Source organism: Lethenteron reissneri, chromosome 69, assembly GCF_015708825.2.
Source record: "Lethenteron reissneri isolate LAM-NWPU_2019-01 chromosome 69, ASM1570882v1, whole genome shotgun sequence".
NCBI classification, from domain to species: Eukaryota; Metazoa; Chordata; class Hyperoartia; order Petromyzontiformes; family Petromyzontidae; genus Lethenteron; species Lethenteron reissneri.
The window spans coordinates 866,980-938,743 of record NC_083847.1 but is presented as its reverse complement, the minus strand read 5'-3'; the positions used below and the strand labels follow the sequence as shown (position 1 = coordinate 938,743).

General features: G+C 47.2%; 3 protein-coding genes across 8 annotated transcripts in view; all 3 read right to left on the bottom strand.

The window, feature by feature from the left end:
• LOC133360827 (sulfotransferase 1 family member D1-like) overlaps nt 1–3,983 on the bottom strand; it is a 14,893-nt gene extending 10,910 nt beyond the window's left edge. The window contains exons 1-2 of one of the 2 annotated variants that reach the window (XM_061579707.1): nt 3,791–3,983; nt 1–130 (exon numbers count right to left, since the gene is read on the bottom strand). The exon at nt 1–130 is cut by the window's left edge and continues 24 nt beyond it. In XM_061579707.1, the coding sequence (XP_061435691.1) occupies nt 1–106 (106 nt within the window). In that variant the 5' untranslated portion in view covers nt 107–130; nt 3,791–3,983. Of the gene's footprint in view, nt 131–2,712; nt 3,116–3,790 lie in introns of those variants that run through there. The other variant, XM_061579708.1, reaches the window with a different exon arrangement.
• An 11,092-nt stretch (nt 3,984–15,075) lies between these two features.
• LOC133360828 (sulfotransferase 1C1-like) lies at nt 15,076–47,177 on the bottom strand. Of its 3 annotated transcripts, none has more exons than XM_061579709.1 (9): nt 47,001–47,177; nt 45,465–45,561; nt 30,746–30,899; nt 27,374–27,508; nt 26,241–26,338; nt 20,781–20,907; nt 19,601–19,695; nt 16,860–17,040; nt 15,076–16,205 (listed from the first exon to the last, which is right to left on the bottom strand). In XM_061579709.1, the coding sequence occupies exons 3-9, from the start codon at nt 30,873–30,875 to the stop codon at nt 16,090–16,092; spliced, it is 882 nt and encodes a 293-aa protein (XP_061435693.1). In that variant the 5' UTR covers nt 30,876–30,899; nt 45,465–45,561; nt 47,001–47,177; the 3' UTR covers nt 15,076–16,089. The 3 variants fall into 3 exon arrangements, with proteins under 3 accessions (XP_061435693.1, XP_061435695.1, XP_061435694.1); XM_061579711.1 differs by lacking the exons at nt 45,465–45,561; nt 47,001–47,177 and adding exons at nt 34,745–34,831; nt 44,649–44,677; XM_061579710.1 differs by lacking the exon at nt 45,465–45,561.
• An 8,176-nt stretch (nt 47,178–55,353) lies between these two features.
• Nucleotides 55,354–71,764, bottom strand: part of LOC133360826 (sulfotransferase 1 family member D1-like) — a 20,345-nt gene continuing 3,934 nt past the window's right edge. The window contains exons 2-8 of one of the 3 annotated variants that reach the window (XM_061579704.1): nt 71,388–71,541; nt 68,832–68,966; nt 66,929–67,026; nt 62,852–62,978; nt 61,962–62,056; nt 60,597–60,777; nt 55,862–59,880 (exon numbers count right to left, since the gene is read on the bottom strand). In XM_061579704.1, the coding sequence (XP_061435688.1) occupies nt 59,765–59,880; nt 60,597–60,777; nt 61,962–62,056; nt 62,852–62,978; nt 66,929–67,026; nt 68,832–68,966; nt 71,388–71,517 (882 nt within the window). In that variant the 5' untranslated portion in view covers nt 71,518–71,541 and the 3' untranslated portion in view covers nt 55,862–59,764. Of the gene's footprint in view, nt 55,534–55,861; nt 59,881–60,596; nt 60,778–61,961; nt 62,057–62,851; nt 62,979–66,928; nt 67,027–68,831; nt 68,967–71,387; nt 71,542–71,764 lie in introns of those variants that run through there. The other 2 variants (XM_061579705.1, XM_061579706.1) reach the window with 2 other exon arrangements.

The window sequence follows — 71,764 nt, the reverse complement described above, 5'->3', positions numbered from 1 at the left end:
GGAGGTCTCCGGGCCTGGCTTTAAACGACTCCACCAGGCTCCACTCCCTCGCTATGAAGTCCAGCATGGCGACTCCATGCACCGGCAACAGTTTGGGCCTCTCCATACCAGCAGCTCAGCAAGTAGGACGCTGGGAGAGATGGGAGCAGGTGAGGAGGAAGAAAAGCCGTTGGTTGAGTCGTCTGCCCCGTTATTGACCCCGAGTACTTCGTTGTTAATTACAGGAGACCTGGGTTTGAGTCAGAGTTTTGTATACATTGGAGTTCATCAGCGATCTCCCAAGCTACACACTGCCAATGGATGCACCCTTGTGTGTTTGTGTGAAGGTGAGTGTGTGGGGGCGCGGTAGTGCAGCGGTTAATGCGTGGAGCTACGAACCCAGGTTCAATTTCCGCTCACGGTCAAAACCAATGACGGTCATCTGAACCAGTCCTGGTGCCCGCTTCAAATAATTAAATGGAGCAGTGCGTAAAAACATCGCAACTGGGGAAACAAAAGCGGCCGTGCGTGGTACTGGCCACCAACCCCCTCCATAGGCGCTGCTACTCGCTAACAGCACTTGGCCAGACAGTCTGTTAAGGCTACACGGGGAATCTTTGTCTTTGTAGTGTGGGTAATATCGTTTCTTAAAGCTCACAGAAGAGGGCAGCACATTCCCACCTACTCGGTCACGTGAGAGAAACGTTTGTTGCCTGGCAGTCCAAACCGTTTTTTAGCAAAATTTAAATGTTCCTGTTCTGATTACGTATACCTATGCGTACGTCTTCAGTTTTTCTTCTTGTTCCATTCCGATGATGCACATGGTACATTCTGATGACGCTCATTTGTTGCGATGTACCACATACGGAACGGGAAACAAAGCTAAAATTAAAGAACTATCGGTACCTCGGCTCCCACAATGCCATGCTTCTGTGGCACAGTATTGGCGCCAACTATTGGAGAGTGGTGTGGCATATGTGTACATCATCAGGTTTTATTCTGGTTCTGTTCCGATGATGTACATGGTAAGTTCTGATGACGTTAATTCGTTCTGATGACCTATGTGGTACGTTTGTACCACGTTCGAAACTGGAAGCAAAACTAACATTCAATAACTATCGGCACCTAGGCTCCCACTGCCATGTTTCTATGGCGGAGTTTTTGCGTCAACTATTGGAGAGTGGAGTGGCCGTCGTGTCACTCTGGTTCTCTGCGGTGAATAAAGACGTCTTTATGAAAAACAAAGGCGCAACTTTAACTGCGCCTCTCTGTAAATAAAGTTAATGCCGAGCCGCCCGCGTGGGTTCCGAAATGCGGCGGTGAAAGGGACCCCATCATAGACTCATCACACAGGGACCCACAGACTCACCACACAGAGACTCATCACACAGAGACCCACAGACTCACCACACAGAGACTCATCACACAGAGACCCACAGACTCACCACACAGAGACCCATAGACTCATCACACAGAGACCCACAGACTCACCACACAGAGACCCATAGACTCATCACACAGGGACCCATAGACTCATCACACAGGGACCCATAGACTCATCACACAGGGACCCAGAGACTCATCACACAGAGACCCACAGACTCACCACACAGAGACCCATAGACTCATCACACAGGGACCCATAGACTCATCACACAGGGACCCATAGACTCATCACACAGGGACCCATAGACTCATCACACAGGGACCCATAGACTCGCACAGAGACCCGTAGACTCGCACAAAGACCTATAGACTCACACAGAGATCCGTAGACTTGCACAAAGACCCATATGCTCACCACACAGAGAGCCATAGACTCAGAACACAGAGACCCATAGACTCGTCACACAGGGACCCATAGACTCATCACACAGGGACCCATAGACGCATCACACAGGGACCCATAGACTCGTCACACAGGGACCCATAGACTCGCACAGAGACCCGTAGACTCGCACAAAGACATATAGCCTCATCACACAGGGATCCATACACTCGCACAAAGACCCGTAGACTCGCACAAAGACCTATAGACTCACACAGAGACCCGTAGACTTGCACAAAGACCCATAGGCTCACCACACAGAGAGCCATAGACTCAGAACACAGAGACCCATAGACTCACCACGCAGATACCCATAGACTCACCACACAGAGACCAGTAGACTCATCACACAGATACCCACAGACTCACCACGCAGATACCCATAGACTCACCACACAGAGACCCGTAGACTCACATAGACCCATAGTTTGTCATTCTTCCACTGCACCGCCAATGAGCACGTTTTGCTACTTACATCATCAGTCTGTCAACTCCAGATGCCTGAGTGAATCGTTTGCTAAGTGTTGCCCAATCCTAGCCGGCTGGCTTGACAACTTAATAACGTTGGAGGAGGTGGGCATATCCACACTTTACCCCACCACCACCACCAGATGATCAGCTGATGACAGACCGAACTCGGATGAACCCATTCCCATTGCTCGGGAGATAGAGGTGGAGCGAAGGAGTTATCGATTTTAACCACCCTACTTTGAACGCAGGATCTCAGCTCTCTGACTTATACACCGTGAAACCACAGTGGCTAGGATGTGTTAAATACCTCGCCTGGTATACAGGAGGTTGTGGGTTTCGTTGTATTCGCTTCCTTTTTATTTTTATATTTCTTATATCTACGTTACTTTACCGAAAGAACCAAAGGATATGGGGCAAGTGCTGTTTGCGAGCACCTGTGAAGGCCGGCACTGTGACACACGAAGTGGTGGGTGGCCAGCAACACGCCCGGCCGCCTTTGTCTCCCCACTGGCGGTCTTTACTACACACCACCGCACCCGGGTCTCATTTTGTGGCAGAGTGGACCTAGAGGGAGGCCCAAGACCGGTGCAGATAATCGTCACTGGAGTCGGTGACCTTGAGTGGGAATTGAACTCGGGTCGCCGGATTCGTAGTGCAGTTCACAGTCCACTGCGTGCCCGCTAGGCACTCTTGACACACTCAAATTTCATGCATGTAATTTGAACTTCTTATGCACCGTACGTCGCTAATCGTGCTTATAATCGAAGGTGTCTCTGTGTAAGTCTGTGGGTCTCTGTGTGAGTCTGTGGGGTCGCTGTGTGAGTCTGTGGGTCTCTGTGGGGTCTCTGTGTGAGTCTGTGGGTCTCTGTGTGGGTCTGTGGGTCTCTGTGTGAGTCTGTGGGTCTGTCTGAATCTGTCGGCTCTGTGTGAGTCTGTGGGTCTCTGAGGTCTCTGTGGGTCTCTGTGTGAGTATGTGGGTCTCTGTGTGAGACCGGTCTCTGTGTGAGTATGTGGGTCTCTGTGTGAGTCCGTGGGTCTCTGTGTGAGTCTGTCGGTCTCTGTGTGAGTCTGTGGGGTCTCTGTGTGAGTGTGTCGGTCTCTATGTGAGTCTGTGGGGTCTCTGTGTGAGTCTGTCGGTCTCTGTGTGAGTCTATATACTAATTTATGTCGAACTTCTTTCGCACCGTACGTAGCAAACCCTGTCACTCACCTGATATAGCCGCACACACTCGAACAAATACACTCACACTGACACACAGAGATAATTAGTTTCCCTGTGTGTCAAGTAAGTGTGACCCGTTCTGCTCAACACACCTGGGCGCGCATGAACCTGGATGCGGACAAACAGCTGGGCGTGGATGAACCACCTGAACATGCATTAACAACCTAAACACAAATGAACACCTCGCACGGATGAACAATTGACACGGGCGAGAAACCTGAACGCGGTTGAACAAACGGACGCTGGTGAACGCCCCGACACGCGTGAACATCTGAACAAGAATGAACCACCTTAACGCAGACGACGAACCAACCCCCACGCTTGAGATCCCACAGCCTCCGACTTGCTTCTCAACGGTGGCGCGATGCGATGCCAAACTCCCCCCCCACCACCGAGGCCGGCAAACTGAGAGCCCAGAGCGGATGGAGACCTCGCCTACACGACACAGGCCACGGTGCCTCACAGCTAAAGGGGTTGGGTGAGGCTGTGGGTGAACTCCCGTTGCTGCTTAAGAATCAGAGTGGGCGGTGCGTGGGGTGGGGTGGGTGGCTTTGCGCTGTGCTGACCAAGGACACAGCGTTCCCCCACACCCTGGCCCCACTTGGAGCCATTCGCACACAAAAGCAAAGATCCCCCGTATAGCCTTCAATGTGTGCATATGTACGTCTCTCTCTATGTATCTCTGTGATATGTCTCTGCTTATATGTCTGTCTATATGTATCTTGTTCTTTGTTTTATCTCTCTCATATAAGCAGACAGATATCACAGAGATACATAGAGAGAGACATACATAGATGCCTATGTATGTCTCTCTCTATATGTATCTCTGTGATATCTGTCTCTGCTTATGTGTCTGTCTATATGGCTCTGATTCTGTGTTTTATCTCTCTCTCAAATTTAGCATTCTCAGGAAGAACGCAATCAACCAGGTAGGGTGATGACTGTTATGTTATCCGACTCTCTGTTGTATTACATTACATTTCTAAGTATACTAGATTTGTGTTTATATTTCATTTATACCTGATGATGATTGCTTGTGTTGCAATCGAAAGGTCGTATGCTAGTATTTAATTTATTATTTTCTCTTTATACGTGACTTTACCGAAAAGAACTAAAGAGTAATTCCTGAAGTCACGAAAGCTCCAAATTAAGTTTATTTCAATAGACAGTTGTGGCAAGTGATGTTGGCGTCCAATGAAGGTCGGCGCAGAGGCACACGCGGGGGTGGGTGGCCAGCAACCACGCCCGACCGCCTTTGTCTCCCCAGTGGTGATGTTAACTACATGACACGCCAAAAACTCATTTGAGGCTGAGCAGACCTAGGGGAGGAGGTGTTCGTGGCCCTGAGCGGGAATCGAACTCGGGTTGTAGCGCGGTTTGTAACGCAGTGTAGCGCTAACCGCCGCACCACCGCTCCCCATTTCCACACTTTCACCACCACCATCATCACGTGACCTGCTATTCAGACTCAACTGGGATAAACCCATTCACACTGCAAGGGATGGAGAGGTGGGGGGGAGGAAGTTACCGATTTTAACCAACGTACTTTGATCCCGGGATCTCAGCGTTCTGACATCCACAGTGGGTGACCCGTTGGCTAGAAGATGTCAACTCCCTCGCCTGGTATACAGGAGGTCGTGGGTTCGATCTCGACCATGACGACGCCTGCTATATATTTGGAGTTTGCGTGCCTCTCTCTCTTTTTTACGATCAGTGGAAACAAGAAGATGCTCGGTGTAGTCGGCACTTTGCTTCGTTCATTATTTCGTAATTTTTTTTGAATTTTTCTTTTATAACTTTGCTTTATGTAAACCCCCACCTCTCGCTCGCTCACTCTCTCGCTCGAGGGTGAAAGTGTGCGTGTGTGTGGATGTGTTTGTGTGTGGATGTGTGTGTGTATGTATGTGTATGTGTGTGTGTGTCTGTATGTGTGTGTATATGTGTGTACGTATGTGCGTGTGTATGTGCCCAGCCACCGCATGCCTAAACAGCTTTTGTTCGGCCGGATCGAGGGGGCTAAACGGGCGCGGCACGGGCTAGAGAAGAGATGGAGTGATGTGGTACAGGGGGACGTGGAGCTGAGTGGACTTGCCGATGACTGGTACCAGCGGTGTCAAGATCGGCCTCAGTGGAGGAGGCTCGTGAAGGACGCTACTGGGCAGTTGGAGGCAGTCGCCCTCCAACAACAACGGAGGGCGGAGGAGCGACGCTCACAACAACGAGCGGAGCGCCGGGTGGCTAAAGCACAGCAAGTTGGTACAGTAGGGGGCACAGGTGGTGCATCAGCCAGTCATCTCGGTCATCTCGGTCAGTCGACCCGTGTCACCTGGGTCTACCCCGTGACCTCCTGCCAGCGGGCGTTCGACACTTCACGTGGCCTCAAGGTGCACATGGCCTGGAACAAGCATCGTGGTGACGTCACCGCCACTTAGTGGCGAATGGCGGTTGTTGTTGTTGTTGTGTATGTGCGTGTGTAAAGTATGTGCGTGTGTATGTGTGTGTATGTGTGTGTAAGTGCGTGTGTGTATATGTGTGTATGTGTGTGTGTATGTATGTGTGTGTATGTGTGTGTGTATGTCTGTGTTAGTGCGTGTGTATGTGTGTGTATGTATGTGTGTGTGTCTGTATGTGTAAGTGCGTGTGTGTGTGTATGTGTGTGTACGTGTATGAGTATGTGTGTGTGAGTATGTGTTTGTGTGTGTATGTGTGTGTGTATGTGTGTATATATGTGTGTATGTATGTGTGTATTTGTGTGTGTGTGTATGTGTGTGTGTATGTGTGTGTAAGCGTGTGTAAGTACGTGTGTCTTCATTGTCCAGCAAAAACAACCCCCTACCTCCTCGGTGGTGCTGGACTGTGACGCCGCCCTCTCTCTCCCTCTCACTCCAATTTTTTTACGATCAGTGGAAGCAAGAAGATGCTCGGTGTATTCGGCACTTTGCTTCGTTCATCATTTCGTAATTTTTTTAATAACTTTGCTTTATGTAAATCCCCACCTCTCGATCACTCTCTCGCTCTCTCTCGTTCTGCACGCAGCCCTTCTCGCAGTCCAACGGCCTCCGACAGGTAGCTCATAACTGCATGCAGAGCTCCCCGTCATCTGCCACCGAGCATACGACCTCCTCCATCGCCCACTTTCTCCCCCCTTCCTTTCTCTCTCCACCCCCTCTCTCCGCTCCCTCCGCTCCCCCTCTCTCTACACCCTCTCATCTCTCCCCCTCACTCCCCTCCTCTGGTTGCACTCTCTCCCCCCCCCCCTCTCCCTCCCCTCTATTTCTCCCCCTCTCTCCTTTTTTTCAGATCTTTCAACGTTGATTGCTTCCACAACGTTCTGTGGTTTTACACGAGGAGCCTGGGCCCCAGCAGGACGGCAGCACTTGTCGTAGTTAAAAAAAAGAGCGAGAGAGCGACATAGAGTAGGAAGAGAGGGGGTAGAGAGAGAGGGGGGGGGCAGAGAGGGGGGTAGAGAGAGAGGGGGGGGGGGTAAGGAGAGTAGAGTGAGAAATAATTTGTTAAAGCTTTCATTTATAAAAAAATGTATCTCCTTATCCTTTGGGCATGTGTTGCACACTCGAAATGAAGGACGTGGGCAGGTGCTCCAAATCGAGGGCAAACACATTTATTGTGGTTAATAGCAATCTTGTGAAGAACAGCACCGTCACTCTGGAAAATGCAACAACACGTGTTACACGCAGAAATTCTTCCGAGTCGCCATTAAACATGTGGCTGGTTTACACGTGCGGTTATTCATTAACCCTTTCTCTTAAACCCAATTCTACTACTGATAAACCATCTTTGTCTTTGACAATCACATTTGCACAACACTATTCGAATATTCCTGTAATCCTAAGCTGTATGTCTATCTATACCATTCACTTATATCAGTATCTTACACCCATTATATGTACTGTATGTGTACAGTATACGTACTCTATATCAGCATTGTACAGCTTACTACTTTACATGTGTTCTATTCTCAATAGCATTGCAAGTAGTCATACTTTGGGTACATGGGCATGGTTATAGACTAAACAGTATTAGAGTTAGAGAATTACAATGATAGTAAGTAATTACAGTGCGTCATCCCTTTACAATGCACAGTGCTAAAACGCCTCTAATTGCATATATCACAAACGAACAATTTGTAATAAAGGACTCTCTCTCAGATGTCGATCTCCGTTGTCCTTTATTGGGTTCGTAGAATCTCGATACCACGGCGTCTCGCTCAGGCCCGCGTCCCTCTCAACGACCTCTCCACAGCCCTCGGCTGCTCCGATATGCAGTCTCCCTGCTGCTCTGTAAGGCAGTCTCCCTGCTGCTCCGCCTTGCAGCCCCACCGCTGCTCCGCTCTCTAGCTTCACTGCTGCCCCGTATACAGCTAGCCTCCCACAGCCGCTAGCTCTCTGCGTCTGACACCGATGGCTAACGATGTCGACGTCTCCCACCGCGTGGCGACCGCGCCACTCTCTCCGTCCTGCCCAGCGTGGCCTCCTCCTGTTTCACTCCGTCTCAACCCCCCTTTCCCCTTCCGGATCTCTCCCTAAATCTTCTCTCCCACGTGACCCTAACTCCACCCACTCCCCACGTGACCCAGACTCCGCCCCCCTCAATCCTTGCTCGCATTACAAATTCAAAGCCAAGCTTAACGTCTAGAACAAGTCTAGAAGAAGTCTAGAACATTTATATAACGATCAAAAACAACCTTTGGGTCCTTTACCTGTAAAATGCAACAGCACGTGTTACAAACAACATTCCTTCTGAGTCGCCATTAACCATGAGGCTGGTTTACATGTGCGGTTATTCATTAACCCTGCCAGCCACCTACAAGGCCCAACTCAGGCATCACATGCTGCTGTACACACATGCATTGATGCACTGCACAGCACATCAGGACTTTCACAGAAACACACTTTACTCCCTTGCTGCACAAGGATATAATTAAAAGAGTGATCCATTCCTAATGTGCCACAAATGCAGCGCGCACAATTCGTGCAGCGCACTGGCTGCACATGGCCACGGCCCTTATTCGCACGCCCGTTGTTCCTTCTCTTCTTAGTCATGTCGGCAGCGCAGACGGGGGAGAAAGGAGCGCGCCTCTCTCTCTCTTCCCTCTCTCTCTCTTCCCTCTTTATATCTCCTTCTTTCTCCCCTCTACCCCTCTCCCTCCCTCTCCACCCTCTCTCTGTCCACCCTCTGTATCTCCCTCTCTCGTCCCTCCCCCTCTCTCCACCATCTCTCTATTCTCTCTCTCTCCACCCTATCTTTTTTTACAATCAGAGGAAACAAGAAGATGCTCATTTAGTGTTTTAGTTTTTTTTTATGCTTTCCTTTATTTATTTTTGAGAGGCTTATGGTAAGGCCCCATTTCTTTGTAGAATGCTCCAGGTTCGGCAGAAGTGTCTCAAACTCCTTTTTAGAGTGGGCAGCCATTACCAGATCTGCATACGTGATGTGGTTCACCAACAAGGAGCGATACATATTGACTTAAAGCTTTCGTGACTGCAGGAGTTCATATTCTTTGGGTCTTTCGGTAAAGTCGTGTAGAACAAAAAAATACTAAAAACTTTCGTTTTTTGAAAAAAAAAAAAAATTTGTTCTACGTGCCTTTACCGAAAAACCCAAAGAATATAAAGGAGCAATACCTTTAGCTCCCTCAGGGATTCTTCAGTCTCCCATTGTATCTGGGCCGGTTGCGAGCTATGTGGGAGGGGGTGATGTAGGGGTGATACGCGCTGGCAGTAGGGATCGTGTGGCAGCGCGTGGTGATTGGCTGTTTAGTGGTTACGCGCGCTGACATGGCTAAGGAAAGAGTTAATAAAGTGTGCTACCTGTCAAGTGGTCTCCCGCCGTAATTTACAATATTACAACTGACGTCAGAAGTGAAACAATCTTCCAGCCATAGATACCAGGAAGACTCATCAGACTCACGAGCATGACCGGGAGGAAAACCACGACGACTCGGGCCAGCAGGCATCGGGGGGAGAAGAGGAGGAGATGCCGGCGCCACAGGACCCCTCATGGGCGCCCAACGAGCAGCTGGGGTCCGATCTTGGGCTCCGCGATGCGCACTCCCGCCTGGCAGAGCTGATACTCGCCGCGGAGATCACCACATCTGGAGGAGCGAGAACGTCGACGGACATTGAAAGGGGTCGCGTTGCAGATTCCCGGCAAAACGACTTTGAAAATGCCGCCATTTCTACGGAGCAGGCGTCTGTTGGCGGGAACCGCGAGCAACACGTGGCGGGGGTCCTCCAATCTCTGCCGCTCACGTCATCAGCGTGCGCTACGGGCCGCCATCAGCCACCCGTCATAGGGGCCGCCATTTCGCCTATCGACGGTGCGGCACGGGTCCCTGCGGAAAAGCGGCTTATTGCGCATGTTGATCCCGTCCCGGCGCAGAAAATTCAATTGGGTGAGGACCTTGAATGGGTCGATTCGCTGTGTGCAGGCTCCAGTGATTTGTCGAGGGTGCAATTGGGTGCGCTGCGCGCTCTGCTGATCGAATTCTCCGATGTGTTCAGCCAGCACAAATATGATATTGGGTGCACGGACCTGTTACGCCACCACATTGAAACAGGTGATGCGGCACCAGTCCGGCAGAATCCCTTCCGGCTGAGTCCTGCCGAGAAGGAACACATTCAATCGGCCGTCAATGACATGCTGACGGCCGACATCATTTCGCCCTCATCCAGTCCGTGGGGAGCACCCATCGTTCTGGTTAAGAAGCAAGACGGGTCCTTGCATTTTTGTGTAGATTTCCATCGCCTTAATAAGATCTCTGTGGCTGATGCGTATCCGCTCCCCAGAATGGATGAGTCTCTGGACGCATTATCCGGGGCGCGGTATTTTTCTACACTTGACTTACTGTCGGGGTTCTGGCAGCTGCCACTCGACGATGAGTCTAAACCTAAGACCGCATTCCGGACTCCTGGGGACCTGTTCCAGTTTAATCGCTTGCCCATGGGACTCCATTCCGCTCCCGCGACGTTTCAGCGCTTTATGGAATTGGTTTTGTCGGGTCTGCAATGGGATACTTGCTTGATTTACCTTGACGATGTCATTGCTTTCAGTAGAACTTTCGAGGAACACCTCCAGCGATTAAGGGGGGTGTTCTTGCGGATGCGATCGGCTAAGTTGAAGTTTAAACCGGCTAAATGCCACCTGCTTCGGAAATCCGTAAGGTACTTGGGCCACATTGTCGACTCTTCGGGGATCTCCACCGATCCCGCGAAGACGAACTGTGTCAGTTCAGGGCCGACGCCCACGTCGGTTTCTGAGGTCCGCAGTTTCATTGGATTTGCTTCCTACTACCGCCGATTCGTTGAGCATTTCGCCACCATTGCCAAACCCTTGCACGCTCTGACAGCCAAAGAGGTCAGGTTTTGATGGGGGCCAGAGGAGGAGGCCGCGTTTTGCTCCCTCCGGGACGCCTTGGTGGGTGCCCCGCCCTTATGTTACCCTGACTTTACGAGACCCTTCTTGCTGGATACTGATGCTAGTAACACGGGCATTGGGGGGGTGCTCTCACAGGTCGTTGGGGGAGTCGAACGGGTGGTCGCCTATGGTAGCAGGGTTTTATCGCCAGCGGAACAGCGCTACTGCGTGACCCGTCGCGAGTTGCTGGCTATTGTTTTTTTTGTACAGCAATTTAGACCTTATCTCTAAGGCCGTCATTTTACGGTCCGGACGGACCACGCGGCGCTTCAGTACGCATTAAGGGTCGCCCAACCCTCGGGCCAATTATCACGGTGGTTGGAGGTCCTCCAGGACTATCAATTTACGACCACTTACCATAAGGGGTTGCGCCACACCAACGCGGATGCCCTGTCGCGGTTGTCGCCTCGTCCCGAATGTGCGTGCTTGATGGGGTCGGCGCGCTGTAAACTGCCAGGTGCTGTACCCGAGGGTGAGTTGGTCGCGGCCGCGAATGCGCCGTTGATTGACATTCCCGCTACTCCTGCGGGCGGGGACTCGCTACTCTCACTGTTTCTCGTTGAGTGGGGCCGACTCCAGATGGCTGACAGCTCCCTGCTCGCGTTGCATCGCAGGGCAGGGGGTCCCGAGGAAGGTCAGAAGCGAGCCGGCTCCTGGCTGCTTTAGCAGGGCCTGCTAATGAGATGGGACAATATGTCCCAGCGGCACGCACTGGTCGTGCCTTCCGCTATGCGGGGAAAAGTTGTTCTGGCCACACACGAACGCCTCTTGCATCTGGGAGTAAACAAAACGCTCGCTCTGCTCCAGCGTGACTATTATTGGCCAGGGATGGGGAGCGATGTGGTCAATATACTGAAGGGGTGTGTGGATTGCGCCAAACGGAAACCACCGCTCGTTGCGCCAAATCCACCGCTGCAGTCCATACAGGTCTCGCGCACTAACGAGCTAGTTGCGCTGGATATTTTGGGGCCTTTTCCTGTCACGCCTAGGGGTAACAAGTACCTGTTGGTTGGTGTGGAAGTTGTCCACACGTGTTATTGTGGCCTATGGCGTGGCCACTCGCCAACCAGTCGGCGGCGGCCGTGGCGGACGCCTTTGTCCAGGGCTACGTCTTGGACAAGGGGGCTCCCGAACGCTTGCTGACCGACCAGGGAAGAATTTTTCGAGCAAATTGCTGCAGGAGGTGTGCGACCTTTTGGGTACAAAAAAGGTGCGTACCTCCCCATACCACCCACAGACTGACGGGATGGTGGAGTGACTCCACAGAACTTTAACTTCCATGTTGTGCCAGCAGGTGTGCGAGGCACAGGTTGACTGGGACTTGCAGGTCCCGGGGGTCCTCGCCGCGTACAGAATGGACACCCATGCAGCTACGGGATTTTCCCCATTTTATCTGATGTACGGTCGGGAGGCCGATCCGCCCATGGAGACTCAGCTGGGACTTTCCGTGCCACGGCCTAATTCCAAGTTGGACGACCATATTAAATTTAACATTGCAAAACTGGCCGAGGCACGGGAGGCCGCACGGCTTAATTGAAGGTCTCGCCAAATCGCCAACGAGCGCTTGCGTGCACGGAAGGTGTCCGTGCACGATTGGAAACCGGGCGATAGGGCCTGGCTGCACTGCCCTCATGCACCTTTAGCTACATCGCCTAAATTATTGAGGCCATGGCGGGGACCCGTGGAGGTCGTGCGGGTTGCACGCTCCCAGTGTGTTCAGATAAAATGGGGAAAGCGCCGTTGGTACGCTCACCCCTCCCGGCTGAAACCGTTCTCGCCACCATATGGCCTTCCGTAATGTCGTGAGGACCGAGCATGTGATGTGACCGACGACCCGGGGAGGGAAATGTCTCCGCCTGATCCTCACATATTGTCGCCTGATCCGCTCCCAGGTGTCTCGGAACTGACGGCTGCTGACCACCGGCGACCGGATCCCCGCGGCATGGGCGGTTCTTCCAGGCCCGAACCGTGCCTTCCTGGGCTGCTGGAGCCACCGGACGGTCGACAGCATCCTGTCCCGTACGACGGACCGGCCAGGCGGACTCACGCTAGATCGCGCAACTTTTCCTGACCCAATAAATGAGGTGGAGGTGCGGGACGAGGCGGCCGGATCGTCTCGTCACGGCGTTCCCCGTCCGTTCGACCGCTCTATCGTTCCGTTCAAGGAGCAAGCGGGAGGGGGATCGGTAGTTGATGAGACACTGGACACGTCGGTCTTTTCAAAATAACTTTGATTGTGTTACTCGTCGGTTTGTACATAGTTCGTTGTTGTTACTGGTTAACGTCGTTGTTGTGTTGTGTTGTTATGTTGCGTTGTGGTTATGTTACGGGGCACACTTGGGGAGTGGGGTTTTTTTGGCAGCCGGGCCGGCTGCGAACTATTTGGGAGGGGGTGATGTAGGGGTGATACGCGCTGGCAGTAGGGATCGTGTGGCAGCGCGTGGTGATTGGCTGTGTAGTGGTGATGCGCGCTGACAGTGATGGATCATGTGGCAGCGCGTGGTGATTGGTTATGTGGGGGTGACACGCGCTGGGAAAAGGGATCGTGTGGCAGCGCGTGGTGATTGGTCAACTAGGGTGGGTGCTCACATCGCGGTCCGCATAGGCTCCGTCTCCTCGGGATCGGTGGACTATAAAAGGGGATGCGCGCGGGCGCTCGGGGAGTTGGTAACCAGTGAAGACAGAAGACGGAGGAGGAGAGATAGGGCCCTGAGACCCCTAGTCCTGCTGTCCTTGTAAGGGCCGGGACCCTGTGTGGCTCAGTGGCGGGACCTTGGGACCCGCGGCCGGACGTCCCTGTGAGGGCCGGGTTGCGGGACCCAGTGGTCGTGATCCATACCCAAGCTGGGGTGGGTCTGTAGGTTCCCCTGGAAGCTACGGGGCTGGAGAGCCCGTGTGTGTGTAGCCGGGTTGAACGTGTAGCCTGAGCTGTAGTTGTCCACACGTGTTATTGTGGCTAGGGAAGAGCTGTAGTTGTCCACACGTGTTATTGTGGCTAAGGAAAGAGTTAATAAAGTGTGCTACAAGTCAAGTGGTCTCCCGCCGTAATTTACAATATTACATATCTATACCAGGTGGAAATTCCACCAGTACATCCATGGAAATGATGCTGATGATGGTAGTGTTAATGTTAGTGATAGTAAAAATTATGATAATGGCAGTAGTGGTGACGATGTTGAGTGTTGATGATGGTGGTGATGGGAAGTAGTAGTGAGCGGTTAGCACGCTGCACTACGATCCCGGCAAACCAAGTTCGATTCCTGCTCATGGCCAACAACACTGACCATTATTTGAAGCCGTCCTGGGCCTCCCCTATGTCGACTGAGCCTCAAATGAGTATCTGATGCGATGTGTAAACATCACCACTGGGCAGACAAAAGCGATCCGGCGTGGTGCTTGCCACCCACCGCCTCATGTGCCGTTCTACCCTTCACAGGTGCTACTCGCTAATAGCACTTGCCCCAACAGTCTGTCAAGGCTATATGGGGGATATTTGTATTTGTCTTTGTGGGTAATATTTTGAAGTCATCATCAAGTTTGATGATTTGCATCTCACTCAGTCTTCGTTGACTCAAAGCACTAATTAGTTGAATATTTGTATCACTAATTTTGCGATGAGATACATATTAATTAACAATTAAAACGCAGCTTTTTGTAGCCACGCAGAAGCGGTTTAATGCTAAAATTCGCGACGTCACCCCTGCACTACTTGATAGCGTCTTCTTGGTTCTTTAGGTAAAGTCACGTAGAATGGAAATATTAAAATAATAAAAATAAAACATAATAAAATAATATAATAATATAATAATAATAAAATGTATTTCCATTCTACTTGACTTTACCGAAAGAACCAAGAAGATGAATCCCTGCAGTCACGAAAGCTTTAAATCGAAATTTATACTTGATAGCGATTATTACCTTTATAGATGTTAATTGTACGTTCCAATCTGTTGATCCGATTATGACAAATAAAGCTTCTTATCCGATGACGTCAGACTTCGTGACTTATTTTACATGACCATGCAATGACTTGTCACTCAAACCACTTTTACGCTTCACCACCAAATAGTGAACTCGTGCTATCGGTGTATCGTGCCAACCAAAATGAGAATAGTCCGACTGTGATCCCTGCACCATTGAGTTGAGTAAAGTCACATTTATTTCAATCTGATCTATCAGATACAACCATGCCAGATACAAATGAACAAAGTTCAGATCATACCCAGATGAATCAAGAGTAGATTAGAAAAAGACAACTCAGACTACTCACAGATTAAAGCAGGTACAAACAAAATCAAAGAAAATCAAATCGATATAAAAATGCAAAAGTAGAACCCAATTGGATCCAATTCAGATTGTCCAATTCAAAACTAGAGTTGCCACCTGTCCTGACTTTGCCAGGATCGTCTTCTAGTTGAGGTATCTGCCCACAGAAATCCGTAACTCTTCCCCGGGGAAGATCACCAATTATTCGGGGCGCCGGATTTTCCAAACGCTAGATAATCACATCATGACATAAAAAGCTAATTTATGCACATTATTGCGTAACATACTGATTTTAGTTATTTTGCATGTAAAATTTACTGTATTTACTGTACCTTACCACTCCAATCTCGAAGACTGCATGGGGAGATGTACGTAGTACCATGTTTTTGTTTCAACAACATACATGTGTTTGACGATTGCCGGACTGGTACAGCCTTTGGAGCAGTTTTATCGGTTTCACCGTATTGGCCCCAGACCGCCAGATAATGTTTGAAACTGGATAATCGCGCGCTGGATAATCGATACTGTACTTTCGAGTCAATTGCATACTTATATTGTGCCTTTCAATAAAATATATTTACGTGAATGTCTCACTTCTTCTGGAATTGTGAGATTACCTTCTTTTTCCCTATGATGTCTCAATTTTTTGGTAACTCGGAGAGTGACAACCCTACTTTTTTATTACCTGGAGGTTTTCCTTTACTTAATAATTGTTTAAAATTGGATTCAGCTCTAAATGAAATTGTGGACATAATTATTGTACAGCGTTGTGGGATGCAATCAGCATGAATTACGCTATATATTACGTGAAATTAGAATTATTATATCATAACTTTAACCCAAATCAGTCAATGGATACAGTCAGGAGCAGAGGGAGAGATGCGGGCCTTCAGGGCAGGCTGTCCCTCAGGCGCAGGTCAGTGGCGGCCATTTTCTCTTTGTAGTGCTGCTCAAAGGCCTCCAGCTGAGCAGCAGAGAAGTGATTCCTCCAGTCACCCACCTCCCCTGCACAGACAAAACAAAGACACAGATGCCCCGTATAGCCTTAACAAACTGTGAGGTAAGTGTTGTTAGGCACCTATGAAGACACACGAGGGCATGGGTGGCCAGCACCACGCCCGACCGGCCTTTGTCTTCCTAGTGCCAATGTTTACGCATCGCACTAGGAACTCATTTAAGTCGACCTAGGGGAGGCCCATGGCCAGTTCAGATAATCATCACCGATTTAGGCCGTGAGCCGGAACTTAACTCGTGTCGCCGGGGCACGGTGCTTCATCATGGGGTTGTCTCAATGTCGTCACCATCAAAAAACGCCATTCACCACTAAGTTGGGTCACCGGCGATTGTGTAAGGCTTTGTGCTGGCAGGAGGTCGTGGGACAGACCCATGTGCCATAGGTTGATTGATTGAGGTTATTGGCAGATGCACCACCTGTGCACCCTGTGTTTTAGCTGCCTGGTGTTTCGCTCGTTGTTGTGAGCCTCAGACCTATGCCCTCCGTTGTTGCTAGAAGGCGACTTCCTCCAACTGCCCAGTAGCAGCCTTCACGAGCCTCCTGCTCCACACCTCTGGTATTAAGATCATCCCCATCACTACTACCACCTTCATCATTGTTACCGTGTCTCCCGATTGAGCCTCCAAAAAGGTTGGGATCTTTACCCTTGCGCATGAAGGGCGACACGGAGTGGTCCATGAAGTCGGTGGGCACGGTGCTGTAGTTCGTCATGGGGTTGTCACGCATCACGGGGAAGGAGGTGAGCTTCACCACCTCACGCAGCTGCTGCTCGGACAGTGGCCGCTCCAGGAAGCGAGCGATGCGGGACACCTCACGCATGGGGTCCTCAGCACACACAAGGGGGGAAAGAGGGGTGGGGGAGCTTTATGCTCACGATCAGTGACGAGGCTGTGGGATTTCGATTTAAAGCTTTCGTGACTGCAGGGATTCATCTTCTTGGTTCTTTCGGTAAAGTCACGTAGAAGGGAAATAATAAAATAATACAAATAAACAGTCCCCTCCGATAATAACATAATAAAAATAAAACATAATAAAATACAATTGTAAAAACATAATAAATTGTATTTTATTATGTTTTTTATTATTTCCCTTCTACGTGACTTTACCGAAAGAACCAAGAAGAGACTGTGGGACTAAATAATTCGGGTCCCCAGGAATTTTATAAAGATACACAGCCTGTCCCAAAGTGTGCGATCGAAACGTCGTGGGTTTTTTGTTTAAAATTTGTATGTTTGTTTTAACTATCTACGTGACTTTACCGAAAGAACCAAGAACATGAATTTCTGCAGTCACGAAAGTTTTAAGCCTACATAAATACAGGAGTAAAAAAGGTCCTTGGAGACGTCCATTTTGTAGAAGTAGAAACTTTATTTCTATCGTAACGTATTTGCAGTTCCGAGTGTAACAACCGCCACACCTGTAATAACTACGACTCTCTGCAGTCCCGATGGTTTGTTCATGACCAGTCAGCGCCGATAGTGTCCACCAAGTTGTTCACGAACAGTCTTCCCCGATGTCGTCCACCTTGGTTATCGATTATTCCCCGAGCAAGTGCTCCGACGCGGGCCTCGCTCCCCCATATATACTTGCTTGCCCCCCCCCCCCTTATCGGACAGTCGCCCCCCCCCCCCCACTCTACTATACCACGCGTGTTCTTTATTGAATAATTACTACCGTGCATTTTGGCCATTTGTCTCTAGTTAGTGAGGGAAAAAAGTATTTGATCCGCTGCTGATTTTGTACGTTTGCCCACTGACAAAGAAATGATCAGTCAATAATTTTAATGGTAGGTTTATTTGAACAGTGAGAGACAGAATTACAACAACAAAATCCAGAAAAACGCATGTCAAAAATGTTATAAATTGATTTGTATTTTAATGAGGGAAATAAGTAATTGACCCCTCTGCAAAACATGACTTAGTACTTAATCTGTCTCTCACTGTTCAAATAAACCTACCATTAAAATTATAGTCTCATCATTTTCTTTGTCAGTGGGCAAACGTACAAAATCAGCAGGGGATCAAATATTTTTTTCCCTCACTGGACTTGCTTGTCCCCGCCCCTATTTGACAGTGCCCCCCCTCCCCCACTCTACTATAACACGTGTGTTCTTACACTATGAAACCTCCTTTACCAGTGGCAAAATATAGTAATAGGTTTTTACCCTTTCAACTGGTACAAAAACTGACACCTTTATACAAGGCATCATGGTTGCAATAACCACAACACAAGCAGTCAAAATGCAAACAAAAAGAAACAACTCTGATGATGATAATGATATGCACTGATGATTATCATCATCAGAGTTGTTTCTTTTTGTTTGCATTTTGACTGCTTGTGTTGTGGTTATTGCAAACATGATGCCTTGTATAAAGGTGTCAGTTTTTGTACCAGTTGAAAGGGTAAAAACCTATAACAGGTGTGTTCTTTATTGAATAGTGAGTTGAGTGCCTTCTGGCTATCTGTTCCCATTTATATCAAGCCATGCCTTCTAGCACTTTATCTGTACAGTCCCCAACACATGCATCAACGCATGCTTGTGATGTCAACCATGTTCAGCCCACGCCACAATTCCCTCTATCCCAGACCTCTGAATGTGTATGTTTGATAATAATAACAAAAATAATGAGATATGGTGGCATTGGCTAAGATGACCACTTTGCCTTGGTTCTGACTCAGGCCATGTCCACCAAACATCAATATTGTAAATGTCGTAGGTTTACTATCCAACACACCTGTGTGCTGTGCTAGTAACTAGTTGGCACGTTTTGTTTAAGTGACAAACCTTACTAATTAAGTGCCAAACCTTACTAATTGGCTGCTGTTGTGGAGTGACTCATGCAGCCAGCTATGGCTGCAGGGTTTTGGTAGTACATGTTGTGTATGTCATTTATTGTGAAAATTCCATCACAGTTCTTATGATCACTGTTTCATTGCTTTATTTTTGTGATTTCGAAAAGTTTACTGGTTTGGCCATGTTTGTTTGTTGTAGTACGGAGTAAGACTGATGGCCTTAATCTAAGTTGTCTTGTGGTTGTTGTTGTTTGACTTGCATTCTGCTGGGATTTTTGCACACAGCGTTGGTGTACGGTATTTTTTCTGCAATATTTTGCTGTCTTTTCTTGGATTGTCTGTTTGCACTTAGTCACATATTCACTTTAAGATGTTTTCTTGTTCATGTTTAGTTTTTTGTTTGTTGTGGTTGCACCCGATTCAAGAGCCGAATGGCTCACAGGGCTATACCTAATGAATGAACTTGAACTTAATGACACATTTATATCTATGTTATCTAACCCCAAAAAAACTCATGGATTCATATTTTTAAAAGTGGTTTTGATGTCTGAGAGCCGTGCTACTTATGTCCTAGACTGCTCTGCGACCTTACTTCCTTCATGTCCTCGAAGAAGAGGTAGAGAATCCGGTGTCGCTCCCTCACGTTCCACCACCCGGTCACGTGATCATACCACGAGCCCCAGCACACTGTGGGAAGGAGGAGGTGGAGCGACCGTGTTGGCACGTTAAAAAGTCACGTCAGGGGGCAATAAATTGCATCACTCTAGGTCAGGTGGCTGGTAAGGACTCTAAAGTATTTGACTTGTCCAGTAATCCCTTGGTTAACAGTGTGACATCCGTTAACGGTTTCTGCGGTCAACGTTTCGCCCTTCCTAAGGAACCCCAATGGTTTCGGCTTTCAATCCAAAGGATATGCTCACATGTCCTTTGTATTGCACTCTCATACTCACATGCCCTTTGGATTGCACCTTTTCGGTTGCACTCATGCCTTTGGATTGCACCACTCTACGATGTTACATTAACATGCTAATTTCTCACGTTAACATCACTAATCCCGCCCACTTTTTTATGACCCTTGGGCTACACCCATTTTAAACCTTTTAAAACAGTCTGCTTCAGCAGCAGACCATGCTTTCCCACCTGATGACGGACGCTTGTTTATACCTACGTGACTTTACCAAAAGAACCAAAGAGTATGGATTCCTGCAGTCACGAAAGCTTCAAATCAAGAAAGTTACTCCAAGTTTACTCAGAACTGAATCTATCTGAAATGGTCTGGAAAATAGGTAAATTTCTAAATATCAATGTCCTGGTCAGAAAAGCAAAGTTTTTGGGGAATAAAGCCATTTTTGTACTTTTGAGGCATAAGCAATTAGGAAATAACACTTACTATCCAGGAACAATAAAATAAAAAAGTTAAACAGTGTTATCTGAACCAGTCTTGGGCCTCTCCTAGGTCGACTCAGCCACAAATGAGTAACTGGTGTGGTGTGTAAACATTTCCACTAATGAAATATTGGTGGTCGGGCGTGGTCCTGGCGACCCACCCATTCGTGTTCTGTGCCGGGCTTTATAGGTGCTGTTCGCTAACAGCACTTGCCCCAACAGTCTGTTAAGGCTACATTTTGAATCTTTGTACCTACATGTGTATGTGTGCGTGTTCATGGTGCAATTAAGTTGCAGGCCACGTGAAATGAATTCGGTTCCTCACTACCGGTATAGTAGTGGGGGACCAGCAGAGACTGTGGTTGCAATAACCCAGGTGCCTTCACCATTGCCGGTCATGAAACGATGCAGGTATTCCTCCCAGGTGCCGGGCTCCGGATGGTGCTTGTTCATTCGTGCGAAGTGGAAGGAGGATAGGGCGTTGTCCTTGGCATTACGTGCGACGTAGATCGCCTGCGGAGGAGATATCAAATATAGGAGTTGTGGAGAGTGACACAGGGAGACGCTAGACTAAAACTCCAATTTGTGGTGGCGTCGTTTGCGTGTTCCAATGACCCTCATAGCTACTTCGCCTGGAGTCTTGTACTCCTGGTAGTGTCTCGCTTGGCGAACATGTCTGGGGATGGGGGAGGTTGCAAATAAATAGCTCTCCGAAAAAAACCCTTTAGAATCGGTCAGAAATATACATTTAACACGTAGGCTTTCGCGACCAATGTTATTCATAATCAACGATTTTTTGGGTTTAGATCGCGTTTATTTATAAATGTGTCGTAACCCTCCACCACCCGACACGGCCAATCAGTAAAAATGTGTCACGTTGACAAATACAAATAGTTCACTGCTTTAGCCCACCGGTGTGTTGAAGCAACAACATTTACAATTTGAGTACGACGTTTCGCTGGTAATTGCAATCAGCATCATCGGGCAATTCGCCAGAATGGTGAGGCTCTCCTGTGTCTCCCGTTCTTATATAGAGCAGCAGCAGGGTGACGTCATCATTAACTCATTAACTCATCAGGTGCAAAGATTCAAGGGGGGAGTGATTGTAATTATATACTAGATTAGTAATCAGGCTATTGTTACGATGCGAGTTGTAGATTAGTAATCATTTGGAATGTGTTTTATTGTGATTATGCTACATTAGTAATCAGTTAGTGGTTGTTTCCCTTATAAGTAATTGTAATGTATCTTATTTAATAATACGCTTCCAGGCTTAGTGCGGCCTGGAAGCGTATTATTAAATAAGATACATTACAATTACTTATAAGGGAAACAACCACTAACTGATTACTAATGTAGCATAATCACAATAAAACACATTCCAAATGATTACTAATCTACAAATCGCATCGTAACAATAGCCTGATTACTAATCTAGTATATAATTACAATCACTCCCCCCTTGAATCTTTGCACCTGATGAGTTAATGAGTTAATGATGACGTCACCCTGCTGCTGCTCTATATAAGAACGGGAGACACAGGAGAGCCTCACCATTCTGGCGAATTGCCCGATGATGCTGATTGCAATTACCAGCGAAACGTCGTACTCAAATTGTAAATGTTGTTGCTTCAACACACCGGTGGGCTAAAGCAGTGAACTATTTGTCTTTGTCAACGTGACACATTTTTACTGATTGGCCGTGTCGGGTGGTGGAGGGTTACGACACATTTATAAATAAACGCGATCTAAACCCAAAAAATCGTTGATTATGAAGAAATAAACATATCTTGAGTACCTCACCGGACAAGGTATACATGGACAACCCTCTGGAACCAGGCCTGGCGATGGTGCTTGCCGGCAAGTGTCTGGTCGTGGCTAAGGGCGGAGCCAGCCACGCCTCAGAGAGAAATTGTGCTGTGACTGTTCCACCTGAAGACGGAAGCTTGTGTTGCCTCTGAAACGTCGTGATTTTTTATTTCTATTATTTCTTATATTATTTGTATTATTTATTATTAATTTTTTACCTACGTGACTTTACCGAAAAGACCTAAGAGTACGCCTCAGAGAATATAAGCCGGGTCCCGAGAGGGATCACGGTTGTTGTTGTTGTTCATCCTGGAAGAAACCTTCGCCTACGTTCTACGTTTTGCGTTCAACGAGTCTCCAACACGTGCACCTGGAACCGAGTTGTGGTCACGGTCCGTAGTAGCAAGTTACATTACAATTAGTGTAGTTAGCCTGGTGGTCACCACCATTTTGTGTTTCCATTAAGGGGAAGTTACCCCGTGTGTTGGAGTTAAATAAATGTGTTGCCTCCAAGTATACATCTGCGACTCAGTTGAACTCACTACAGATGTAACAAATACAGGGGCATCTCCCTTAGTGTGGTAGGAAATATCCTGGCAAGGATTATTCAACATCACCTTGCCAGGCACGCTGAGGAGAGGCTTGTGGAGCCCCAATGCGGTTTCAGACCAGGGAGGTCCTGCACAGATGCCATTTTCTCTGTCCGTCTGCTACAGCAGAGGTGTAGGGAATTCCAACAAGACCTACCTGGTCAAGGCCTATGATACCATCACCAGGACAGGCCTCTGGACCGTTAATGATTGCTTATAATAAATAAGGGTCTTCATAAATGTGGGTAGGCACGAGTGAAGCTACATGGCCAGGAGTCGGAGCCATTCCCTGTTTACCTTAGGGTGCAATAAGGATGTCCTCTGACTCCCACATTATTTAACATCATCTTTGACCACGTAGTTCGAGAATATTTCATGGCTATACCTGATGTTACAATTGGAGGTTGATCGATGCCTGCGTGCGGTCTAGGGATGGCTCCCTATTGGTGAACTATGTTACGTATGCTGATGATCTGGTGATTGTTGTTCACTCAGAGGAGGAGTTGGAGGTACTCCTTTTGAACCTGGAGCATGCAACTAAAAAGTGGAACATTACCATTAGCCCAACCATAACTAAGCACGTGCCTGGGTATTTTGTGCCATCAAACACTCCACCCCCTCAGCACCCCATTGGTGATGGAACAGTTGTGGAGAGAGTGAAGAGTTTCCCCTACCTGGAAATGTGTGCTAAAAGCCAGCTCTGGTTTGACAACAGGGTTCTCCCTCTGAATCAGTTGGGTGGCTTTATATTTTAATCGGCTGTGTAATGCTGTGTGGAAGCTACCTGGTCTGTCATTCCACACGAAGCTTCAGGTCTTCTCGGCCACAATCATGCCCTCCCTTCTCTATGCATGTGAAACGTGGACCCCTCTAATGGAACATCTGTGCCAGTTAAAACCATTCAGGCTTACAAATCTTTGAACAATCTGGACACATTCCAATCAGTGAGCTCCTCTGGCAGGCAAGGTTGTGTTGGCTCGGTCATGTAGGCCACATGACCTGCTCCCACATGCCCGAGCAGCTTAGATGGGGCTTGACCAGCATGACAAGGGCTGGAGAAGAGATGAACTGCTGCGGTAATGGAGCATGTGGAGCTGAGTAGACTTGCAGAAGACTGGTACCAGCAGTGTCAAGATCCGCCTTTATGGAGCACTGAGGTCAGCAGAGCGACGCTCACAACAACGAGCGGCCCATTGGGCCGGTAAAACGCTGCAAGTAGCGGGCACAGGTGGTGCATTTGCCAGTCATCTCAGTCAGTCAACCCATGGCACCTACTGTGTCTGTCCCGTGACCTCCGGTCAGCGAGCCTTTGACAAGTCACGTGGTCTCATAGTGCACCAGGTCTGGCACAGTCGCCGTGGTGACGTCACCGTAACTGAGTGGCGTTTGGCAGGTATTGGTGATGATGGTGATGATGATATTGGTGATGATGGTGTTGAAAGTGATGGCGGTGATGATGATGGTGTTGATGATGGTGGTTGTCAGATGGTAGGAGGTTGTGGAAAATCCGTTTTCTGGGAGAAAGGGAGGAGAGATGGAACCACTTGCACGGAGTAATTAAAACGTATAAAAATGTGCAGCAAGTTGGGCTATTATATTTGGAAGAGGTGGAAGACCAGATTCCATCAAGGTGTTAATCACTATTGAGCGACCCAACCTAGCCCAGCTTCCTATAAATAGGGACCCCCCCCTCCAGCCCCTAACACACAATAGTGGTGGAGAGTCAATGCAGGATGAGCCCAGACGCATGCATTTCTGACTCGGGCTCTAGCCAGCAGTGGAGAGAGGATCGGTCCAGTAAGAAGCAGCTCGGCAGTACTATGGACTGTGCCGTTAGAGCGCTGATCTGAAAAGAAGTGTCTTTTTTCTAATGCACCATAGTCTCTATTAGCATTCCCTGCGTGAATTTCAGTGGACGCCCGGTGGGGAGCTGGGACGGGCAAGGACATTCAGCAGAATGGGAGGGGAGAGGAGCGCAAGCAGGTTGCCTCTAGCGCCACCCTTTGGTGGGAAGGAGCGAGCAGGTGCCTGGCTGGCAGAGGTCGCAAACGGGTTTTGATTCCTTACCCGTACCCGGCCGCACCAGGGTCGCAAATGGGTACCCGTACCCGGCTGGGTACAGGTAGCCGTATCCTACTCGTACCCTACCCGAAATGAGTGACAAACGGTTACTCACCAGTGACTAACGACCTACCCGTACCCGTACCCGGCCGCACCAGGGTCGCAAATGGCTACCCGTACCCGTACCCGGCTGGGTACGGCTAGCCGGGTATTGGGTAGGGTACAAGTATCGGGTACCCGGTTGCGACCTCTGCTGGCTGGCTTCCCCTCTGCTCTGGCGACGGTGTCAGGCCTGTGGTGGCCCACGGACGCGCAACACAGCCCTAACAGGAGTCGGGGTTGTGATAGGGTTTTACCCTTTCAACTGGTACAAAAACTGACACCTTTATACAAGGCATCATGTTTGCAATAAACACAAAGCTGTCTCGGATGTGGACCAATGAACTTCAAGGACAGTGCATATCACTGTTTCGTTTTGTTTGCATTTGACTGCTTGTGTTGTGGTTATTGCAAACATGATGCCTTGTATAAAGGTGTCAGTTTTTGTACCAGTTGAAAGGATAAAAACCTATCACTATATTTTGCCACTGGTAAAGGAGGTCTCATAGTGAGGAGTCGGGGTTGCTTGTGAATGCAGCCCAAAGTGGGTAAATGCCATCTAAGACTTTAAGTGCCTTAAGGGTGTCTGAGTTTGGAAATGCGTAGGCTTAGGTGTGAGTGTCAGGATGAAGGGGTCCTCCTGAAACACGTTGTGAGTGCACCACCCAGGTGAAAACTTGTAGGGTGGCTTGTCTAAAATTAAAGACAGACCAACCCTATTGTATCGCCTCAGGTGGATGGTCTCGATTTCTCTCGATAGACTCGAACCCACAATATACACGGACATGACCTGGCTGACCAAAATATTATAGTGATGCCAATTAAGGTGAGACTGCAAAGGCAAGCAAGAGACTAAGTGTGGTGGTGATGGTGGTGGTGATGGTGGTGATGGTGGTTGTGGTGATGGTGGTGGTGATGGTGGTGATGGTGGTGGTGATGGTGGTGGTGGTGGTGATGGTGATGATGGTGATGGTGGTGATGGTGGTGGTGGTGATGGTGGTGGTGGTGATGGTGGTGATGGTGATGATGGTGATGGTGGTGATGGTGGTGATGGTGGTGATGGTGGTGGTGATGGTGATGGTGGTGGTGGTGGTGATGGTGGTGATGGTGGTGGTGATGGTGGTGATGGTGATGGTGGTGATGGTGATGGTGGTGGTGATGGTGGTGGTGATGGTGGTGATGGTGATGGTGGTGGTGGTGATGGTGGTGGTGATGGTGGTGATGGTGGTGATGGTGATGGTGGTGATGGTGATGGTGGTGATGGTGGTGATGGTGATGGTGGTCCACCTTGCAATCGTTGTCCCAAAATGAGGAAGGCACAAGCTGGTAGGGCAGGTGAGTCTTAATCGTGCGAGGAGACGGCAAATCATTCAGCACCTCCACTCCTGGAGATACACGTGACCAGGAACATCACAATCACAATCAGAATATTTAAACTAAACTTTTTTTACTTTGCCAGTTCTAAGGATCTTTATTTCAAAGCGACCTGGTCATCATAGCTCAACAAAATGGCGGATTATCATCATCACGTGGAAATTCATAGCAGCAGCCAAATAACTCTAAACGCGTGATTTTCATTCTAAATGTGGAAAGAAAAAACTGGAGGACCCCTAGAAAAAACCTCACGACTATGGCGAGAGAGAGAGAAAGAGACACATACTCCAAATATAAAGCAGACGTTTGGCTTGGAGTCGAACCTACGATCTCCTCTATACCAGGCGAGGTAGCTAAAATCTCCTAGCCAATGTGCCGATGAACTTCGCCACGGAATATGTATTCATAGTGGAGGAATCCGATGAGTTTTAAAGCTCTGTTTCAACGAATTGGCTTATATGGGATAATAAAAACTCCATATATAGAGCATGGCATTGTCAGGGTCGGGATCGAACCCACCAGCTCCTGTATACTTGGTGAGGTAGTTAACATCTCCTAACCATCGTGGCGCCCAAGATCATTTCTCTTCAATAACGACACATGTACGTGATCTAACCCAAAGGCACCATTATTATGAATCAGTCATTCTAATTTCTTTTGGATGCAATCATTTTTTTCAAAAATAGCTGCATTGCTCAGTGGTGCCTTACCTGGTAAAATAAAAAAGGAAATAGTTTAGTTTTAGTACGGGTCTTTATGAGTCACTATGAGTATGGGCCTCGCAGTATGGGTCTCAGTATGGGACTGTGGGTGTCTGAGTGTTTCTCTATGAGATTGGGTATATGCGGATGAGTCTCTAAGCCTCTGTCATTCTTTGAGTACGGTTTTTTTTATTTTCTATGAGTATGGGTATCTATGGGTCTCTACAAATGTAGGTCTCTATGGGTCAGGTCACATCTGAAATAGAGATGCGTAGCTCAATTCGGGACTTACACCTGGTAAAAGTAAAACATAAATAGTTGAGTTTGGTTCGCTGCTGCCATCACCCTTGCGAGGCGTCATGAAGTTCAAGCCCGTCCACTCCATGAAGACGATCCTCTCGTACACGGGGCCGCGTTTGCAATACTCCACGTCCACTCCACTCTGAATCAGATCCACGATCTCCTGGGTCCACGTGGTGCCTAAGAGGGGTGGGGGGGTGAGGGGTGGGCGAAGGGGTGGGGGCAAGATGAAGGTGGTGATGATTATGAATCTGGTAGTTGTGGTGTTGATTATGATGGTAGCTGTGGTGGTAACGGTGGTGGTGATGAAGATGGTGGTCATGATAATTAGGAATGTGGTAGTAGTGGTGATGATATAGTAGTGATGATGGTACTAGCAGTGATCGTGATGAATGTGTTGATGATGGTGGTGGTGATGATGATTATGAATGTGGTAGTAGTGCTTTTGATGATTGAAGCAGTGTTGGTGATGAAGGTGGTGGTGGTGGTGATGAAGATGCTGGTGATGATGATGATGATGATGGTGGTGGTTACGATGATGAATGTGGTAGTCGTGGTGTTCTATGAATAGCTCCCAATTAGTTAACTATGTTCCATATGCTGATGATCTGGAGATTGCAGCTCACTAAGAGGAGGGGTTGGAAGTGCTGCTGTTCGAACTGGAACATGCCACTAAGAACGTTTAACACGTAGGCTTTCGCGACCAATGTTATTCATAATCAACGTTTTTGGGTTTAGATCGCGTTATTTATAAATGTGTCGTAACCCTCCACCACCCGACACGGCCAATCAGTAAAAAAGTGTCACGTTGACAAAAGACAAATAGTTTACTGCTTTAGCCCACCGGTGTGTTGATGCCACAACATTTACAATTTGAGTACGACGTTTCGCTGGTAATTGCAACCAGCATCATCGGGCAATTCGCCCGGGCAATTCGCCCGATGATGCTGGTTGCAATTACCAGCGAAACGTCGTACTCAAATTGTAAATGTTGTGGCTTCAACACACCGGTGGGCTAAAGCAGTGAACTATTTGTCTTTATCAACGTGACACATTTTTACTGATTGGCCGTGTCGGGTGGTGGAGGGTTACGACACATTTATAAATAAACGCGATCTAAACCCAAAAACGTTGATTATGAATGCCACTAAGAAGTAGGACATTACTATCAGCCCCACCGAAACTAAACACCTACCTGGGTATGTTGTGCGATCAAACACTCGACCGCCTCAGCTCCCGTTTTGTGATGGAGCACTTGTGGAAAAAGTGGAGATTTTTCCATTCCAGCTTATGACCAGCTCCAGTTTATATGCAGAGGTCTCAATCTGAATCAGTCAAGCGACATATTATCATCGGCTGCGTAAAACTGCATGGAAGTTACCTGGTCTGGCACCCACATGAAGGTTTGGGTCTTCTCGGCTATGGTCATGTGCTCCTTTCTCTATGCTTATGAAACGTAGACCTCCTACTGGGACATCTTTGCTGGTTATAAACATTTAGCATGGCCTGCCTACGATCCATCCTGAGTTTAACCAGGCTGGATTGTCTGAGGAGCTCACAAATCCTTGAAAGATCTGGACACAGTCTCATCGGTGAGCTCCTCCAGCAGGCAAGGCTGCGTTGGCTGGTCATGTATCCCGCATGCCCAGTCATCGCACGCCTAACCAACCTTTTTTCAGCCGGAGAGAGGAGGCTAAACTGGCGCGGCACGGGCTAGAGAAAAGATGGAGTGATGTGGTACAGCAGGACGTGGAGCTGAGTGGACTTGCCCGATGACTGGTACCAGCGGTGTCAAGATCGGCCTCTGTGGAGGATGCTCGTCAAGGACGCTACTGGGCAGCTGGAGGCAGTCGTCAACAACGGAGGGCGGAAGAGCAACGCTCGCAACAACGAGCGGAGCGCCAGGTGGCTAAAGCACAGGAAGTTGGCACAGTAGGGGGCACAGGCGGTGCATCAGCCAGACGTATCAATCAGTCGACCAAGGCAACTGGGTCTGCCCCGTGACCTCCTGCCAGCGGGCACTGACACTTCACGTGGTCTCAAAGTGCACATAGCCTGGCACAAGCGTCGTAGTGACGTCACCGCCACTTCGTGGCGAATGGCGGTTGTTGGTGATGGTCGTGGTTAGGATTATTATGAATGTCGTAGTGGTGATAATGGTGAATGGTGGTAGCAGTGGTCGTGATGAAGATGGTCGTGGTGATGAAAGTGGTGGTGTGGATGATGATTACACTATGTAACACACATTTTGTTCCTGGGTAGTGAGGGTTATTTCGTAATTGCTTATGCCTAAAAAGTATAGAAAATATCTTCTTGGTTCTTTCGGTAAAGTCACGTAGAAGGGAAGTAATAAAATAATAAAAATAAAACATAATAAAACAATTCTCACGACGTTTCGGCCACAACGCAAGCAGCCGTCCTCAGGTGAAAACCAGGTCCGTCGAGGCGACAGAGTCATTCAGACTCTGTCGCCTCGACGGACCTGGTTTTCACCTGAGGACGGCTGCTTGCGTTGTGGCCGAAACGTCGTGAGAATTGTTTTATTTTGTTTTATTTTTATTATTTTATTACTTCCCTTCTACGTGACTTTACCGAAAGAACCAAGAAGATGAATCCCTGCAGTCACGAAAGCTTTAAATCGAAAAGTATAGAAAATAGTTATTATTCCACACAAATTTAGCTTTTGTGACCAGATTTATAAGTGAGTAGCTTTTCGAGATGGTTCCTTTCCACAGAAAACTCGGTTCGCTGTGGTAGTGCACCTTGGTGTCTAAATCTTTTGTAGTAATTTTTGCATTACTTTAGTATAAATACAAGTTAATCTTGATTCATTTGTTGATTTTTTTCTGACGTCATGTGAACGACAAGACACAAATTAGCCCGTTTTCTCATTTAAAATATGTAATTTGCAAAATATAACTGTCTTGATCACTAAAAAAAAAGGTTTGTGGGGAATAATAGCCATTTGCTGTACTTTTGAGGCATACACAATTAGGAAATAACACTTACTACTCAGGAATAAACATTTTTTTGTTACACAGTGTTATGAATGTGGTATTTGTGATGATGATGGTGGTGGTCGTGATGAAGGTGATGGTGATGATGTTGAAGGTGGTGGCGATTGTAATGATGACCGTATTAAGGTTGCAGTGGTCGTGATTATAATAATAATTGTGGTAATTTTTATGATGATTGTGATGATTATGATGATTACGAAGGTGGTGATTGTGGTGGCGGTGGCAGTGTTGGTTGTGATGATGATGAAGGTGGTGGTGATTATGAGTATCGTTTTAAGATAGTGGTGGTGGTGATTATAATAATGATAATCGTGGTAATTTTGATGATGGAGATGATGATGATGATGTAAATGATTATGATTGTCATCGCGATTGTGGTGATGATTCTGTTAATACTCACCCGCCTTGGGGTAAGTTGATATCAGGAGGTCTCCGGGCCTGGCTTTAAACGACTCCACCAGGCTCCAGTCCTTCGCTATGAAGTCCAGCATGGAGACTCCATGCACCGGCAACAGTTTGGGCCTCTCCATACCAGCAGCTCAGCAAGTAGGATGCTGGGAGAGATGGGAGCAGATGAGGAGGAAAGAAAACCGTTGGTTGAGTAGTCTGACCAGATATTGATCCGGAGGACTTCGTTGGGGACAGCACAGGAAACCTGGGTTCGAGTCAGAGTTTCGTTTACATTGGTGCTCATCATTAATATTCTGCCATGCTACACACTGCCAATGAAAGCCCCTTGTGCTGCACACAGTCCTCAACTTACGAACACCCAACTTACAAACACCTGCACTTACGTACCAGCTTTCTTTTATTATATGTTTTACATTCACTTACAACGCGCACTTCCAGTTGCAATCTGGGCATGCTTGCCTGCACACTTGTTGAGTGTGTTTGTGTGAAGGTGAGTGTGTGCCCAGCCACCACATGCATAAACAGCTTTTGGTCGGCTGGATCGAGGGGGCTAAACGGGCGCGGCACGGACTAGAGAAGAGATGGAGTGACGTGGTACAGGAGGACTTGGAGCTGAGTGGACTTGCCGATGACTGGTACCAGCGGTGTCAAGATCGGCCTCTGTGGAGGAGGCTCGTGAAGGACGCTACTGGGCAGTTGGAGGCAGTTGCCCTCCAACAACAACGGAGGGCGGAGGAGCGGCGCTCACAACAACCAGCGGAGCGCCGGGTGGCTAAAGCACAGCAAGTTGGCACAGTAGGGGGCACAGGCGGTGCATCAGCCAATCATCTCGGTCATCTCGGTCAGTCGACCCGTGGCACCTGCTGGGTCTGCCCCGTGACCTCCTGCCAGCGGGCATTCGACACTTCACGTGGCCTCAAGGTGCACTTGGCCTGGCACAAGCGTCCTGGTGACGTCACTGCCACTTAGTGGCGAATGGCGGTTGTTGTTGTTGTTGTATGGGGGAGTGGTAGTGCATCGGTTCAATTTATGCTCATGGTCAAAACTAATGACAGTCATCTTAAGCGGTCCTGGTGCCTCCACCTCAAATGATTAAATGGTGCGGTGTGCAAACAAAATCTCAACTGGGGAGACAACAGCGGCCGTACGTGGTGCTGGCCACAAGCCTCCTCACGTGCTGTTACCGCCATTTTCCACGCGCGCGAATCAGCAGCGGCGAGGTCGTCTCTTCGTGGCTCCAACACGCCGACCTCTATCACCGGCTATCCCAGCTCCATCTCAGCAGCCAGTGCTGCCGCAGTGGCCAACAAGCTGGCATGACGGTTGCCACGCGATCGGCGCGCTTTCTCCGATGATAGCGGTGGTGCGAGTACGGGATCCTCGCGCTTATCCGCTGGCCGATCTCCCCTGCACTCAACCCCCGGGGCTGTCTGAGGAATCACCTCTTCATCGTCCTCCTCCATCAGAAGACGTCCTGGTGAGTTGTCTTCGTCTTGTAAACATTTTACCTACGCTAAGGCGGTAGCTTTGCTATTATTTTTCACTTCTGAAGCCAGATATAGTGGTTTCCAAGGAGGCACACACTTGAACTTGGAGGAAACACGTTTATTACAACACCCCAACAGGGTACTACATAACACATAACGATATAGGTGGTAACTACCACAGTTAACTCAGACCCCAACGGGATAACTACTCATCGGAGTCAGGTCCGTAAAGTACTGCCTGACTCACGATGCCAAACATGATGACTGAATATTCTTAGGTGTTTTCGGTAAAGTCACGTAGGTAAAACATTAAAATTTATAAAAGTAAAATAAAATAAAAATCACGACGTTTCGGAGGCAACACAAGTCTCCGTCATCAGGTGGAACCGTCACAGCCAGATTTGCTGCATCAAGTGAGGCAATGATTCAAGATGTAATCCCTTAAAAGCAAGTTGAGGGGGGAGGAGAGGGGGGGGGGAGCTCATCAGAATGTGGTAGCCAATGAATGGAACGTATCGGGAGGGAGGAGGGCGGGACATGATGACTGAAAACTGAAGAGCGCAGAGACGTAGCACCACGAGTTGATTCCTGAAGACAGCCCGGATTGGCTCTCGGGACTTCCCTTATATGCCCCTCAGCGTAGCCCGGCTCCACCCCTGGCCATGCCCCCTTCTGGATCCTTCTAGAAGGTTCTGGGCCACATGTCACATGTCCCTCTCGCTACCCTCACATGGTCACGTGCCCTTTCAGTTTCACCCAGACTGTCACGTCTTCACTTGCCCTCTCTCTGACCGTCACACAGAGAGAGACTCAACAATGCAAAGTTCCACCCTTTCATCAGTAGCTGGCGCTAGATGCCGTAGTGGCTCAATATACGCCACTACAGATATGTCAATGTCAGCACGGAGGAAGACGTCGGACGATGAAGACGGCGGGGAGGTGATTCCCCAGACAGCCCTGGGGACCGGGAGCCCGGAGACAATTCTCGTGGAAGTGCTCCCTGCGGTGCAGCGTGAAACAAACTGTACCTCGACGCTGCGGCCGCCGAGAGGGGGACACTGGATCAGGAGCATGTGCCTCACGGACCTGCTGTCTGCCGCGGCGGCGCTTGTGGCTTAAATCGAAATGGAGAAGCCGGATGAAGAAGCGCTAGGGCAAAAGAGACGTGAAGACAGTCCCACCGCCGCCGCCATTTCGCGAGTGTGGGAAGCGACGGAGCCGCAGCCCGCGCGGGCGGTCGCCATTTTGTCGGCGGGGCGGGAAAACGCTCCCGCCAAATTTGACAGCCCGCCAACTTCACGCTCCGAGGTGCCCACCCTGAGGAAGAGGCTGCCCTTCGTGAGGGAGTTCACGGCCACTGGGAGTGATTGGGCGACCTTCCAAAGGCGAGTCGTGGTGCATCACACACCCGGTCTACATAGTCACTTCAGGTATCTCCATCGCAGACCATGTCGGGTTCGCGAGTTGCTGGAGATAATGATGTTGCGGCGCGTGAGATGCGGGGTTTTGAGGGTGCCGGTTGGCCGTGGTGTCGGGGGCAGGGGACAGCGCTGGCGCATCAGGTTGTAGCAGCGGCAGCGGGATCGTCCACTGTTGTAGGGATGATGCAAGGTGTTGAAGTCCGGGAACTGATAGATACCGGCACATCCGCCGCCCTGATCTTTGAGTTGATTTATAGGTCGTTGCCACCGAAGTTGGCTTGTTTGATAGTTCTTGTGTCGCCGTTAATGGCGGGTGTTTTGGTATTGTTGGCCAAATTTAAGCGACGGTCTGGATTGGTGATATTGAGTTGACGGGACCAGTGTTGGTTCAAAGTCACTGCCTGTGTCTTGTCTGTTGGGGACTCATTTTTTTAAGAAAATGTCCCTTAAAATACTAATTAACCAGGGTTGTTTTGAACTGCCATCGGGGCATCGGTTGGCGTTTTTGTTGGCCCTGACTCGGTTGCGTATGGCGAATGCTACGGTGCGGTGTTAAGTGTATAATAAACGTTGTTGCCTCTTAATAGTGTCTCTGAAATGATTCACTACACTAGTAAAGCACACTGGTGTGTTGGAGAGCCAAGCCACAACATTTACAATCTGAGTACGACGTTTTGCCGATAATTACAACTAGCTTCATCAGGCGACAGTCAGATTTGTGGAGAAGTCCACCTGTTTCGTTCCTTATATAGAGGCGTAGATGTGGTGATCACACTTCTGCGCTCTTGCGCAAATTGGGGGGGGGGGGGGAATTAATGAGCCAATGTACATTATGCATTTGCATTATGAGAGCTTTTTGATCCTGTCCTTCCTATACATTATGTGTATTAAAATAGCCGTACCAACGGTAATCCCTATTGAAGTATGGTGGCCTGTATAGGCATGCATTTATACGGTGTATTATTTGATGATTTGCTTCCACACAGCACTGAGTCTGTAGCTATCCGAATGGTTTAAATTATTTTTATTTATTTCAATTATGATATTGGTCGCGAAAGCCTACGTGTTAAACTGACTCACCTCCATGGGGAGGATACTTTTCTTCAAACTAGAAAGTAGGAGAAACTTCAAATTAAGCGGATGAAGTTGTTGTCTTCACTGGTGTTCCTCAAAAGATGCAGAGATTCAAAGGTAATACCACACGCAGTTAAATAAACTCATCAAATTGTCACTTAGTGATAATAAAATACTACATGAAGCTAGTGAATTGTTGCTAAAAGAGAGAATACAGCACAATATAAGTGAATTAAGTTACATTTCGAAATCACTAATGTCCTTACACGTAAAAATTAGTAAGAGTGTCTACAGATCACTGAAATATAATTTACACAATGACACAATCAGCTGATATGAACATGACTAACGTTGAATTTACACTATGGGGACCTCATTTGCCAGTAAAAATATGATAATTGGTTCTTTACCCTTCTATCTGGCAACAAAACTGACACCTTTTTGCAAGGAGTCATGTTTGCATAGACCGCAATACCTGCAGTCATAATACAAACAAAAGAACATAACTCTGATAATGTGCACTGTCCTTGAAGTTGATTGGTCCACACCCGAGACAGCTTTCCTTCGAGCCTAGTCTCATATGGGTTGGACCAGATGACGCCAAAAGGCGCACAACTCAAGGACAATGCACCATCAGAGTATGAGAGCTCGGGGCAAGCATCTACACTATGGGGACCTCATTTGCCAGTAAAAATATGATAATTGGTTCTTTACCCTTCTATCTGGCAACAAAACTGACACCTTTTTGCAAGGAGTCATGTTTGCATAGACCGCAATACCTGCAGTCATAATACAAACAAAAGAACATAACTCTGATAATGTGCACTGTCCTTGAAGTTGATTGGTCCACACCCGAGACAGCTTTCCTTCGAGCCTAGTCTCATATGGGTTGGACCAGATGACGCCAAAAGGCGCACAACTCAAGGACAATGCACCATCAGAGTATGAGAGCTCGGGGCAAGCATCTACACTATGGGGACCTCATTTGCCAGTAAAAATATGATAATTGGTTCTTTACCCTTCTATCTGGCAACAAAACTGACACCTTTTTGCAAGGAGTCATGTTTGCATAGACCGCAATACCTGCAGTCATAATACAAACAAAAGAACATAACTCTGATAATGTGCACTGTTCTTGAAGTTGATTGGTTCACACCCGAGACAGCTTTCCTTCGAGCCTAGTCTCATATGGGTTGGACCAGATGACGCCAAAAGGCGCACAACTCAAGGACAATGCACCATCAGAGTATGAGAGCTCGGGGCAAGCATCTACACTATGGGGACCTCATTTGCCAGTAAAAATATGATAATTGGTTCTTTACCCTTCTATCTGGCAACAAAACTGACACCTTTTTGCAAGGAGTCATGTTTGCATAGACCGCAATACCTGCAGTCATAATACAAACAAAAGAACATAACTCTGATAATGTGCACTGTCCTTGAAGTTGATTGGTCCACACCCGAGACAGCTTTCCTTCGAGCCTAGTCTCATATGGGTTGGACCAGATGACGCCAAAAGGCGCACAACTCAAGGACAATGCACCATCAGAGTATGAGAGCTCGGGGCAAGCATCTACACTATGGGGACCTCATTTGCCAGTAAAAATATGATAATTGGTTCTTTACCCTTCTATCTGGCAACAAAACTGACACCTTTTTGCAAGGAGTCATGTTTGCATAGACCGCAATACCTGCAGTCATAATACAAACAAAAGAACATAACTCTGATAATGTGCACTGTCCTTGAAGTTGATTGGTCCACACCCGAGACAGCTTTCCTTCGAGCCTAGTCTCATATGGGTTGGACCAGATGACGCCAAAAGGCGCACAACTCAAGGACAATGCACCATCAGAGTATGAGAGCTCGGGGCAAGCATCTACACTATGGGGACCTCATTTGCCAGTAAAAATATGATAATTGGTTCTTTACCCTTCTATCTGGCAACAAAACTGACACCTTTTTGCAAGGAGTCATGTTTGCATAGACCGCAATACCTGCAGTCATAATACAAACAAAAGAACATAACTCTGATAATGTGCACTGTCCTTGAAGTTGATTGGTCCACACCCGAGACAGCTTTCCTTCGAGCCTAGTCTCATATGGGTTGGACCAGATGACGCCAAAAGGCGCACAACTCAAGGACAATGCACCATCAGAGTATGAGAGCTCGGGGCAAGCATCTACACTATGGGGACCTCATTTGCCAGTAAAAATATGATAATTGGTTCTTTACCCTTCTATCTGGCAACAAAACTGACACCTTTTTGCAAGGAGTCATGTTTGCATAGACCGCAATACCTGCAGTCATAATACAAACAAAAGAACATAACTCTGATAATGTGCACTGTCCTTGAAGTTGATTGGTCCACACCCGAGACAGCTTTCCTTCGAGCCTAGTCTCATATGGGTTGGACCAGATGACGCCAAAAGGCGCACAACTCAAGGACAATGCACCATCAGAGTATGAGAGCTCGGGGCAAGCATCTACACTATGGGGACCTCATTTGCCAGTAAAAATATGATAATTGGTTCTTTACCCTTCTATCTGGCAACAAAACTGACACCTTTTTGCAAGGAGTCATGTTTGCATAGACCGCAATACCTGCAGTCATAATACAAACAAAAGAACATAACTCTGATAATGTGCACTGTCCTTGAAGTTGATTGGTCCACACCCGAGACAGCTTTCCTTCGAGCCTAGTCTCATATGGGTTGGACCAGATGACGCCAAAAGGCGCACAACTCAAGGACAATGCACCATCAGAGTATGAGAGCTCGGGGCAAGCATCTACACTATGGGGACCTCATTTGCCAGTAAAAATATGATAATTGGTTCTTTACCCTTCTATCTGGCAACAAAACTGACACCTTTTTGCAAGGAGTCATGTTTGCATAGACCGCAATACCTGCAGTCATAATACAAACAAAAGAACATAACTCTGATAATGTGCACTGTCCTTGAAGTTGATTGGTCCACACCCGAGACAGCTTTCCTTCGAGCCTAGTCTCATATGGGTTGGACCAGATGACGCCAAAAGGCGCACAACTCAAGGACAATGCACCATCAGAGTATGAGAGCTCGGGGCAAGCATCTACACTATGGGGACCTCATTTGCCAGTAAAAATATGATAATTGGTTCTTTACCCTTCTATCTGGCAACAAAACTGACACCTTTTTTGCAAGGAGTCATGTTTGCATAGACCGCAATACCTGCAGTCATAATACAAACAAAAGAACATAACTCTGATAATGTGCACTGTCCTTGAAGTTGATTGGTCCACACCCGAGACAGCTTTCCTTCGAGCCTAGTCTCATATGGGTTGGACCAGATGACGCCAAAAGGCGCACAACTCAAGGACAATGCACCATCAGAGTATGAGAGCTCGGGGCAAGCATCTACACTATGGGGACCTCATTTGCCAGTAAAAATATGATAATTGGTTCTTTACCCTTCTATCTGGCAACAAAACTGACACCTTTTTGCAAGGAGTCATGTTTGCATAGACCGCAATACCTGCAGTCATAATACAAACAAAAGAACATAACTCTGATAATGTGCACTGTCCTTGAAGTTGATTGGTCCACACCCGAGACAGCTTTCCTTCGAGCCTAGTCTCATATGGGTTGGACCAGATGACGCCAAAAGGCGCACAACTCAAGGACAATGCACCATCAGAGTATGAGAGCTCGGGGCAAGCATCTACACTATGGGGACCTCATTTGCCAGTAAAAATATGATAATTGGTTCTTTACCCTTCTATCTGGCAACAAAACTGACACCTTTTTGCAAGGAGTCATGTTTGCATAGACCGCAATACCTGCAGTCATAATACAAACAAAAGAACATAACTCTGATAATGTGCACTGTCCTTGAAGTTGATTGGTCCACACCCGAGACAGCTTTCCTTCGAGCCTAGTCTCATATGGGTTGGACCAGATGACGCCAAAAGGCGCACAACTCAAGGACAATGCACCATCAGAGTATGAGAGCTCGGGGCAAGCATCTACACTATGGGGACCTCATTTGCCAGTAAAAATATGATAATTGGTTCTTTACCCTTCTATCTGGCAACAAAACTGACACCTTTTTGCAAGGAGTCATGTTTGCATAGACCGCAATACCTGCAGTCATAATACAAACAAAAGAACATAACTCTGATAATGTGCACTGTCCTTGAAGTTGATTGGTCCACACCCGAGACAGCTTTCCTTCGAGCCTAGTCTCATATGGGTTGGACCAGATGACGCCAAAAGGCGCACAACTCAAGGACAATGCACCATCAGAGTATGAGAGCTCGGGGCAAGCATCTACACTATGGGGACCTCATTTGCCAGTAAAAATATGATAATTGGTTCTTTACCCTTCTATCTGGCAACAAAACTGACACCTTTTTGCAAGGAGTCATGTTTGCATAGACCGCAATACCTGCAGTCATAATACAAACAAAAGAACATAACTCTGATAATGTGCACTGTCCTTGAAGTTGATTGGTCCACACCCGAGACAGCTTTCCTTCGAGCCTAGTCTCATATGGGTTGGACCAGATGACGCCAAAAGGCGCACAACTCAAGGACAATGCACCATCAGAGTATGAGAGCTCGGGGCAAGCATCTACACTATGGGGACCTCATTTGCCAGTAAAAATATGATAATTGGTTCTTTACCCTTCTATCTGGCAACAAAACTGACACCTTTTTGCAAGGAGTCATGTTTGCATAGACCGCAATACCTGCAGTCATAATACAAACAAAAGAACATAACTCTGATAATGTGCACTGTCCTTGAAGTTGATTGGTCCACACCCGAGACAGCTTTCCTTCGAGCCTAGTCTCATATGGGTTGGACCAGATGACGCCAAAAGGCGCACAACTCAAGGACAATGCACCATCAGAGTATGAGAGCTCGGGGCAAGCATCTACACTATGGGGACCTCATTTGCCAGTAAAAATATGATAATTGGTTCTTTACCCTTCTATCTGGCAACAAAACTGACACCTTTTTGCAAGGAGTCATGTTTGCATAGACCGCAATACCTGCAGTCATAATACAAACAAAAGAACATAACTCTGATAATGTGCACTGTCCTTGAAGTTGATTGGTCCACACCCGAGACAGCTTTCCTTCGAGCCTAGTCTCATATGGGTTGGACCAGATGACGCCAAAAGGCGCACAACTCAAGGACAATGCACCATCAGAGTATGAGAGCTCGGGGCAAGCATCTACACTATGGGGACCTCATTTGCCAGTAAAAATATGATAATTGGTTCTTTACCCTTCTATCTGGCAACAAAACTGACACCTTTTTGCAAGGAGTCATGTTTGCATAGACCGCAATACCTGCAGTCATAATACAAACAAAAGAACATAACTCTGATAATGTGCACTGTCCTTGAAGTTGATTGGTTCACACCCGAGACAGCTTTCCTTCGAGCCTAGTCTCATATGGGTTGGACCAGATGACGCCAAAAGGCGCACAACTCAAGGACAATGCACCATCAGAGTATGAGAGCTCGGGGCAAGCATCTACACTATGGGGACCTCATTTGCCAGTAAAAATATGATAATTGGTTCTTTACCCTTCTATCTGGCAACAAAACTGACACCTTTTTGCAAGGAGTCATGTTTGCATAGACCGCAATACCTGCAGTCATAATACAAACAAAAGAACATAACTCTGATAATGTGCACTGTCCTTGAAGTTGATTGGTCCACACCCGAGACAGCTTTCCTTCGAGCCTAGTCTCATATGGGTTGGACCAGATGACGCCAAAAGGCGCACAACTCAAGGACAATGCACCATCAGAGTATGAGAGCTCGGGGCAAGCATCTACACTATGGGGACCTCATTTGCCAGTAAAAATATGATAATTGGTTCTTTACCCTTCTATCTGGCAACAAAACTGACACCTTTTTGCAAGGAGTCATGTTTGCATAGACCGCAATACCTGCAGTCATAATACAAACAAAAGAACATAACTCTGATAATGTGCACTGTCCTTGAAGTTGATTGGTCCACACCCGAGACAGCTTTCCTTCGAGCCTAGTCTCATATGGGTTGGACCAGATGACGCCAAAAGGCGCACAACTCAAGGACAATGCACCATCAGAGTATGAGAGCTCGGGGCAAGCATCTACACTATGGGGACCTCATTTGCCAGTAAAAATATGATAATTGGTTCTTTACCCTTCTATCTGGCAACAAAACTGACACCTTTTTGCAAGGAGTCATGTTTGCATAGACCGCAATACCTGCAGTCATAATACAAACAAAAGAACATAACTCTGATAATGTGCACTGTCCTTGAAGTTGATTGGTCCACACCCGAGACAGCTTTCCTTCGAGCCTAGTCTCATATGGGTTGGACCAGATGACGCCAAAAGGCGCACAACTCAAGGACAATGCACCATCAGAGTATGAGAGCTCGGGGCAAGCATCTACACTATGGGGACCTCATTTGCCAGTAAAAATATGATAATTGGTTCTTTACCCTTCTATCTGGCAACAAAACTGACACCTTTTTGCAAGGAGTCATGTTTGCATAGACCGCAATACCTGCAGTCATAATACAAACAAAAGAACATAACTCTGATAATGTGCACTGTCCTTGAAGTTGATTGGTCATCTGGTCCAACCCATATGAGACTAGGCTCGAAGAAAAGCTGTCTCGGGTGTGGACCAATCAACTTCAAGGACAGTGCACATTATCAGAGTTATGTTCTTTTGTTTGTATTATGACTGCAGGTATTGCGGTCTATGCAAACATGACTCCTTGCAAAAAGGTGTCAGTTTTGTTGCCAGATAGAAGGGTAAAGAACCAATTATCATATTTTTACTGGCAAATGAGGTCCCCATAGTGTAGATGCTTGCCCCGAGCTCTCATACTCTGATGGTGCATTGTCCTTGAGTTGTGCGCCTTTTGGCGTCATCTGGTCCAACCCATATGAGACTAGGCTCGAAGGAAAGCTGTCTCGGGTGTGGACCAATCAACTTCAAGGACAGTGCACATTATCAGAGTTATGTTCTTTTGTTTGTATTATGACTGCAGGTATTGCGGTCTATGCAAACATGACTCCTTGCAAAAAGGTGTCAGTTTTGTTGCCAGATAGAAGGGTAAAGAACCAATTATCATATTTTTACTGGCAAATGAGGTCCCCATAGTGTAGATGCTTGCCCCGAGCTCTCATACTCTGATGGTGCATTGTCCTTGAGTTGTGCGCCTTTTGGCGTCATCTGGTCCAACCCATATGAGACTAGGCTCGAAGGAAAGCTGTCTCGGGTGTGGACCAATCAACTTCAAGGACAGTGCACATTATCAGAGTTATGTTCTTTTGTTTGTATTATGACTGCAGGTATTGCGGTCTATGCAAACATGACTCCTTGCAAAAAGGTGTCAGTTTTGTTGCCAGATAGAAGGGTAAAGAACCAATTATCATATTTTTACTGGCAAATGAGGTCCCCATAGTGTAGATGCTTGCCCCGAGCTCTCATACTCTGATGGTGCATTGTCCTTGAGTTGTGCGCCTTTTGGCGTCATCTGGTCCAACCCATATGAGACTAGGCTCGAAGGAAAGCTGTCTCGGGTGTGGACCAATCAACTTCAAGGACAGTGCACATTATCAGAGTTATGTTCTTTTGTTTGTATTATGACTGCAGGTATTGCGGTCTATGCAAACATGACTCCTTGCAAAAAGGTGTCAGTTTTGTTGCCAGATAGAAGGGTAAAGAACCAATTATCATATTTTTACTGGCAAATGAGGTCCCCATAGTGTAGATGCTTGCCCCGAGCTCTCATACTCTGATGGTGCATTGTCCTTGAGTTGTGCGCCTTTTGGCGTCATCTGGTCCAACACATATGAGACTAGGCTCGAAGGAAAGCTGTCTCGGGTGTGGACCAATCAACTTCAAGGACAGTGCACATTATCAGAGTTATGTTCTTTTGTTTGTATTATGACTGCAGGTATTGCGGTCTATGCAAACATGACTCCTTGCAAAAAGGTGTCAGTTTTGTTGCCAGATAGAAGGGTAAAGAACCAATTATCATATTTTTACTGGCAAATGAGGTCCCCATAGTGTAGATGCTTGCCCCGAGCTCTCATACTCTCATGGTGCATTGTCCTTGAGTTGTGCGCCTTTTGGCGTCATCTGGTCCAACCCATATGAGACTAGGCTCGAAGGAAAGCTGTCTCGGGTGTGGACCAATCAACTTCAAGGACAGTGCACATTATCAGAGTTATGTTCTTTTGTTTGTATTATGACTGCAGGTATTGCGGTCTATGCAAACATGACTCCTTGCAAAAAGGTGTCAGTTTTGTTGCCAGATAGAAGGGTAAAGAACCAATTATCATATTTTTACTGGCAAATGAGGTCCCCATAGTGTAGATGCTTGCCCCGAGCTCTCATACTCTGATGGTGCATTGTCCTTGAGTTGTGCGCCTTTTGGCGTCATCTGGTCCAACCCATATGAGACTAGGCTCGAAGGAAAGCTGTCTCGGGTGTGGACCAATCAACTTCAAGGACAGTGCACATTATCAGAGTTATGTTCTTTTGTTTGTATTATGACTGCAGGTATTGCGGTCTATGCAAACATGACTCCTTGCAAAAAGGTGTCAGTTTTGTTGCCAGATAGAAGGGTAAAGAACCAATTATCATATTTTTACTGGCAAATGAGGTCCCCATAGTGTAGATGCTTGCCCCGAGCTCTCATACTCTGATGGTGCATTGTCCTTGAGTTGTGCGCCTTTTGGCGTCATCTGGTCCAACCCATATGAGACTAGGCTCGAAGGAAAGCTGTCTCGGGTGTGGACCAATCAACTTCAAGGACAGTGCACATTATCAGAGTTATGTTCTTTTGTTTGTATTATGACTGCAGGTATTGCGGTCTATGCAAACATGACTCCTTGCAAAAAGGTGTCAGTTTTGTTGCCAGATAGAAGGGTAAAGAACCAATTATCATATTTTTACTGGCAAATGAGGTCCCCATAGTGTAGATGCTTGCCCCGAGCTCTCATACTCTGATGGTGCATTGTCCTTGAGTTGTGCGCCTTTTGGCGTCATCTGGTCCAACCCATATGAGACTAGGCTCGAAGGAAAGCTGTCTCGGGTGTGGACCAATCAACTTCAAGGACAGTGCACATTATCAGAGTTATGTTCTTTTGTTTGTATTATGACTGCAGGTATTGCGGTCTATGCAAACATGACTCCTTGCAAAAAGGTGTCAGTTTTGTTGCCAGATAGAAGGGTAAAGAACCAATTATCATATTTTTACTGGCAAATGAGGTCCCCATAGTGTAGATGCTTGCCCCGAGCTCTCATACTCTGATGGTGCATTGTCCTTGAGTTGTGCGCCTTTTGGCGTCATCTGGTCCAACCCATATGAGACTAGGCTCGAAGGAAAGCTGTCTCGGGTGTGGACCAATCAACTTCAAGGACAGTGCACATTATCAGAGTTATGTTCTTTTGTTTGTATTATGACTGCAGGTATTGCGGTCTATGCAAACATGACTCCTTGCAAAAAGGTGTCAGTTTTGTTGCCAGATAGAAGGGTAAAGAACCAATTATAACGTTGAATTATCCAGCGATATGGTTTCAGTCCTGTCTAAAGGTCTTAACTTTGCTGTTGCCCCACGTACAATCCCTGTCGGTGAGATAATTGCTGAAGTGAAATTAGCAGTTAGACATCTCCACCATAATAAAGCTGAGATGACTCGGCATGAGGTTGCCAAAAAATTTGAGAACAGAAAATTGACAAAAACAAATATTAACTTCAATGAAGCAAAAGCCTTAAGATAATTGAGAGCAAATAAAGATATCCAAATTATTGCTGCTGATAATGGCCAATCAACTGTTGTGATGCCCCGTGAGGACTATGATAATAAAATCAAAGATTTACTCGATCAAGGTACCTACCTTAAAATTAAACGAGACCCAGCCAGCACCTTGGAACGTAAAACAACGGCAATCATTGCCAAGTCATTAATTCCCAAGGAAGAGCAATCAATACCTTATCAAACCAAGGGCATCAAAACCACCAAGACTTTATGGGCTACCAAAAATTCACAAACCTGATGTCGTATTAAGACCCATAGTGCAATAGGCTCTGCCACATACAAATTTTCACAATACGTAATGAAACAAATACAGCCCTACATCGGTAGGACCTCTTCGTTCATCAAGAACTCTAAACATATCTTAAATATAATTAAAGATATTAAGCGTAACTCTAATGATATTCTCTTAAGTTTTGATGTGACTTCTCTGTTCACGAGGGTTCCGGGCAACGAGTCAATTAAATTACTCGACGCTCTGGTAACGAACAAAGGTTTAGCCAGAGATATCCCAAGACGAGCTGAACACTGTCTAAAGAACGCCTGCTTCTTGTGGAAAGGTGACTTCTATAAACAAAAGGAAGGAGCAGCAATGGGCTCTCCATTGTTTCCAGTGATAGCGAATTTGTACATGGAAGATTTTGAAACAAGCGCAATAGCTTCAAGCACACTATAACCCTCTGATTTGTTTAGATATGTGGATGACACATTGGTGGCCTGGCCACACGGCAAAGATACACTTAAATAATTTCGAAATGATCTCAACTCGCAAAACCCATCCATCCAGTTCACCATGGAAGTGGAAGCTGACAGAACTCTACCATTTCTGGATATTCTGCTCGGACGGGATAGAAATGGTAAAAAACACAGTGCTTCCCGAAAGAAAACACATACTTACAACTATCTGAATGCAGTCACACCATCACCCCGCACAGAAATCTTCTCTTATCAAGACGCTCATTCATCGAGCTAAGAAAGTGTCAGATGATGACAGTCTGAGAAATGAAATTAAACATGTTAAAGAAGCACTGCAAATGCACGGTTACAATGATGCACACATCAACAGGGCATTGAATGTCAAAACCAAATCAAATAACACGAGCATTGAAACTGCCCAAGTAATTAAAACGATCAAAATACCGTACATTGCGGGAGTGACTGATAAACTAGCCAGATGTTTGGAAAAACAAAATATCCGAATAAAATACAGAAATGAATACCTGGTACAAAGATGTATTACCGAAGCTATGAACAGAAGGTGCGTACAGGATTAACTGCAATGCTATGTTGGGCGAACAGGACGAATGATCAGCACGACACTAAAATAACATCAGAGAAATATTAAATACTCCCAAATACAACTGTCAGAACATGCGTGCCAACAAGGACATTCAGTTGATTTTGATAACGTTAAAGTTCTGTGCAAAACTAGCTACTACTGGCCAAAATAATTAGAAAATGCATCGCAATTGAAGGAAATATTTTTTTTTAACCGTTCGGATAGCTACCGACTTAGTGCTCTGTGGAAGCTAATCATTAAATAATACATTGGTTAAATGCATGCCTATACAGGCCACCATTCTTCAATAGGGATTACCGTTGGTACGGCTATTTTAATACACACACTGGGCAGGAAGGACAAGATCATTGGGCTCGCATAATTTACGTTGCATAATTTACGTTGACTCATTAACCCCCCCCCCCTCCCCACTTTGCACAAGAGTGCAGAAGTGTGGTCACCACATCTACGCCTCTATATAAGGAACTAAACAGGTGGACTTCTCCCCAAATCTGGCTGTCGCCTGAGGAAGCTAGTTGTAATTACTGGCGAAACGTCGTACTGAGATTGTAAATGTTGTGGCTTGGCTCTCCAACACACCGGTGTGCTGTACTAGTGACGAATTGGCACGTTCTGTTTACTTGACAATCCTTACTAGTGGGCTGTGTCGGGATGTTGACGAGTTTTAACGACACATTTATATATTTACGCGATCTAACCCCCAAAAAACACTCTATTATGCATGATATTGGTCATGAAAGCAGACGTGTAAAACTTTATGGTTCTCTGTGCGAGTCTGTGTGTCTCTGTGTGAGTTTATGGTTCTCTGTGCGATTCTGTGGGTCTCTGTGCAAGTCGGTGGGTCTCTGTGTGAGTCATGGGTCTCTGTGGTGAGTCGATGCGTCTCTGTGTGAGTCTGTGGGTCTCTGTGTGAGTCTGTGGGTCTCTGTGGTGAGTCAATGGGTCTCTGTGAGTCTATGGGTATCTTTGTGAGTCCAAACGTATGAACCACCGGACACGGATGAACACATGAACACTTTTGAGCATTTGAATGCAGATGAACACCTGGACACGCATGAACCACCTAAACCCGGATGAACAATTGACACGGATGAACACCCGACACGCATGAACATCTGAACAAGAATGAACCACCTTAACGCAGACGACGAACCAACCCCCACGCTTGAGATCCCACAGCCTTTGACTTGCGGCTCAACGGTGGCGCGATGCGATGCCAAACTCCCCCTGACGCCGGCAAACTGAGAGCCCAGAGCGGATGGGGACCTCGCCTGCACGACACAGGCCACGGTGCCTCACAGCTCAGGGGTTGGGTGGGGCTGTGGGTGAACTCCCGTTTGCGTTGCTGCTTAAGAATCAGAGTGGAAGGTGCAGGGGGTGTGGGGTGGCTGTGACTTCGCGCTGTGCTGACTGAGTACACTGCGTCCCCACTCAGACCCACTCTGACCCACTCTGACCCACTCACACACAAAGGCAGAGATCCCCCGTATAGCCTGCAACAGGCCGTTGGGGTAAGTGCTGTTAGCGAGGATCACCTTTGCTTATAGATTTGAAGCTTTCGTGACTGCAAGGATTCATATTCTTAGGTTTTTTAGGTAAAGTCACGTAGGTAAACATTACAATTAAAATTAATAAAAGTAAAATAATAAAATAAAATAAAAAATCATTTTATTTTATTTGTATATTATTTTACTTTTATTAATTTTAATTTTTTACCTACGTGACTTTACCGAAAAAACCTAAGAATATGAATCACCTTTACTGATACACAAAAGCGAAGATCCCCATATAGCCTTCGATAGACAGTTGCGGAAAGTGATGTTAGTAACGAGAAGCAGCACCTATGAAAATCGGCACTGTGGCACACGAAGGGGTGGGTGGTCAGCAACCACGCCCGGCCGCCTTTGTCTCCCCAGTGGTGATGTTTACTACACAGCACGGCAGTTACTCATTTGAGGCTGAGTAGACCTAGGGCAGGAGGTGTTAGTGGCCCTGAGCGAGAATCGAACTCGAATTGTAGCGGGGTTTGTAACGCAGCGTAGCGCTAACCGCTGCACCACCGCTCCCCATTTCCACACTTTTCAACACCACCATCACGTGACCTGCTTTTCAGAGACTCAACTTGGATGAACCCATTCACACTGCGAGGGGTATAGAGATGGGGGGGGGGTTTCGATTTTAACAACCCTACATTGAACCCAGAATCTCGGCGCTGACTTCCACAGTGGGTGACCCGGTGGCTAGGAGATGTTAACTACCTCGCCTGGTTTACAGCAAGTTGTGGGTTTCACCATTGGAACCTCATTTGCCAGCAAAAAATATTATAGTTGGATTTTTACCCTTTTACCTGGCAACAAAACTGACACCTTTTTTACAAGGAGTCATGTTTGCATAGACCACAATACCTGCAGTCATAATGCGCGTCATCTGGTCCAACACCATGTGAGACTAGGCTCTAAGGAAAGCCGTCTCGGGTGTGGACCAACTTCAAGGACAGTGCATACATTATCAGAGTTATGTTTTTGTTTGCATTATGACTGCAGGTATTGTGGTCAATGCAAACATGACTCCTCGTAAAAAAGGTGTCAGTTTTTTTGCCAGATAAAAGGGTAAAAAACCAATTATCAACCCTCGCCTGGTTTACAGCAAGTTGTGGGTTTCAATCACGACCTTGATATCGCGGTGGCTAGGAGACGTTAACTACTGCGCCTGGTATGCAGGAGGTCGTGGCTCCGATCCTGACCCTGACGACGCAGTGGCTGGGAGACGTTAACAACCCTCACCTGCTAAACAGAGAATCCTGAGTTCGATCCCGAACTTGTAGCCTGCCTGCTGATTATTTGGAGTTTGCGTGTCTCTCTCTCTCACTTTCCACGTGGTTGCGTGAATTTTTTTTCATGGTCCTGCAGTTTTTTGCTCCACATTCAGAATGAACATCACGGCGTTTAGAATATTTGGTTGATTTAAAATTCCATGTGACGATGAAAAGCCAACGTCGTTGAGCTATCATCTGTGATGGCCAGGTCACTTCTGAAGACACATTCCTGCGGAGGGAGCTGGTAGGAACGTTGGGTTGCTCGGTCAATGGCCAGGGTCAGCGTGGTGTATTCCGCAAATATGGCCGACTGTGAGGGCGGGCACAAGCCGGCGTGAGTAGGTTAAACGTTGAGTTTTATAAGGGCACCACGGGGTGATCAGCCCCTCCCCACCCAGCCCCACCCCTCCCACCCCCCACCCAGCCCCACTCTCCCCACCCAGCCCCTCCCCACCCTCCCCACCCAGCCCCTCCCCACCCTCCCCTCCCTCACCACCCTCCCCACCCAGCCCCTCCCCACCCAGCCCCACCCTCCCCACCCAGCCCCTGCCCACCCTCCCCTCCCCACCTAGCCCCTCCCTCCCCACCCAGCCCCTCCCCACCCTCCCCTCTCCACCCAGCCCCGCCCCTCCCATTTTTGGATGCACGACGGACGGACGGACACAATAATCCCCTGTGGGCTGGTAAAACCAGGAGGTTCCTACCAGTAAAACAGAGCTACTATTTGGCTCAGCGGGGCATTTCCTAAAATAAAAAGAGTTTATTTCTGAGTGAACTACCGTGTTCTTGCTTTAAAAGAATGAGAGTGGGCTGGGGAGCTGTTTAAAAAGTAGGGAGGGTTGAAGTGTGCGTGTGTGTGTATGTGTGTGTATGTGTGTGTGTATGTGTGTGTATATGTGTGTGTGTATGTGTGTGTGTATGTGTGTGTATATGTGTGTGTGTATGTGTGTGTGTATGTGTGTTAAATCGTAGTTTAGTGGTAGTTAATTGAAGGTGGAGGGGTTACCAGCCCCTCGCACCCGTCCAGAGCCCCCGTTTAGCCACTGTGGTGGTCACAGACGCCATGAGGGGAGAGGCCAATGGGCATTGGCCCTCCCCCCACAGCACTGCCCACGACAGAGTTGCCCATCCGGCTCCGCGAGGAGGTAGGAGGTTCCCATAACGTGGACCCCCCTAGTGGAGCATCTTCGCCGGTTGGAAACATTTAGGCTGGCCTGCCTACGATCCATCCTGGGTTTAACCTGCAGGCTGGATTGTGTGAGGAGCTCACAAATCCTTGAAAGATCTGGGCACAGTCCCATCGGTGAGCTCCTCCGGCAGGCAAGGCTGCGTTGGCTGGTCATGTATCCCGCATGCCCAGTCACCGCACGCCTAACCAACCTTTTTTCAGCCGGAGAGAGGAGGCTAAACGGGCGCGGCACGGGCTAGAGAAAAGATGGAGTGATGTGGTACAGGAGGACGTGGAGCTGAGTGGACTTGCCGATGACTGGTACCAGCGGTGTCAAGATCGGCCTCAGTGGAGGAGGCTCATGAAGGACGCTACTGGGCAGTTGGAGGCAGTCGCCCTACAACAACAACGGAGGGCGGAGGAGCGACGCTCACAACAACGAGCGGAGCGCCGGGTGGCTAAAGCACAGCAAGTTGGCACAGTAGGGGGCACAGGTGGTGCATCAGCCAGTCATCTCGGTCATCTCGGTCAGTCGACCCGTGGCACCTGCTGGGTCTGCCCCGTGACCTCCTGCCAGCGGGCGTTCGATACTTCACGTAGCCTCAAGGTGCACTTGGCCTGGCACAAGCGTCGTGGTGACGTCTCCGCCACTTAGTGGCGAATGGCGGTTGTTGTTGTTGTATGTGTGTGTGTATGTGTGTGTGTGTATGTGTAGCGGTTAGCGTGCTGCACTATGGACCTGGCGACCCGGGTTCGGTTCCCGCTCACGGCAAACACCAGTCACGATTATCTGAACCGGTCCTGGGCCTCCCCTAGGTCGATTCAGCCTCAAATGAGTACCTGGTGCGGTGTGTAAACATCTAGACAAAGGCGGTCGGGCGTGGTGCTGGCCACCCACCCCCTCGTGTACCGTTCCGGCCTTCATAGGTGCTCGCTAACAGCACTTGCCCCTACAGTCTGTCAAGGCTATACGGGGGATCTTTGTCTTTGTGTGTGTGTGTATGTGTGTGTATGTGTGTGAGTGCATTTCCCAGCAAAAACAACCCCCTACCTCCTCGATGGTGCTGGTCTGTAACGCCACTCCCCCCCCCCTTCCTTTCTCTCTCCACCCCCACTCTCCGCTCTTTCTCCCTCTCTCTACACCCTCTCATCTCTCCCCCTCTCCCCCCTCCTCTATTTGCGCTCTCCCCCCCTCTCTCTCCCCTCCTCTATTTCTCCCCCTCCTCTCTATCTTCTTTTTTCTCCCCTCTCCCTCTCGCCATCCCTCTCCTCCCTCTCTTTTTTTTACGATCAGTGGAAACAAGAAGATGTTCGGTATCGTCGGCACTTTGCTTCGTTCATCATTTCGTAATTTTTTAAAATTAACTTTGCTTTATGTAAACCCCCACCTCTCGGTCACTCTCTCGCTTACTCTCTCGCTTACTCTCTCGCTCTCTCTAAGTTCTGCACGCAGCCCTTCTCGCAGTCCAACGGCCTCTGACGGGTAGCTCATAACTGCATGCAGAGCTCCCCGTCATCTGCCACCGAGCACACGGCCTCCTCCCCCCCGCCCCTCTCTCGGAGGCTCCGGGGGACGGTTGTTGCCTTCCCCCCTCTTCTCCTTCTTCCCAGAGTTGTGCTTTTCCTGCACGCAGCCCCCTGGCCACAGCGAGCTACTGAAGCTCCGAGGCTGCAGGAACGTGCCCCTGAAGAGCGCCCAAAAGAAAGCGCTCTACACGTAGCTGCGTCAAGGTGCTGCATTCCCGGGACCTCGCCGACCTACCGGACACAAAATGGAGAGACAATTTCTTCCCCCTCATTGTGACCGACCCCCAGTGGAAATAAATGTACAAGTCTCCCGTAGCCAAACGCAATAGACCTCCAGTGGAGATTGGCACACTGGACGTTGCCATCGGCCGTGTAACAGACTTGTGCATTTTCTGCGGTGCCAGGGAGGATCTTCCCCAACTTAATGTTCCGGCTTTTGGGGAACATCTTCAGTATCTGGGGGTGCCCTTTCTACAACAGCAGCTTTGTATACAGGATGCCTTACCTCAGCGGTCGGGAACCTGTGGCTCGCGAGCCATATATGGCTCTTCCGGTGACGGCATATGGCTCCCAGACAATTTTGAGTTGAAAAAAATAATAATAAAAAAATACAAATAAAATCAGTTTGGAACTGATTTTAAAATACTTGTGATATTGCTTAATAATACTGTGTCATTTTCAAGTAAACAGAAATTAGTTTTTGAAGATAAAATTTCTCGGGTCACGGGTCCCGTGACCAGCAGTCGCATTAAAAGTAAGACACATTGAATTTATCACACGTTAAAAAAATTACTATATGGCTCTCGATGAAATATATTTAGAAATATTTGGCGTTTATGGCTCTCCCAGTCAAAAAGGTTCCCGACCCCTGCCTTACCTGGCTAGCAAGCGCCATGACCTCGCCAACTTCGTCTGAACTCAAGCAAAGATGGCGGTGTACAGGACGAGAAAAAAGATGCTGCAAGGTGACACTGACGGCTGCTCTGTGCTTCCAGTGTTCAGGGGCCTGCTCAAGGCGCGGCTCCAGCTAGACCACGCATAGCCCACACATTCCGGTGACATGCGTGTCTTCGTCGAACGCTGGGGGGGGGGGGGGGTACGGAAAAGTCCTCTGTACCAGCGTGGACGGCACCCTCATGTTCATCTTCTGAAGTGCTCGCTCGTCGGCGTGACGTGCGCGATGACCACCACCACGTGACTTTTTGTGTTGTGCGCGGTGAATCCAGTGCCACAGCGCGTGTTTCTATTGTTTTTGTGTTATTTGTTCATAGCGACTGTGTATTTCGTATCGAAATCGCCCCCAGTGCTGTTGCTACTGGTGGCAAAATAAAAGTGATTTAAAAGTCAGTAACCACCATCTCTCTCTCATCCTCTATCTCTCTCTCCGCCCTCTCTCTCCACCCTCCCCCTCTATCCACCATCTCTCTATCCCCTCTCCACCCTCTCTCTAGAGAGCATTTCTTAACCTCCACCATACCCACCTCCTCCTTCTGCTGCTCCTCGTTCCACCACTATGAGCGGTCAGAGCACAGAGTCGCAGAGCAAGGAGTATTCAGAATGCCAAATGATATTCTGAAAATGGGAATTCTAACGCTAACGACTGACGACACAGGGAAGTTCTGCCACTAGTGGATTGGCTACACAGGAAAGTTCTAACGCCAGTGGTTTAACCACACACACCAGGTCTAATGCGAGTGTGATAATTCCACATGTCACCGCCAGTGACAAGAGGGAAGACGTCCGTTCTAACGCAACTGGCTCGGCTGAAAAGCGAGGTTCCAACGCTCACCATGTCTGGGTGGCCAGAAGCAATCTCACCAACGATCTGGGCTCTAACGCCACCAACTCTGTTGAACAGCGGAGTTCTAACGCCAATGATACTGTTGCGCAGGGCAGTTCTAATGCCCTGGGGATAAAATGCGTGCATATGAATGCCATCAGTGTATCTGCAGGCAGAAAATCTAACGCCAATGGCATCAATTATGACAGTCACAACGTAACACAGGGCAATTCTTACGCCCATAAAAAAGGGTGCTCAAACACCTTTATTGTAACTTGAATAAATGGTGGAATTCTAACGCCAGTGGTTTACCGACATATGCCAAAAATGAAAGACATCCATTCTAACGCAAGTGATCCATCTAAACAGATCAGTTCCAACACCCATAATGAAACGCCACATTGCGTTTCTAACACCAGTGATGGAACTCTGTGTCAATTCGACCGCTGATGACGTAAGGGAACGCATCCATTCAAACGTTATTGGCTCGGTGGGCAAACAGCAGGGAGTCACGTTTACGGTGACTTTCAGACCGCAGTCCACTCACTGGCATTGACTATATATCTTTTGTATTCTCCGCAGGGAATGGAGTCTTTGCTCTGCTGCAAGTCCCCTTTCACCACTCTCCCATTGACATATTTCGTTGCTTCCTCTTAGTACCTTTCACGCGACGGGCAATGGTTTAGGGTTTAGAAGATTGTATAATAATAAATAGTATAAAAGTGTAATGTTTAATATAATTAATAAGGTAATACATAGTATTGCAATTTTATAGTGAATATAAAGCAGTGTGGTATACAGGAGGGTGGGTAGAAAAATACATAGTCTAATATTACAATGTATAGTCTAAGGTATATAGTAATGCAGTATATAATTAAATTATGGGTTTGTCTATGACAGTATATAGTACGGGGTAGATCCGTGTGAATAAGGAAAAAGTTTAGCTGGAGGCATATTCTATTTTTTGCAACATGGAATTGTAATGTATGACTTACTGTTAGTAGCTCAGCTTATTGGAGAGTATATTTAGTATATTGATGATATTGATGTAGTTTATATTTTAGTTTTTTACGTGGTGGTTTGGCTGCTGCAGCTCCTTACTATTAAAATTCCTTTCCTTTATCACTGCTAACCCTACCTCCTCCCTTTGTTGCTGCTAATCCTACATAATGCGCGGGCGTAATATGACTTTGAGACCCCCCCACCTCCTACACATTCCACAAGTAGTGACTAATCCCATATCTGCATTCCATAAATATGCTAAATTCATCTGGTGATATGCAAATTCCTTTGTCAAGGCGCCCTTCCTCCCCTAACCCAGCTTAAATTTATGCTGCCAAGCATGGTGGTGTTCATTCAGACGCTGTCTTTCCGACAGACCTGTTCTTCACCTGAGGACGGCTGCTTGCGTTGTGGCCGAAACGTCGTGAGAATTGTATTTTATTATGTTTTATTTTTATTATCTTATTATTTCCCTTCTACGTGATGACTTTACCGAAAGAACCAAGAACATGTTACATATGTTAATGAATTGGTGATTGCTGCTCACTCAGAGGAGGAGTTGGATGTGTTGTTGGATCACTGCTGCTGGACCCACCAAAACTAAGCGCGTGTATGGGTCATTTTTTCCATCACATACTCCACCCCCTCAACTCCCCATTGGTGATGGGGCAGTTGTGGAGAGGGTGGAGAGTTTTCCATATCTGGGCAGTGTGGTCATGATCAGCTCTGGTTTGACAGCAGAGGTCTCTCTCCGAATCAGTCAAGTGGCATTATCTTTTCATCGCCTGCGTAACGCTGTGTAGAAACTACCTGTTCACCGGTCAGAAACATTTACGAATCATCCTGTGTTTAACTAGGCTGGATTGTGTGAGGAGCTCACAAATCCTTGAAAAATTTTGACAAAGTCCCATTGGTGATCTCCGGCAGGGAAGCCTGCGTTGGCTGGGTCATGTATCCCGCATGCCCAGCGACTGCATGCCGAAACAACTTTTATTTGGCTAGATAGTGGGGTTGCAGCACAGGCCAGAGAAGAGATGGAATGATGTGGTACAGGAGGATGTGGAGCTGAGTGGACTTCCCGATGACTGGTACCAGCGGTTTCTAGATCAGCTTCTGTGGAGGAGGCTCGAGAAGGACGCTACTGGGCAACAAGCGGGTGGATGACGCAATTAAAGAGAGGGGGGGGGGGTGACCTCAGGTGTCGACGTCATCATGTCGCGACCGCTGGGACTGCGAGGGGGATGCCCCATTGGCTGTGGGGGTTTCCTCCTCCCTGTTGACTGCGTCCACCGTGAAGCCGCGTGACTCGTGTGCCATCCCATGCTCGCTCGTGAGTCGCACAGCCTTGTGAGGAGTTAAGCATCGGGCGATGGCCCTAGACAGTAGTTCATGACAAATGTGTTGAGTGTTTTTGTATATTCGTGCTCATGCACTCCTGCCAACTCGCTATAGCCAAACAATGCTGTTACAAAAACACACGCGCGCGCACTTGTCACAGCTGTTGACACAGTAGGGGGGCACAGTTGTTGCAGCGGCCATCTATCTCAGTCGGTCAACCCATGGAACCTGGGTCTATCCCGTGACCTCCTGTCGGCGGGCCTTTGATACATCACGTGGCCTTAACGTGTACAGTGAGGGAAATAAGTATTTGATCCCCTGCTGATTTTGTACGTTTGCCCACTGACAAAGAAATGATCAGTCTATAATTTTAATGGTAGGTTTATTTGAACAGTGAGAGACAGAATAACAACAACAAAATGCAGAAAAACGCATGTCAAAAATGTTATAAATTGATTTGCATTTTGATGAGGGATATAAGTATTTGACCCCTCTGCAAAACATGACTTAGTACTTGGTGGCAAAACCCTTGTTGGCAATCACAGAGGTCAGACATTTCTTGTAGTTGGCCACCAGGTTTGCACACATCTCAGGAAGGATTTTGTCCTACTCCTCTTTGCAGATCTTCTCCAAGTCATTAAGGTTTCGAGGCTGACGTTTGGCATCTCGAATCTTCAGCTCCCTCCACAGATTTTCTATGAGATTAAGGTCTGGAGACTGGCTAGGCCACTCCAGGACCTTAATGTGCTTCTTCTTGAGCCACTCCTCTGTTGCCTTGGCCGTGTGTTTTGGGTCATTGTCATGCTGGAATACCCATCCACGACCCTTTTTAAATGCCCTGGCTGAGGGAAGAAGGTTCTCACCCAAGATTTGACGGTACATGGCCCCGTCCACGTCCCTTTGATGCGGTGAAGTTGTCCTGTCCTCTTAGCAGAAAAACACCCCCAAAGCATTTTCACCTCCATGTTTGACGGTGGGGATGATGTTCTTGGGGTCATAGGCAGCATTCCTCCTCCTCCAAACACGGCGAATTGAGTTGATGCCAAAGAGCTCCATTTTGGTCTCATCTGACCACAGCACTGTCACTCAGTTGTCCTCTGAATCATTCAGATGTTCATTGGCAAACTTCAGACGGGCATGTATATGTGATTTCTTGAGCAGGGGGACCTTGTGGGCGCTGCAGGATTTCAGTCCTTTACGGCGTAGTGTGTTACCAACTGTTTTCTTGGTGACTATGGTCACAGCTGCCTTGAAATCATTGACAAGATCCTTCCGTGTAGTTCTGGGCTGATTCCTCACCGTTCTCATGATCATTGCAACTCCACGAGGTGAGATCTTGCATGAAGCCCCAGGCCGAGGGAGATTGACAGTTCTTGTGTTTCTTCCATTTGCGAATAATCGCACCAACTGTTGTCACCTTCTCACCAAGCTGCTTGGCGATGGTCTTGTGGCCCATTCCAGCCTTGTGCAGGTCTACAATCTTGTCCCTGACATCATTGGAGAGCTCTTTGGTCTTGGCCATGGTGGAGAAATTGGAATCTGATTGATTGATTGCTTCTGTGAACAGGTCTTTTATACAGGTAACAAGCTGAGATTAGGAGCACTTCCTTTAAGAGTGTGCTCCTAATCTCAGCTCGTTACCTGTATAAAAGACACCTGAGAGCCAGAAATCTTTCTGATTGAGAGAAGGTCAAATACTTATTTCCCTCATTAAAATGCAAATCAATTTATAACATTTTTGAGATGCTTTTTTCTGGATTTTTGTTGTTGTTATTCTGTCTCTCACTGTTCAAATAGTCCTATCATTAAGATTATAGACTGATCATTTCTTTGTCAGTGGGCAAACGTACAAAATCAGCAGGGGATCAAATACTTTTTTCCCTCACTGTATATAGCCTGGCACTTAGTGGCAAATGGCGGTTGTTGTTGTTGTTGAAGGTCGCACTTGTTACACACGCACAAAGTACTTGCCACAAATAAACCACAACACCTTGCTAATCTCGTCAAGGAGCATAAATCATTAAGCAAACTCTGGATATCCTTGCATAAGCAGCGGCTTTTGGCTAGTTATCGAACAAAGGTGGTCACTGCACCGAGCGTTTTCAGATGCACTCCTGTGACCGTCTAGAAACATATTCCTTCCGATATTAGAAATACATTTGAGCTATGCACTTAAATAATCTAGATTGACAAACTCATCTATTTATAACATCTTTTTGTGTTTAGTTTGTTGTCATTTGCCCCGCACCTTCGATAAGCACAGTTGTTTACGCACGGTGCAACAAAAGTTCAACATTCACAGAGACCCATAGAATCACACCAATGCGCATATTCTCACGCAGAGATCTATAGAATCAAATGGAATCCCATAAAATCAAACAGAAACCCATAGACTTACATAAAGACCCATACAGTTACACAGAGAACCATAGACTCACACAGAGACCCATAGACTCACACAGAGACCAATATACTCATGCAGAGGGATCCATGAGCCTCCCATTGTATCTATACCAGGTAAAAATTCCACCAGTACGTACATGGAAATGATGTTGGTGATGCTAGTGTTAATGTTAGTGATAGTAAAGATGATGATGGTAGGAGTGGTAGTGATATTGTAGTGGTGACGATGTTTTGATGATGATGGTGTTGGCAGTAGTAGTGGGGAGCGGTAGTGCAGTGGTTTGCATGCTGCGCTACGAACCTGGCGAACTGATTTTGATTCCTGCTCATGGAAAACAACATTATCTGAACCGGTTATAGGCCTCCCCTTTGTCGACTCAGCCCCAAATGAGTATCTGGTGCAATGTGTTAACATCGCCACTGGGGAGACCAAAGCAGCCGGGCGTGGTGCTTGCCACCCACCCACCCCCTCGTGTGCTGTTCCGGCCTTCATTGGTGCGACTCGCTAATGGTACTTGCCCCAACATTCTTTCAAGGCGATATGGAGGATCTTTGTATTTCTCTTTGTGGACAGTAGTCTTAGTCATCATCACGTTTGATGATTTGCGTCTCACTCAGTCTTTTTGACTAAAAGCACTACTTCGTTGAATATTTGTATCGCTAATTTCGTGGTTGGTGGTACATATTAATTAACCCTTAAAACGCAACTTTTTGTAGCCACGCACAACTTGATAGTGATTATCACCTTCTTGGTTCTTTCGGTAAAGTCACGTAGAAGGGAAATAATAAAATAATAAAAATAAAACATAATAAAATAATTCTCTTAAATCGAAAAGTGATTATCACGTTTATAAATTTATATTATTTGTACGCTCCAAACTGGTGATTTGATTATGACTAATAAAGCTTTTTACAAGAACAAATCAGAATTCGTGACTGAATTTGACATCACTATGCGATGACTTTTCACTCAATCAGCTTTTATGCTTCACCACCAGATAGTGAACTCGTGCTATCCTGTCTCGTAGCAACCAAAGTGAGTATCGTCTGAATATGAACGCTGCACAGGTGAGTTGAGTGAAGCCACATTATTTAAATCTGTGTGTTTTCCGAGATGTAACAGATACAAATGAACAAAGTCCAGATCATACCCAGATGAATCAAGAGTAGATGAAAAAAGCCAGCTCAAACGATCACAGATTAAACCAGGTGCACACCAAATCAAAGAAAATCAAATCAATATAAAAATGTAAACGTATGGATCAAATTCAGATTGTCCAGTGAAAAACTAGAGTTGCCACTCTAGTTTTGTTGAGGTATCTGTCCAAGGAAATCTGTAATTCTTCCCAGGGAAGTTAAAGGTCACATACAGCTTGGGGGGAAGGGGGCACCAGATTAAAAAATACGCCAAATAATCACTACTAATCATTACTTAAAATAGCGAATTTTTGCACATTCTTACATAACATGCTGTTTTCATCCAGATAATCGATGATCAAATTGGGAGTCAATTGCATGTTAATAATATTACGCTGCTCAAAAAAGGTATTTACTTGCATTTCTCACCCCTTTTGGAATTGTGAGATTGCCTTCTCCTTCCCCATGACGTGTTCTGATTTTATTAATGACTCAGAGAGCGGCAACCCTAATTATTTATTTTCTGAGTCTTTTTCCTTTACTTAATAATTAGTTTAAATAGGATTTAGCCATAAATGCGATTATGAATATAATTATTTTACAGCGTTGTGGGATGAAATCAACATGAACGATGCTATATATTACGTGAAATTAGTATTATTATATCATTACTTTAACCCAAATCAGTCAATGGATACATTCAGGAGCAGAGGGAGAGATGCGGGCCTTCAGGGCAGGCTGTCCCTCAGGCGCAGGTCAGTGGTGGCCATTTTCTTTTTGTAGTCCTGCTCAAAGGCCTCCAGCTGAGCAGCAGAGAAGTGATTCCTCCAGTCACCCACATCCCCTGCACAGACAAAACAAAGACCCCCCATATAGATTTCATAAAATGTTGGGGCAAGTTCTGTTAATGAGCACCTATGAAGGCGGACGAGGGCGTGGGTGGTCAGCACCATGATCGACTGCCTTTACCTCCCCATAGGCGATGTTTACACTGCACTCGGTAAATCAAGGCTAAGTCAACCTAGAGGAGGCCCTGGGCCGGTTCAGAGAATCATCACCGGTGTTGGCCGTGAGTGGGAATCGAACTCGGTTGGCCGAGGTATGGTGCTGTAATTTTTCGTTGGGGTTGTCTTAATATCATCATCAACTACCACCATTCTCTCCTAAATTATGGTGATGTCACTCAGATGCTTGTGTCAGGCTATGTGCACTTTAAATCCATGTGAAGTGTTGAAACTCAGCTTGGAAGAGGTCACGGGACAGACCCAGGTGCCATAAGTTGACTGACTGAAATGACTGGCAGATGCACCACCTGTGCCCCCTACGATGCCAATTTATCCCCCCGGTGCTCCGCTCCTTGCAATGAGCCACGCTACTCTGCCCTCCATTGTTGCTGGAGGGTGACTGCCTGCAACTACCCAGGAGTGGCCTTCACGAGCATCCTGCTCCACAGAGGCCGATCCTGACACCGCTGGTATGAAGATCATCCCCATCCTACCACCACCTTCATCAAAATCACCGTGTGTCCGACTGAACATTCAAAAACGTTAAGATTTTTACCCTTGCGCATGAAGGGCGACACGGAGTGGTTCAAGAAGTCGGTGGGCAAGGTGCTGTAATTCGTCATGGGGTTGTCACGCATCACAGGGAAGGAGGTGAGCTTCACCACCTCACGCAGCTGCTGCTCGGACAGTGGCCGCTCCAGAAAGCGAGCAATGCGGGACACCTCACGCATGGGGTCCTCAGCACACACAATGGAGGAAAGGGGGAGTGGGGGGAGAATTATTCTCACAATCAGTAACGAGGCTGTGGGACTAAACAAATCGGATTCTCAGGCTTTTTGTAAAGAAACACAGCAGGCCCCAAATTGTTCATGGCGATCCTCATTAGTACAATTTTAAAATGGGTCCAAAATAACTAATGGGTGGGGGCACCTGTGAGGAAAAGTAATTGTGGATGCCGAATACTACCGGGGTCTTACTCGCCAACTGAGAGCGTAAATAAACATTAGAGGTACTTAAAATATTTTCATAATATAGTTTTTTTTCCGGTTAGATCGTGTAAGTATAAATGTGTCTACAGCCTCCACCAACCGACATGGCCAATCAGTAAGGGATTTGTCACGTAAACAAAACGCCAAATAGTTACTACTTCAGCCCACTGGTGCGTTGAAGAGTGAATCCACAACATTTACGATTTGAGTACGGCGTTTTGCTGGTAATACCATCAACCAGCATCATCGGGTGATTTTCCAGAATAGTGAAGCCATCCACCTGCTTCTGGTCTTAGACAGAGCAGAACGACGTCATTACGCGATCTAACCCAAAAAACCCAAAAAAAACTCTATTATGATTATAATTGTTTTACTTTAATCATACTTGACCGGCCTCACCAGGGCATTTGCCCTATGGACTGCTGCCCTAACGCCAGTCCGGGCCTGCTCACAATACAAAAGCAAAGACAAACATCCCCTGTAGAGGGTTAACAGAATGTTGGGGCAATTGGCTGTTAGCGAGTAGCACCTATGAAGGCTGGTACGGCTCACGAGGGGGTGTGTGAACAGCACCACACCTGCCCGCCTTTGTCTCCCCAAGTAGCAATGTTTACTACACACTGCGCCAGGTACCCATTTTGAGGCCGAGTAGACATAGGGGTAGCCCAGAACCGGTTCAGCTAATCGTCACCGGTGTTGGCCATGAGCAGAAATCGAACTCGGTTGTGAGTATGAATTAATTATGTACTGTGTACATAATAAACACATGCATCAACTCATGCTTGTGATGTCAGCCAAGTTCAGCCCACGAAACAATTCCCTCCCGCTCAGACCTCTGAATGTTTTATTTGGATAAGAATCAATATTTCTAAAAGTCGTTTTATAGTTTGAGAGCCGTGCTACTTATGTCCTCGACTGCTGTGCGACCTTACTTCCTTCATGTCCTCGAAGAAGAGGTAGAGAATCCGGTGTCGCTCCCTCATGTTCCACCAATCGGTCACATGATCATGCCACGAGCCCCAGCACACTGTGGGAAGGAGAAGGTGGAGCGACCGTGTTGGCACGTCTAGGTCACGTGGCTGGTCAGGACTCTAAAGCATTTGACTTGTCCAGTAGTCCCTCGGTTAATAGTGTGACATCCGTTAACCGTTTTTGAGATTAATGTATCGCCCTCGCATAGAACCCCCATGGTTTCTACCAACGTTAAAATGTTTATTGAAAGGTATATGTTTACGTTATGCAGTTATGCAAGCGGGCGCCAATTTCGGCCAATCCAAGCGCTCGTAAGTGGAGACTGAGCCCTGCCCACAGAAAATGAGTGATGCCCATTTATGAGCGTTTAGACCTCCGCTGGGCTTTGTTTCCATTATGTTTTCTGTATTAGCAGTGGAAACAGCTCTCTTGCAGACTAATTTTTCTTTTTTACTGAGTTTTCAACTTTTAAGCAAATTAATCGTGATTGCAATGTTTCTACTTCCCCTCACGGCCAATACCAGTAACGATTATCTGAACTGGTCTTGGGCCTCTCCGAGGTCAACTCAGCCTCAAATGAGTACCTGGTGCGGTATGTAATCTTCGTCACTAGGGAAACAAAGGCGGTCGGGCGTGGTGCTGGCCACCCACCCATTCTTGTGTTGTGCCGGCTTCTATAGGTGCTGCTCGCTAACAGCACTTGCCATAACGGTCTGTTAAGGCTAAACAGGGAATCTTTGTCTTTGTACCTATGTGTGTTCATGTTGAAATTAAGTTGCAGGCCACGTGAAATGAATTCGGTTCCTCACTACCGGTATAAAAGTGGTTGCAATAACCTAGGTGCCTTCACCATTGCCGGTCATGAAACGATGCAGGTATTCCTCCCAGGTGCCGGGCTCCGGATGCAACTTGTTCATTCGGTTAAAGTGGAAGGCGGATACGGCGTTGTCCTTGGCATTACGTGCGATGTAGATCACCTGGGGAGCAGATGTAGGGGTTGGGGAGAGTGGCACAGGGAGACACTAAACTAAAACTGCATTTTCTTTTTTACCAGGCAAGCCCTCCCTCCGCCCCCAGTGAAGGATCGTGACCTCCTACTGGTGGTGGCGTTTGTGTGTTCCAATGACCCTCAGAGCGATGTCGCCTGGAGTCGTGTACTCCTGGTAAAGTTTCCCTTGGCGAACAGATCTGGGGGGAGGTTTCAGACAAATATAGGTCCGAAAAAAACCCCTTTGAATGGTTCAGAAATAAAAAAAAATTGGAGAACCTCGCCGGACAAGGTATACATGGACATTCCCCTAAAACCAGGCCTGGGGATGATGCTCACCAGCAAGTGCCTGGTGGCTGGGTGACCCACGTAACACTTTTTCCGGAGTAACCCCTGGTGAGAGGCCCCGGGCAGGTATGGGGATACTCACAAGCCCCCGGCTGGGTGCCATTCAGTTGGAGTTCGTCCCAGTGGATGAGAGCGTCGCCTCAATGGGACTTCGGGTTAAAGAAAGGAAAACTTTGACTGTTGTCTGTGCTTATGCACCAAACCGCAGTTCAGAGTATTCGGCCTTCTTGGAGATGGTGGGTGCAGTGCTCGACAGAGTGACACCTACCGACTCCATATGCCTACTGGACGACTTCAATCCCCACGTGAGAAATGATGTAGATACCTAGAGAGGCATGATTGGGAGGAATGCCCCTCGTCCCTTGATCTGAACCCAAATGGTGAGATATTATTAGAATTCAGTGGAGGGATGCAGACAAGGCCGATGAGTCAAACGCCTTCTATAACCTCCTGTACCAGGTACGAGCTAGATTGGCCCCCTAGGATAGAGTCATCCTATTTGCTGACTTTAATGCCCGAGTGGGTCCTGGCGCAGACACCTGGGTTTAAGTGACCGGAAGGCATGAGCCAGATAACCTCAATAATAACGGTACTAGGCTGCTAGACTTTTGTGCAGCCCATGGGCTTGTAATTACGAACACGCTGTTCCGGCATCGGCACATCCACGCAACATTATGGATGCACGCTAGGTCCAAGCAAGTACATCTGCTGGACTATATAATTACTGCTCAGCAGATGCAGGTCCATGTCCTTGACACCAGGACCTATCGTGGAGCTGATCTGCTCATTGACCATCGTCTGCAACATCCAACATTGGAGAATGAGGAGGCTTACAACGGCCTTTACTTGAAGGTTTGGAAAACCGTGCAGCATTGTAAATATTAATGGTGGGTGTGGGTTGCTGAGGAAATTAAATCTGCCTCAGTATCCTGTAATTACAAATCGCTATATCATTACATCAATAAATTAACTTGCAGCACAGCATCTATAACCATCTTTAAGGGAAATAACTGTGATCTCACAGGCTTGCATATCATTTTTGTGAAGTCTTGGTGGAGAGTAATTCCCTCAGCCCAGACAACATCGTTGGGCAAGGTGGGGATGACCTTGCTAGGGTTGCAATGCCTCAAATATTGGCAGATGCAGCTACCCCTTCTGAATGGTTGGCTGAGGTGCCATCTGTGGAGAAAGTGCGAGGGGAGATCCGAAGTTTGATACCAGGAAACGCGTCATGCAGAAACGATCTCCCAAGAGAAATGCTAAGGGAGGGTGCCATTTTTGTGCAGACTGCCCTACATGACATCATCACAACTGTCTAGACCACAGGACGGGTTCTTCAGGATTGGATGGATGCCCTGGTGTGACAACTTTTGGGGCATCTCTCTTCTCAATGTGCCGGGAAATGTCCTGGCAAGCATTATTCAACATCGCCTTGCCAGGCATTCTGAGGAGAGGCTTGCGGAGCCACAATGTGGATTCAGACCTGGGCGGTCCTGCACGGACGCCATATTCTCTGTCCGTCTACTACAGCAGAGGTGTAGGAAATTGCAGCAAGACCTACATATCTGCTTTATTGACCTGGTCAAGGCCTATGATACCTTCACCAGGCCAGGCCTCTGGGCTGTTAATGATTGCTCATGATAATTAAGGGTCTTCATAATGATGGACAGGCACGAGTGAAGCTACACGTAGATCGAGAAGATTTCCGTGGCTATACCTGAGGAATTTACATCTGGCACAGATACAACGGAATGTTGATCGATGCCTGCGTGCGGCCGAGGGATGGCTCCCTATTGGTTAATTATGTTACGTATGCTGATGATTTGGTGATTGTTGTTCACCCAGAGGAGGAGTTGGAGGTGCTCCTGCTGAACCTGAAGCGTGTCACTAAGTATAGCCTTTACCATCATCCCCACAAAAACATAGCACCAGCCTGGGTATTTTGTGACATCAAATACTCCACCACCTCAACTCGCCATTGGTGATGGAGCAGTTGTGGAGAGAGTGAAACGTTTCCCATACCTGGGAATGTGTGCTAAGGACCAGCTCCGGTTTGACAGCAGGGTTCTCCCTCTGAATAAGTTGGGTGGCTTTATATTTTAATCGGCTGTGTAATGCTGTGTAGAAGCTACCTGGTCTGTCATTCCACACGAAGGTTCAGGTCTTCTCGGCCACAATCATGTCCTCTCTTCTCTATGCATGTGAAACGTGGACCCCTCTAATGGAACATCTGTGCCAGTTAAAACCATTCAGGCTGTTCTACCTGCGATCCATCCTGGGTTTAATCAGGCTGGATTGTGTGAGAAGCTCACAAATCCTTGAAAGATCTGGACACATTCCCATCAGTGAGCTCCTCTGGCAGGCAAGGCTGCGTCGGCTGGGTTACGTAGCCCGCATGCCCAGATACCACAGGCCCAAGCAGCTTCTATTTGGATGCATAGAGGGTGAACAACGGGCATGACACGGGCTGGTGGAGAGATGGACTGATGCAAAACGGGAGGATATGGAGCCGAGTAGAATTACAGAAGACTGGTACCAGCAGTGTCAAGATCCGCCTCTATGGAGCAGACGCTCCGGGGTAGTTGGATGCAGTAATCCTCTAACAACAACTGAGGTCAGCAGAGCGACGCTCACAACAACGGGTGGAGCACCGAGCCGCTAAAACGCTGCAAGTTGACACAATAGGGTGCAAAGCTGATGCATTTGCTGGTCATCTCAGTCAGTCAACCCATGGCACCTACTGGGTCTGTCCCATCACCTCCGGTCAGCGAGCCTTCGACAAGTCACGTGGTCTCATAGTGCACCAGGTCTGGAACAGTCGCCGTGGTGACGTCACCGTCACTTAGTGGCGTTCGGCGGTTATTGCTATTGGTGATGGTGGTGATGATGGTGGTGATGATGGAAGTTGTCACGTGGTACAAATAACTCCCAAGAGAAAAATAATTGGGAGGCTATGGTCCACCTGTATAGGGGAAGGGGGTTGTGGAAAAGCAGTTTTCTGGGAGGCAGGGAGGAGAGATAAAACTACGTGCACAGAGTTATTACAATTATAAATATGTGCAGTAAGTTGGAATATTGTGTTTGGAACAGGTGGAAGACGAGATTCCATCAATGTGGTGGTCCACGACCCGCGGGTTCGAGTTTCACCCTGGATTCAGGTTGCTTGTGAATGCAGCCCAAAGCGGGTGGAAAACGCCATCAAAGACTTGAAGTGCCATAAGGGTGTTTGAATGTGTTCTAGAACACGTAGGCTTAGGTGTGAGTGTTCTGATGAAGGGGTCCTCCTGTAACACATTTTAAGTGCACCACCGAGGTGTTCTCGAGATCCACTACTGCGTGAAAACTGGCAGGGTGGCTTGTCTAAACATTAAAGAGAGACCAACCCTATTGAATCGCCTCGATTTATCTCGATAGACTTGAACCAACAATATACACGGAGGTGACCTGGCTAACCAAAAGCATAATAGTGATGCCAATGAAGGTGAGCCTGCAAAATCAAGCAAGAGACTAAGTGTGGTGGTGGTGATGGTGGTGATGGTGGTGATGGTGGTGATGATGGTGATGGTGGTGATGATGGTGATGGTGGTCCACCTTGCAATCGTTGTCCCAAAATGAGGAAGGCATCAGCTGGTAGGGCAGGTGAGTCTTAATCGTGCGAGGAGACGGCATATCATTCAGCACCTCCACTCCTGGAGCCACGCGATCAGTAACATCACAATCACAATCAGCATATTTAAACTAAACTTTTATTTATTTTACCAGATGTAAGGCCCCCACTGAGCTGCGATATAGTGGCTCTTTTAATTTCAAAAGCGACCTGGTCATCACAAATGATAGCTCAACAAAGTGGAGGACTATCATCATCATTATCACGTGGAAATTTATAGCAGCAGCCGAATAACTCTAAACGCGTGATGTTCATTCTAAATGTGGAGGGGTGAAACTGGAGGAAGAAGAATCCGATGAGTTCTAAAGCTCTGTTTCACAGATGTCCACTAGGGGCACGGGTTCAAAACGTTACAAGAACAAACACAATTCACAAACACTACATGAGTGTAATGTTTAAGAAAGGTAAACAAATCACCTAAAAATTAAACAAATACAAACTAAGTCTTTTTCATCTTACCGAAAACTCGCACAGAGACCCATATACAGAGGTCATTCTAAGATAAACCTTTTATTATATTACCAGGAAAGCCCCACTGAGCTGTATATTGTTATTTTTGAAAGCGGCACGGCTATCATTATTGTTAGCTCAACGAAGTGGGAAAATAAAAACTGCAAATATAGAGCAGGGCATTGTCAGGGTCGGGATCGAACCCACCAGCTCGTGTATACCAGGCGAGGTAGTTAACATCTCCTAACTATTGTGCCACCCAAGACCACGCATTATCAATAACGACAAATTTATGTGATCTACCCAAAAAGCACCATTATTATGAATCAGCAATTCTCTTTCTTTTGACTGCAATCATTTTCCACGTGGTAATGATGTAGTAGAAGTTTATTTTGAATAAATTGATGAAAATGAGCTGCATAGCTCAGTGGGGCCTTACCCAGTAAAGTAAAAAAAGAGTTTAGTTTTAGTATGGGTCTCTATGATTATGGGTCTCTGTGGGTCTCTATGAGTATGGGTTTCTGTGGGTCGCTGTGGGTCTCAGATGAGCATGGGTCTCGCAGTATGGGTCTCTCAGTATGGGACTGTGGGTGTCTGAGTGCTTAGCTTTGACAGTGGGTCTTTGCGGATGAGTCTCTGAGCCTATGTGAGTCTATGAGTACGGTTTTCTATGAGTATGGGTCTCTGTGGGTCTCTATGAGTAGGGGTCTCTGTGGGTATCTATGAGTATGGGTCTCTCTGGGTCTCTATGAGTAGGGGTCTCGGTGGGTATCTATGAGTATGGGTCTCTGGGTCTCTATGATTATGGGTCTCTGTGGGTCTCTATGAGTATGGGTTTCTGTGGGTCGCTGTGGGTCTCCATGAGTATGGGTCAAGGAGTATGGGTCACTAAGTATGGATCTGTGGGTCTGAGTATGTTTTTTTTATGAGATTGTGTATATGAGAATGAGTCTTTAGGTCTCTGTGAGTCTCCGAGTACGGGTTTTCTATGAGTAGGGGTCTCTGTGGGTCTCTATGAGTATGGTCTCCGTGGGTCTCTATGAGCATGGGTCTCTGTGGGTCTGTATGAGTATGGGTCTCGCAGTATGGGTCTGTGGGTGTCTGAGTGTCTCTCTATGAGATTGGGTCTATGCGGATGAGTCTCTGAGCCTCTGTGAGTCTTTGAGTACAGTTATCTATGAATATGGGTCGCTGTGGGTCTCTATGAGTATGGGTCTCTGTGGGTCTCTATGAGTATAGGTCTCTGTGGGTCTCTATGAGTATGGGTCTCTGTGGGTCAGGTCGCAACTGAAAAAGAGATGCGTAGCTCAATTGGGGACTTACACCTGGTAAAAGTAAAACATTCAATAGTTGACTTGAGTCCACTGCTGCCATCACCTTTGCGATGCATCACGAAATTTATGCCCGTCCACTCCATGAAGACGATCCTCTCGTACACGGGGCCACGTTTGCAGTGTTCCACGTCCACTCCGCTCTGAATCAGATCCACGATCTCCTGGGTCCACGTGGTGCCTCAGAGAGTTAGAGGGGTGGGGGGAGGGGGGCCAAGATGAAGGTGGTGATGAATACACTGTGTAATACATTTTTATCATTTTGTTCCTGGGTAGTAAGTATAATTTCGTAATTGCTTATGCCTTAAAAGTACAGAAAATGGCTATTATTTCCCACAAACTTTGCTTTTGTTACCAGGACAGTGATATTTTGAAATGTACCTATTTTCAATGAGTAAACGGGCAATTTTGTGTCTTTTCGTTCACATGAAGTCAGAAAAAAACAATATATGAATCAAAATTAACATGTATTATTACTAAAGTAATACAAAAATTACTACAAAAGATTTAGACACCAAGGCGCACTACCACAGGCGGGACTGGCCACAGCGGACCGAGTTCTCTGTGGGGAGGAACAACATCAAGTGGAAGCCACTGGTGGACCACCGGAAGGTGCTGATATCACCACTGCACATCAAATTTGGACTTATGAAACAATGTGTCAGAGCTGTAGATAAGGAGTCGGCAGCCTTCAAGTACCTTCAAGACTTCTTCCCTAAATTGTCTGAGGCAAAGGTCAAAGCCAGTGTCTTCATCAGACCACAGATATAAAAGATCATGGAGTGCAATGAATTCCCCAAGAAGCTCACTAGTAAGAAGAAAGCGGCTTGGAACAGCTTTGTCGCAGTGCTTCGTGGTTTCCTGGGCAATCAAAAAGTAAAAAACTACGTGGAGCTGGTTGAGACTGATGAAGAACTACGGCACAATGGGCTGTAGGATGTCTGTCAAAGTCCATATCCTTGATGCTCATCTTGATACATTCAAGGAGAACATGGGAGCGTACTCAGTCGAGCACTTCCACCAGGATATACTGGAATTTTGAACGCCGCTACCAAGGACAGTATAACAAGAACATGCTGGGAGACTATATTTGGGGGCTGATTCGTGAAAGTGATTTACAGTCTAATAATTAATCTCGAAAAACAACTCACTTCTAAATCTTTGTAGTAATTTTTGTGTTACTTTAGTATAAACACAAGTTAATTGTGATTTGTATGTTTTTTTTCTGACTTTATGTGAACGAAAAGACATACATTTGCCCGTTTTCCCATTGAAAATAGGTAAATTTCAAAATATCAATGTCCTGGTCACAAAAGCAAAGTTTGTGGGGAATAATAGCCATTTTCTATACTTTTTAGGCATAAGCAATTACGAAATAACACTTACTACCCATGAACAAAAATTGTGTTACATAGTGTTATGAATGTGGGAGTCGTGATGTTGATCATGATGGTAGCAGTGATGGTAATGAAGATGGTGGTAATGAAGATGTTGGTCATAATAATTATGAATTTGGTAGTAGTGCTGTTGATGATGATGATGAAAGCAATGTTGGTGATGAAGGTGGTGTGTAGTGGTGATGATGGTGGTGGTTTTGATCATTATGAATGTCGCAGTAGTAGTGATGATGGTGATGACGGTGTTAGCAGTGGTGGTGATTTAATGTGGTGGTTGTGAGGGTGGGAGTTATGATGATGAATGTGGTAGTCTTGGTGATCAATGAATAGCTCCCTATTGATCAACCATGTTAAGTATGCCGATGATTTGGTGATTGCGGCTCACCAAGAGGAGGAGTTGTAGATGCTGCTGTTCGAATTGGAGCGTGCCACTAAGAAGTAGGACCTTACCATCAGCACCAACAAAAGTAATCACCTACCTGGGTATTTTGTGCCAGCAAATACTAAACCCTATCAACTTGGCACAGTAAGGGGCACAGGTGGTGCATCGGCCAGTCATCTCAGTCAGCCAACCCACGGCACCTGCTGGGTCTGTCCTGTAACCTCCTGCCAGTGGGCAATCGACACTTCACGTGGCCTTAACGTGCACATAGCCTGGCACAAGCGCCATGGTGACGTCACCTCCACTTCGTGGCGAATGGCAGTTGGTGTTGACGATGGTAGAAGTGGTGATGAAGGTGGTGGTGGTGGTGGTGTTGGTGATGAAGGTGGCGGTGATAATATTGTTGGTTATCATGGTTATGAGTGTCGAAGCAGTGGTAATGATGGTGATAAAGGTGGCGGTGGCGGTGGTGGTTAGGATGATTATATTATAAATGTCGTAGTGGTGATGATAGTGATGAAGATAATGGTGGTAGCAGTGGTCGTAATGAAGATGGTCATTATGATGAAGGTGGAGGTGGTGATGATGATTATGATGCAGGTGTTAGCAATTATAATGAGTACCGTATTAAGACAGTGGTGGTAATTATAATAATGATGATCGTATTAATTCTGATGATGGTGATGAAGATTATTACGATGGTCATCGCGATTGTGGTGATGATTATGAAGGTATTGAATATGGTGGCAGCAGGGGTGGTGATGATGATAATGGAGCTGGTGGTGATGCTGATGGTGGTGCTGCTGCTTCTGTTAATACTCACCCGCCTTGGGGTAAGTTGCTATCAGGACATCTCCGGGCCTGGCTTTAAATGACTCCACCAGGCTCCAGTCCCTCGCTATAAAGTCCAGCATGGGGACTCCATGCACCGGCAACAGTTTGGGCCTCTCCATCCCTGCAACACAGCAAGTAGGATGCTGGGAGAGATGGGAGCAGGTGAGGAGGAAAGAAAGCCATTGGTTGAGTCGTCTGCCCTGGTATTCATCTCAATGACTTTGTTGGTAAGCACAGGAGACCTGGGTTCGAGTCAGAGTTTCGTATAAATTGGTGCTCATCAGTGATATTCTGTAGAGCTACACACTGCTAATAGAAGCCCCTTGTGCGACAGACAGTCCTCGACTTACGAATATCCAACTTACA

Coding starts and splice junctions, on each gene's coding strand:
- LOC133360828 (XM_061579709.1), bottom strand. CDS start 30,875: ATGGAGAGGCCCAAACTGTTGCCGGTGCATGGAGTCTCCATGCTGGAC. Junction 20,908..26,240: donor TTTGGGACAACGATTGCAAG/GTGGACCACCAT, acceptor TCTCCTCCGCAG/GCGATCTACGTCGCACGTAA. Junction 16,206..16,859: donor GTCGCCCTTCATGCGCAAGG/GTAAAGATCCCA, acceptor TTGTCTGTGCAG/GGGAGGTGGGTGACTGGAGG.